Genomic DNA, 72,089 nt, shown 5'->3' with positions numbered 1-72,089 from the left:
TGATCACTCACATTTCCTCAACAGCCTAGAGGCATTGCTCTGCCTTTTGGAAATTATTGTGTAATGTGTGGAACTTGGTGTAAAGGCTCATGGTTTCAGTTCTAGAAGACAGTAATTATTTTTTTTCCCTGGTTCAGAGGGGCTGGAAGAAGATTAAGGACTAATATTAGGGAAAGCGCACATAGCTTTTCAGGCTGTGTGAATGTCTTTTAAACACAGACTCTAGCTTGCTCCTGAACTGCTCCTGAACATTTTTAGGCATTTTGTTGCAAGCAGGAGTATTTACAGGGATGTAGGCATCATGTGAAACTCTAGAGTGGTTCCAAAGTGAGAACTCCTTCCTATGGCCAAGCTGTCCCTGGCGGGCCTGAACAGGGCAGGCAGGGCAGCGTGGGGGTGCGTACCCCCTGTGGTGTATCGCTGCTGGAATTTGGTGCTGGTCAGCGTATGGAGCAGCTGCGCTGGACCAAAGCGATAGCTAGCCATGGGGATGGAATCACATTTGAAAGGAGATGGTGTGTGTAAGCGCATAAGTGGTATGTGGCTTTGGCATGTTTTGTGTTGGCTGAGGCTTCCTAAGCTGCCTTCTTGCTGGTGGCATTTAGGGTTTGTCCAGGGAGATTTGTGTCTTCAGACACTGCACGTTTCTTTTCAGCCTGTGCAAACTTCCCAGAAGATGAGTAAGGCCCCAGTGCCCTCTGCAGCAGGTATGACTACACTTGCTTACGTTTAGCAACTCAGATGATTTACTATCTACCGTTATTCTGGTAAATAAAATGGGGGAAGACCCGTTCTCTGCCTCTGAGCATGAGAGGCAGGAAAAGGCAGCCATGCACTTTTCCTACACAGAGCAAGATGGCCTCTTCCCTGCTGCCCTCTGGAGCTGGTCCTTGACTCATACTATTCCCCAAACCCACTTGAGCCTTGGTTGGGAGACTACTGTTCCTTCTGGCATGAGCCGAAATTGCGTTGATGACTGGACTTAATGGTAACAGCTATGCAGTATGGACAATTGTGTACTTGTGCTCAGGCTTGTGCCCTGTGCCTTACAAGTTTAGGGATACCCATTGGAATTATTGAAGTTATGCTGGAAACAGGATTTTGTATAAGGGTTACATGAAGGAGTTTAAGGTAAAAGAACAGGAAAGAAAACAGATTTCTTTCAGAAAAAGAACTGGAATCAATAGTCGTCTTTCAATAAAAAATAAACAAAGGGCTACAAATTCCACATTAAGTTTAAAATTAGCAAAGCACCTGGAGATCACATTCAAAATCCTGGAAAACCTTCAGCAAAACTTCATTCTGATAATAAACTCCTGGAAATGTGAAATTCTCATAATGGACCACTTTGTGTACATTGTTTATCATAACAGGTATTCTGTCTTCATGTACTGAAGGCACCCTTTTTGTATAGATTTCACGTAAGATTCCTAGTAGTTGAACTTTTAAAATTTTACAGAAAACTGGAAAAATCCCAAAGTTATCTCTGTTTCCAAGGGAAACAGCTTGTGATCACATTCTTTTACAGAGTGTTTTTTGTATGTGTTTGTTGCTGTTGTTGCCTTTCTGGCATACTGGTAGGGACAGAACTGTACTCAATTATGGAAGAGTGAAATCAACATTATGAAATGCAAAGGCACATACCATATGTGTGGTTAAAGAGAAAAATATCTGTGAAAACACCCATTCTTAGAGTTATAGAATTAATTATGCAAAAACCATATGGTGGACTTTAAAAAATAGGACTCCTATTTACTTGCTGGTGTGTTTAACGTTGCTTTTATACCAATGTTTTTGAGCTAAAACTAAGAAGTTGTAGATAGAACTTGTGCATTAGTGCACAGCTAAGAGCCACCAAGAATCCTGATGACATGCCAAGCTTTGTTGCTGATGGTAGCTCTGTGCTGAAGTTTCTGTTGGTAGAAAACAGTTTGCCTGGGAGTTTGTTACAGTCCCTAGCATAAACTACCTAAATTCTGAACTTCCATAAGTAAAGCTTTTGAAAAGTGGATTTGAAATAAGGAAAAACCAAATTAATTCTCCAAATTTAAAAGTGAAGGTTGCATACAGTCTTACTAAAGAAGGTGGTGTTGTTGATACAACCAAATGAGTCTGTATGGAATCTCAAAGTTTACCAGTGATGTGACAGTACTGTTCAAAATTGTAATAATTTTACTTTCTGTGCTTGGATTTTGTGATCCGTGAATGCCAGTAAATTTTCCATCTGTTCGGAAACTATTAACTGCATTTCTCTCTCTTTAGCTAGTAAGACACCACCCTATGATTTATTGTAGACAAAAAGTAGAGGAGTCAGACACTCTATGGATGTAAACCCTCTGGAACAATCTGGTTCAATGCAATTATTATTAGGGTAATTTGGGGTCAGCAGTCTGGCTAGGGAAGAGATGAGTTTCTCTGCCTCACCTCACAACCTCCCTATTCTAGTATTTGCAAACCTTCCTGTTATTAAAGACTGATCATAGCTGTAATTCCAACCAGCGGTTTTCACTAATCATCACTCAGGCACCATAAAAACCAAACCATGCTGTAAACGTTGCTGACATGCAACCAGACTCCAGAACCTTTTCTGTCTCAAAATCCAGAAAGTGAAAATTTGTATATTTGCAGTTTTGCTCTGTTTTCTTCATGGGCTACTGAGGGTGTTTGAAAGGGCATTTGAGTACTAGTTGCAAATGCACCCACAAAACTGGAAGAATCAAAGTGAAATCCATGTGGTATTGTAATTTACTACTGTATATGGCCACAATGGCTCTATGTACTAATGTCTTTTGAAATATCTTTGTCTGACTAGCTTGGGAAACAGCCAAATGAAGTTTTGTCTGATTCCTGAGTCTAGTCAATGTTACGGTCTATATTTATGCCTGTGTTTGGTGAATGCATTGGAAATAATCCTGATAAAAGCCCAGGGTTGAACCAGGGGAGAAGATATGGTGCAAACTTGTAATAAATGATGAATAAAGCACTTGGAAATTCCAAATACTGGTTTTTTCCCTGTTACGCTATATCAGTCCTTGTGTTTTCTTTTTCATATTTACAAAGGAATTTGTTCCTATCTCACTTAAGAAGGAAGGACATAAATGTTTCTATGTATTTTTGCCAATAATGTGTTTGGTAATTAACGGGCCATGTTTTGAAGTGCCAAAAGTCCCATAAAAATTGTAGAATACAGTGAATTATTAATTAAGCCTCATATCTGGTTGACAAGCTGTTACCTCTTCTCTCCTTATAAGTACTAATAATCTAAATACTTCCTAACAAGGGACACAGAATTTTGTTTTCTTAACAGAGGCGATAGCTTGAAAGCCCCCGAGACTGACACTTCAGGAGATGACCTGTCAGCTGAGTGTCTATCTTCCGAAAAAAAACCATGCCGGTCTCCCAGATCAGGGATTTTTAGGGCATCAGCAAGGTTTTGTCTCTGTGAATGGAGGAACTGATGCTTACACACTATGCCTTTGACCTTCAACAGATCTGCTTTCCCTTTTACAAGGCAAAAACTATCCTTTGCTTGCAGCAAATATACTTCTTATTAATGACATCTAGTACACTGTAATCATCGCAGTGGGGATGATTCTTTTTGAATCAGGAGTAAACAGAGACATTTTGATAGCCTCCAAAGTGAGGTTAAATTTTGTGAAAGTAAAAAATAAATTATAAAAGAGACACCAGAGTTGGGCTTTAACTTATTATGACCTCCTAATCACTTATAGTGAAGTCATGGAGTGTAAGTATGCCAGCTACAGTGTAATGCTCACTATTTATAGCCAAGTTGTTAAGCCTAGCTTGACTTAGGTAATAAAGTTCCATTTATCTCATTAAATTAGTTAACAATAGAGATTATTTTCCAATTCATACTGGCAATAAATGCAGCTCAATATTCCTTAGGCAAGCGAAGGTATTCCCTTTTCAAAAATCCTGATGTATTAGGAGAATGAAAGAGAGTATATTGTACTTGAGACTTGCTTGCCATTTTCACAGTTTTTGAAATGCAAGAGCTGGTAGCAGTGTTAAAAATAAAGAAAACAGGTCACAAAAGATGTCCCATTATTAATGGCACAGTACTTTGATTGGCCATGATGCTGTGTTTACTGAGGAATTACAGAGAAGGCAAAGAATCAAACTCAAAGTGCCATTATTTTCTTGGGGGGGGGGGAGGCAGGGGAAGAATTAATGTCAGAATGTATCTATGCTTTATAATTTTGTATTAGGAGTAAGATTTTTGTGCTTCAGTTGTTATTGCTGGGGTGAGATGTCACAGTTGTGGGGGTAACTCAGCATTTGACTTTAGTGAAAATGCAGGCCAAGTACAGAAGGAACTGAGAATAAAAATGAAACGAGACTGTTGGAAGAATGATGAAGGAAAAGTTTAGTGACATCATGGTTTAGAATGTGTAGAAGTATGCTTTAAAATATTTTAATGAATACCTAATACAATTAAAGAGTTTGACTGTGAAGACCTGGGAAGTAATAATAAGACAGTTACAAGGTTATACAGTGATTCTGTTTTGAGAGGAAGAAGTATGTATCTGAAGAGGGCTTTTGAAGACTACTTTTATGGCTAGGAGCAGTAAGCAATTTAGGTGGCAGTCAAAACCTTTGGCTAGAGAATATTGAGCAGCTTTCTTGGGGATAAACCCAAGGAAGGGAATTGGTGGAATGGGAAAATGTCACGAGGCACATTTTCTACATTCCTATAAATAATTTTCTGTATGTGATATTTTTTAAAATCACACGTTTGATGATGTTCAGGCTACCTTTCCCTTCAGCTATACAAGCTCCCAGTATTCCTGGGCAGACTGTCCATCTTGCTTCTAGATGGACAAGGGATGAAGATCCAAGGGCTGGATCTTCATGGGCAAACTCATTTTTTCACTGTGGCATTGGGGCCCTTTGCCAGTGGGTTCTTACCAGGGGCCAAATGCAAATATCTAGCTCTTCCCTGAGACTGTCTCAAATACTAAAGAGTATGGGCAGATCCTCTGCCTACCCTTTTCCAAAGGCCACCCATTGCAGGGCTTTTGGTCTTTATAGTACAGATTCTTCTCATGTCTGTACTGAGGGGATGACTTTGCTATCATTTCCTGAGTTGTACACGGAAGAAAGAGAGATCAATGGTATAGACAGGATGACTTCTGGAATTCTCTGAGATCTATTTTTCTATGATTCCAATGTCACAAAAACATAGGTGGGAAGCACTGAAGGCAGCAGGGATGCAATGAGTTCTGCTCTTCATAGAGAATTTATGTGGGCTTTGAAAAATATTTAGGTACACATTAGTGAAGGCTTTGTGTAAGTAATGTTGTAAGGATACTTTGTTGAAGGAAACTAAGAGCTGCTGGGAGTTCTGGCTGGCAAATCAAATAAACATCACAAATTCAGATTCCACAAAGTGGTACAAATATGCAAGAACATAATTTGATAGTTCAACAGAGCAGAGTCGAAAGTGCTAAACATGTTTGCCTACTACAGATGTGACTCTGTCAGGTGGAGAGTATTTTGAAACCAAGTATTGGACACTGCTAACTCCCAGAGCTAAGCTGACATAACACTTAGCAGGTTCATGCCCTAGAGTAGTGCAGAATAATAAGGAGGAGAATGAAACCACATACAGAAACCTCAAAATGATCTCCAAAAAAGAATTGCCTTTGCTCTGAAACTATATCTTACCCCTGCAGTTTATTCCAACTCTATGTTATTTCGCTCTAGGCTTCTTTACACGGTACATTTACTTGTGGCTATTGTGTGATCACATTCTTTTAGTTTTCTCTACATCTGCATTTATTTCTCACTCTCCCCAGCTGCTATGGCTTTTTAACCCCTTTAGGGAAGACTATATTTGTGGTCAGTAGGCTCTCTTTGTAGGTCTTTACTCTCAGTCCACTTGTGTGCCTCTGCTATTTATGACAAAATCCTAAAACAAATATTTCCTCTGGGAATATGGGAAAAAATGAATATGAGGCCTGTTACTTCATGTGTCAACTGTAAATAGACTACTCTACAAGCCTCCTGGATAGAAGAGCTAAAATTATGTTACAATCAGTGGGCATTTACTTGCTATGCTATTTTTAGGTTCTGGAAATGCTTGATTTTTCTAGAAAAATGAACAAGTTCAAAAACCGTGCTCCAGCACCAAACTTTTTACGGACTACTGACCTACTTTTCTATCTTTAGAAGTAAGCAGAAAAATGGTTATTTAGAGGTGCAGAGTAACAAAGATTTTCAATGAGAGTCAAGTGCCTAAAATACCCATGTAATTTGTTTCTATTGGTAAAGTATATGATTAAAGCAGGGCAGAATATATAAAATTTAAGTATTGGTTTGAGCCAAAGCTTTGGGTTCAAAGAGTTCAAACTGGATTATTCTGAAACTAAAACCAGAGTAAATTTTACAGTTACTTTATTCCATGTCTTCAGAAAGGATGAAACCCAGAAAGTCAACTCTTGCATGCATGAAAGGCCAATAACTGGATTTTACTGTTTGAACTGTCATCCACCGGAGAAAAAATGATGCAAAATGTGTAACTGATGCAATGTGGTTTATGTGTTGCCTAAAATTTGCACATGAGGAGTAGTGGACTTAGTTTAGTCACAGGAGGGTCTGTGTCTCAGAGTAAAGGTCACAGTCCCACACATTCCCTGTGTCTGAGGATGCAGTATTAATGCAATGCTTCCAGATTTTTAGCAGTCTGTGCCATGAACATTTACGCAATGATTAAATTGCAAGTTTTAGCCATTAAAAATAATTATGGCTTATGTTTTTTTTAAAGAGAAAAGTATTGACTGGATGCTGCTAGCTGCTAAAAAAGACTGAGTCATGGAAAATTTGGGCTTTTTGTTTTTACAGAGGTACAATTTTACAAAGGGATATATCCTATTTCCCTCTCTCTGCATCTACCTATGATTAGAAATAATATATCTTTATTAGCTCAGCCTTTATTTGGGCACATTTCAAAATACAGACACTGAGTATTCAGTCATGATTTTTTAGGAACAATTACTCTCACCTGCAAAGGGTGTGTGACATATTTAAACGAGATACATTGGCTCCAATCTTCTACACAATTTTTTTGTGACTTCAGAGGGGCTACCCTAATTTACACTGTCTCCACACCTGCTCATTCACAGCCTGCATGCGTTCTGCATGTTGAACCCAAGTTCATTGAAAGATTTACATATATCCTGGACCGTGAGGATGGACATCTATGTAACTGAACATCCTTTGCAAATACAAACAGAGGATTGACTATCAGTCTGCAAGGGTGTTACACCTATGCACATCTTTTAAAGATCTGGTCCAGTAAGTTTTATGACTTGCTGACTGAATGGATGAAATTACTTTAATAAATTTAAAGATCCTTTTGAAGGTGTGGTTGTCTTTATAATTCATTTTTATTTCCATTGTCTCTGTTGCCGTTGAGCCCTTCTGACAAAATAAGAGGATAAAACAAAACAGCAGTTTAGCACACACTGAAATGGAAAATACGAAAAGGCTTAATAAATACAGTGTCTGTGTAACTGACAACATCTGGGATAGCTTTGTAGCCAAGTGCCTTGAAACCACCTCTTAAATACAGTCCTCAGTAACCAAATCTAAATACAAGCTAATTCAGAAAGCTCTGACATGTTGCATTGAAAACATCTTTTGAAAGAAGTTCCTTTCCTTCACCAACTGAAGATATTCTTCCCATTTACTTTTGCTACATATTTAAGACTACTAATTTATGTCAGTCTGCTGGATAACTTATTGATGTTAACAGTATAAAATAATGGTAGGTAACTAGTTAAATTGATGCACTGTATTTCTGGAAGTCAGTCAATCGTTCCTTAAAATATACATATCATTATGAAAATATTTAAAGGTTTAGTAAGAACACTTTAAATTCTTCAAAATTAAAGAATGAGATTTTTACTTTTAAAAGAAAAAAAAATAATCACAGAAACAAAATCTGTCTTCTGAACAAGAAGTTTTTCTATTGGTGCTAAGCAAGAAATTTGAGTTGTTGGCTTGTTCCAGAGCATTATGAATTGCAGAAAGGACCGATAACCAGGACAACAGAGGTCTGGCTGGCCTTGGGTCAGTATCTGTAAGCTGTCCCCAGTGTACCCAATATGACCCATACTTTAGCCTGCCCTTGAGCCACATTCCACCAGACGGAGTGGGCACAGCCTTTGGGGTCATGTCTGCATGCACTGCACTCTGTGAGGAAGCATTGGCATGTAACCCTCCTGCAGGCCTCCACCGCCTAGTTCTACATTTCAGTTGTACCTGAAGAGACCACATGCCGATTGCATGATTTGGGTCAGCAGTTAATTTCAACTGGTAGCCAGATTCTGGAAGAGAGGACCTAGAGATAAGGAATAAGCCATTTGAAGAAAAGACGGGAGTAATGGAAGAGTGGAGTACGAGAGTAAGGCCAAAATGAAGAAAGTAGCTGAAAAACAAAAAGAATCTCATTAATAGCAAACATTTCAATGTTTGTGTTTTTAAGAGTCAGTTAAGGATTGATTCAGTTACCCATGTAACATTTGAGATTCCCTGTGACATCCAGACGGTACTGGCTGGTGGGACACATGGGAAAGACATACCCCTTTCCAGCCAGAGCTGGAGGCCAGGTGGGATAGTGTGGGCAACTCAGATGACTGCAGGTACTTGAGAGTGAGCCATATAACTAATATTTAAGCCTGCAATGGCTGCAGGAAAATAAGAGCATCTGTGTCTGAGATAGTTTACACACTAAAGGCTATAAGAGGTCCACATGCAATACCATACTCATTTCCTAGGCTCTGTTGTCAAAGTAGTTTTAAGATAAAGAGTTGTGCTGCTGCAACTATGGAATAACAAAAAGCACTCAGTATAGCAAGAGTTACAGGCATGGTGGAATTTAGATTTCCTACGCACATATACTGTGAAATAATATGTTGTATTAATTATAGCAGTAACATGACTTCTATGAACGGCTGGCAGTACAGTATTCCTAGCTGTTTAGCAAAGATCCTAATGGTCTGAAAACCAAGGTGCTTTGGGAGAAGGCTGAAGCTTACAATATTTCTACTTTAGCAACAAACTGTATCAGTTCAGGTAGCTTTTGTGGAAAGAGGTGGTGTAATTGTGAGGCCTCGTGGTCTTTAAGAAGGTAAGAAAACAACAAGTACTTACTTCCTTCTCTCAGTAGCACTCTGGACTATGACCACTGCAAACCACAGAAGCTTTACTTCTTTCTGGTTTTCCTTTTACTCATTTCACAGTTTCTTATGTTACTGGCAGCTGCTTATTGCATTTGGATCACTGGTCTTTCATCACCCTATGTTCATTTGTCCATTACTACTTTAACTCAGAGTTTTCATGGGAAGTTTGGAGAAGGTCCTGAACTCAGCCCTCTTGAGAGCCTTCTGCTGTTTCTTCTTGGTTTGTGAGGTAAAGCCATCCATGTGCCCTGTTTGGTGGACCCATTTCTTTGATGGCTGGCAAGGGTGCATTTCTCCAATTTCTTCAACCTTAGCTGAGAGAAGAGAAAAAAGCAGCAAAAAGAGTAATAAATACTTACATAGTCAAAACAAATAAGGACCGTATTTGTTATTTTTTATTTTGTATTTGTTATTTGTTGTTATTTGTTATTTGTTATTATTACCATGCTGTAACATGCCTGGTTCTTCAGGCTCTTGTTCACCTCACCCAGGCACATCTCAAGGAACACTTGCAGCTGCTGCTGCTGGCTCAACAGGACAGGAGCTTCTGCATTCTGACAATAAACACACACAGAGAGTTAAGGAACAGGGAAAAAAAATCAGACCTTCTTCATAATTTCTTTCCTGACAGACAGAAACTTAGCATAGCTACATGGGGCCTGCATTTTTGCAAATATTATTTATTTCAGATGCCTAGTCCAAGGTGTATATGCTGAAATAAATTCGTCGTTCTTCAGCCTGCTCAAAATCTTTGGTACAGTAAGAATCAACCAGTCCAAGTAGTCAGGTATTTATTTATCAGTGGTGGACTTGGACTTGCTGATTTTAATTCTTTTCTTTGCCAGAAAACCTAATAGCTAAGCTATCCTGCTACTGGACAGTTATTTAATAATGCACTCCTATGGGTGAGAGTATTCAGTATAGCCTCTCAGTGAAAATGAGATTTAAAAAAGGTCTCAGAGCTGTGAAAATTATTGCTGATAGAAGTTAGTGCATCTGACATGTGGTTGAATGAAAAATGCATTCGCATTATTCCTGTCATAAAATACTGCCCGAGATTTTTCCCTCTGCCTTACATTGACAATTTACATTTTGAATCCCATTTCCTTAGAGATTTGATTTTCTTTATTAAAGAATAGCCACACCTCTCTATCTGTAGTAGCAAAGCGTATTGATACAGAAAGAAATGAAATGCTGTTCACAGTGAAAATTACCCATTTAGGAGAATGGAGATAAAGACGATGCATTCAATTTTTTCCTTAAGATTCCATGACCTTCTTATGCTTGATTCTTTTGAAGTGCTAAGCCCCCCACTATGACTGGGAATTGAAGAAGCTCAAAGTCTTATGGGGATGGGGTTCTCATTTGGTTTTAGACAAAAATATTGTGCCCTTTTTGTTCTTGATAGTATAGTAGATTATGAAACAAATGAGAGGGGCAACACTCTGGAAAAATAAATACTCTTTTTATTTCACCATGTAATTACAAAAACAGGGGAAGATTTTCAAGATCCTATTTTATAAACAAAAGACATGCCAAATTGCCTAGATCTGACAAAAGTTTACCTAAGTAAGGATATTGTTTACAAATAATTTTCACAAGATATTTGCTAGATATACAAAAATTAAAGCTTTGTCTTCCTTTTTCATTTAAAGATGTATCTAAGAGTGTTCCACATTCTGTAATGAGCAGATCAGAAATACTGACTTGCTGTGGTTGCTTGCCAGTGCCACTACGCTCCTCAGTAACTTGTTAACCAGGTATGCATTCTCAATACAGTGAACCAGAATGAGGTCATGGCATTTTCAGAAAAAAAAAATTCACTTTACATAAAGATTCCCAACCTCCTAAATGCCTCATTCTCACATTGAAGAGAAGTGTTTTATTTCTTTCTGTAATGACATCTTAGAAAATAATATATACCAAAACACCACATTAAAATAACAATATTAACATTGCAAGTCAAGCATTTATAAATTATGAAGTCCGAGAATTACAAGTTCCCTGTGCTACCTTAATTCAGTCTCCTTATGAGTGTGCATTATGATAAATAATGTAGTTGCTTAGTTTTATTTGCACAGGATCTGTGCCCCATGGGCTCTTGCCCAGTCACTCTCAGTATCACATCTTGCCTCACTCCTCATCTCAGTGCTTTTTCATCAAAATTCTTGGAAATCTCTTTCTTAGAAGCGACTGAAGTGCCTTAGCTGACACTTTCCCCAGCACAAGTCTCTGAGGTATACACAGCAGGGAATGCTGTAAATGTGCAAATGGTTAAAACTTAGCAAAGCTATAAGCAGTTGGGACTGTGTTCTTATATGGTGATATTAAACTACAGAAAGCACAAAGTAGTTCTACTTTCACTTAGCAATACGAGGTGCTGTGTTGAAGGTAGGTTGTCTGGGGCCCAACAAAAGATAAGATGTTAATATAACCCATGTTCATAGTTACAACATAAACAGTGAAGCATGGTCTAGGGTTTCATTTCAAGTTATTGCTGGCAAACTCCCATTGTAATAACCAGCATTCCAACTCCATCCTTCGATTACAGACTCAGAAAAAAGGGAAAATGGTTAAATTGCTTGAAATATTGAGTAAAACTTCCAGTTAAACATTATCCCTCTCCCTTTTAGCTGCAGGGATTTTTTATAGGGAAATTCCCTTCTTTGGCTGTCTTTTAGATTATATTAAAAACAGTAATAGTTCTTCTGGGATAAATAGGGAGGATAGTTGAGCTGCTTTGGACCTCCTAGATTTTCTGTTGCTACTGATTCTTACCCTGTTTCCTGGAGGACAAAAGACGACAAATGTTCAAAGATGTGGTCAGGAAAGAGAAACAAGCCAGAAAATGCAACTTCTGCCTGAAATACTGACTCAGACATTCACAAGTAGAGGACCTCAAGCGCAGCCTGTGTTCTGATCAGCCAGCTAGAGATGTGGAAGGGTTATGCCAGCATTGACTGGGCTACTTGCTTTCAGCTGCCTTTTTTCAGTTTTACAAAAGTTGCAATGAGTATGAGAAAAAGAAAGGGGAAAAGAGAAGAAAAGGAAGAATTGAATAGCAAAGCCCCCTTCCCCCATCCTTATTTTCCTCTCCAAATCCCAGATGGTTGAGAGCAGGGCCATCAGCTTTCTGATGGAGGTGGCGTTCATATGATCAGATTGACTCCTTCCGCCTAGCCTGAGCTGCAGGTTTCAAAGTGAGGACCTTCATCCCACATGATACAGGAGAGCACACTTCATTGATTTCAGATTTTGGCTGTAAACATTTCCTCTGTGTCTCAAGTCTTTCAGCCTGTGGTAACTTGTGGCTTCACTGCAAGCCGTGAAATTTTGTTACTGGAACTAAGCATGAACTCAGCTCTGCTTTTTGTTGTTTTTCAATAACCTTTATGGAATTTATTGTTTTGTAGTACAAAGTATACAGGCACCATAGAGGGCCAACACTCAAAAGTTAATAGAGGAATAGGACAAATTGAATAGTTTGTTGTTTATCTTAGTCTTACACAACAGTCAAGAGATCAAATAAAACCATTCTTTACTCAAGTCTCAGGCTTGTTCATGAAATTCTTAGTAAGATTAGGGAACAAAGTATAAACTTGACATTATAAAAGGATGGCAAATGTTAATGGCAATTCCATTCCCAGTACTTGAGAATATATTGGGTTTTTTCTCACTGTTTTTCTAGCAGTTATCTTACAAGTCTTATTCCTCAGGGAGTTGTGCTTAAAAGATTTGCAGCTCTGAGAAAACTCTGGATGGGAACATATTCAGACTTTCTGGCATTAATCAGAGAACACTGCAGATCCATGGCAGCACTTAAAGCTTTGTCACTGTAATTTTTCACCTTTTCTTTCTTTTCCTGCCTTTGCAACTGCCTTTCCTTGATTTGGTTATTTGGTGCAGTCAGGGGTTGTTCAGAAAGCTTTTATTCCATAGGCTCATGTGATTACATATTATTCTGACATACTGTCAGATTGATGTAGTATGTGCTCCTTTACTCTTGGCATAGACCTCACATGACAGACAGACAAAGCTGAGCTGCCATATTGGGACTGCTGTGTACAGCATCCCAGGCTTCTCTTGTCTTGAATAGTTTTACTAGATCTAGTCTGAATAAATAAGGTCGAGGCTTTACTGTGTCAAACATGGTGTTGCAGCTGACTGTGAGACAGTCCTTGCTAGGTCTAGCTTCCAGCCCAAGTTGGTAAGACAGGAGAAAAGGATATGTAATACAGTCACAGTGTAGAACCAAGGGTATTCAATTATTATATGTGTTCCCATGTGTGCATTTTTTCCCCCCTTTTATTTTGGGCAGGAAAGTGCTGATGTAATCTGTTTACATAGTAGCGCTGCTTCTGCAACATACAGAGATTTTTGTCTTGATTTCTGCAGTAAGTCCAGCAGTTGTTACTAAAATGTAAGGAACTGTGGTAGAAAATCATGTGTTCCATTAAAATACTATTTGATACCTTTGATAACTAACATTGGCATGTATTTTAATAATTGCTTTTTATGACATACTGTTCAGCTTCTATCTTTTAGTCAGAGTCTAGAATTAATCAGTTCATATGAGGGATTACTCATTCCTTTAACAGCCAATTTTACTTTATATAATTTTCCTCTTCTTTGCCTGGGAAAGGTATGAATTCATTCCTCTATTATTTTTTTTAACAGCATAGTCAGAAAAAGAAAAGGTAGAGGGAGAGGGAAGCGAAGAGGTAGAGGCGGGAAGGAGAGAGGAGGAAAGAGAACATCTGGTGATACTTGTTCTTTTAATACTTACATGATTTGTTTGGAAAAAAGCCAACAACTAAACTTACATTCTTGAGTCTGAACATTTGATATGGTGGCTTTAAAAATGTGGAAGCACACTTTCAATAATTCTTATGTATAAAGAAGCTTTGGAAGGTCAGCCCAATGAGCCTGGCAGATGCTGCTTACGGTTTCAAATAATTCATTGTTGTCCCAAGAAAACATGTTTGAGTACAGTGTCCTTTATGAATACAGTGTCCAGGACTGGCCAAACTACTTGTGGAGTGGGTACAGTTGGAGTCGATATGATTAGGAATATGTTCTTATTCAGTCATGTGTTTCTACTTTTTTTAAAAAATAAAAGCTTCTGCCAAACAGAGGGAAAAAACTCTACTCCATTGTCTTAGCTTTTTTCCAAAGATGTAAAGTGCAAAATAATATTAAAAATAAAATGCTGTGTAGAAATACTTTACAAATATCAGAAACCTGTTGTTATTATAGCATCTACATTGGTTGTAATTGATCATACCTCATGCATTGCTGGTGTTTAAGGAATGATGCAGTGTGAAAAAGGCATGGAGGAGCAGAAAATACCAAATCATGCTGATGGACCAGGTGGCGCTTATATGGATGGGATGAGCAGCTTAAAGGTGGGGATAGATATAGAGGGTGGGAAAACTCTATTACTGGAAGACTGAAGAGATCAGTGAAAGTGGTTTGGCTCATGTTAATGATTTTTTTCTGTGGTTTTTTTTTTTCTCCGTATAGTGTTCTTGAGATGGTTGTGATTTTTATGCTATTTTAAAAATTATATGGATTTGTTTCTTAAAGAGTAAGTGCATGAAAGGTTTGCATTGTGTTTGAGGGGGCAAATTTAGCTTTTTGTGGCCTTCAAGATATGCTTTAAAATAAGCTGATGCTGCAGTGTAAAAATGTTGGGGGTTTGTTGATATTTGCTTTTGCTTAAAAAAAATAATACTTTTGCTAGTGAAGGCTCATTAACTAGAAGATTCGCACTGTAAAGATTGCAGTGGAAGAGAGGGCTTTAAAGTTAGAAGCCAAAACTTATTAACTTTCATTAAATTTTTATTACTTCATTCTGCTAACTCTCTCCACCCCCACACCCCCGCCCCCTTTTATGTGTGTATTTTACTAAACTGTTTAATACTGACTGTAAGTCCTGTTGGGAAGATAATAATACTACCTTTACTTATTGGTTCAATGCCTAACATGATGGAATCTTGATCCTGGACTTGATTTTATGAGGTTTATCATAAAGCAGATGTTTGTTTAGTGTTGAGCTGACTGAATATGTCGTATCACTCCAAAAACTTAATAATGAAAATGTTAGATCCCTCAAATGGCAAGAAAATAATAAGAAATTTCTAAATCAAAATTTTTGAAAATATTTGCTTGCTAGAAATTTTGTATTTCAACTTTCATCCTGGTCTGAGATGAAAATATTTAAGTTCTGATTTTTGAATGGTTGGAGCTCAGTAGACTGACAGGTAATTGAGGAAAAACATTAAAGTTTTGCAGGACCTCTGAGGCATTGTTTAAACCAGTTAACATCTTGGATAAATCCTTCAGAGCAAGTGATTTTTCATTACTGCTTTCTTTTTCCTAGAGCTGAAACAAGATACTTGAATATTGTGAATATTATCAACTATTGTAAGGCAAACAAGGAATTTCCTCACAAACAGCTAAACCAAGACACTGTGAATTTCTTTTTTTGGCTGCTGTGTCTTCAGCTGGGGAAACAGAACCCTTAACTTGGGAAAGACAGATTGAAAGCTTTTTCCTTCATTTGTCTTCTGAGGCCATCTTTTGTGCAGTTTGGGTGGGTGGTCTCTGCACAGAGTTTTGTTCATTTACACATACTGTTTACTATTTTTTTCACCTTGAAACTAGGGATTAATGTGTGTAGATAGGTAGTTAGGTTGCCACATTGTTCACATGTATCAAAATTTAGCTGTTTAATACAATTATACCTTCTTATATTTCTTTAGGGATAAACTTTAATTATAAGTTACTTTGAATATCAGTGTTAGAAAAGCCTGAGCAGCCCAAATGCAGCAGCAGGGACCAAGTTTCCAGTTGCAGAAAATATCAAACTGTGACAAAATAAAACCCAAATGTTCTTCTATCCAGCTGTTTCATGGGACCTCAGAACATTACCTTTCCTTCAGGCCCCATGTTAAATGTGATTACAAATAGAATTTGGCCCTTCAGGACTCACATTTCTCTAACAAACACTGAGTGCAATACTGGTGTTGTAATGTCACTGTTTGATGACAGAAGCAATTCTCAGAAAGTGCCTTTACATGGCACTGCCATATTTTAATTTGATTAAAAGAAGTCTGCATGTTTTTGAAGTATTTAAAAAAAAAAGAGACAAAAGAATGATGCCTTTGAACTAGAAGCTAGGAACTAAACTAAGTTAGATTTTTCTATGCCAGCTTTGAATCTAATACCAAGACACATCAGAGCCCCAGTTCAACAGGGCTCTGGAAGCTTCAACAAGAATCTGCCTCCTCTTATTAGCTCAGTGTAACTTCAATCACTTAAGAGGAATTAGCTTTAATTTAGGGTCTCAGCCAAAACAGAATTTAAATATATCTTTCATTTTAAACCCATGAGTAGTGGGACTACTGATATACCTCAAAGTAAGTACATGCTTATGGAGTTTGCTGAATTAGAGGCTTATGATGTCTGAAATAAGAAAAGAACCAAATTGCTATTCAAGTCATATTTTAACCATACCAGTTTAAAATCAGAAAATCCAAAATAATTGTCCCTTTCTCACTCTTCAGATATGGCCTAGTTGTAATTGTAATGAAAACAATCTCAAGATAGGTTGGAAATCTGAAATGGTCTTAAAAAAGTATTATACATGGATATATTTAACATAATTGATTATATCAACTGCATTATCGTTAACAGAATTATAATTAATTGTAATGTGGAATTATATCTGAGAAAATCTATTCCTAGTCAGCTGTTTGCTTACAGCCCTCTATTCTACTTGCAGGCTTCTCATCAGTGGATAAATACTAGAATCTCCCAGTATTTGTTATTTAAAAATTCTTAGAATTCATTTATTAAATTAATGGAGATGCGGATTAATTTTTTTTTACTATAATCAGAAGAGAAGATCTGAACAAGTATGGCAATTTTAGGTGGTTGGCAGGCTAACCATGTCTCTCTTTTGAATACAGATGCTTTTCAAATCCCAGTAGGTGTCAGAGATACTACTTCTTTTCACTGCAAAGGGTAACAGAACTCAGTAAAATTTATCAAAGAAGTTCCTTAAAGTTCCCTTTTGGATAAATAACACAAATATTAGATACTCAACTAAAAATGTATTTGACATAATTTATTTGAATCTTTGCATGTAACTGAGCACAGGAAAAAAAATAATCCCAATTTCAACTGGGAAAACACAAAAATCACGGTATAGCTCAAAGCATATAAGTGTGATCGTATTTAGTTCTCATTTTTTGCATAAATCCCTTTAAAAAACAGAAACAGATTATACATGGTATTTCAAATTAGAAATTCCCAATCACTATCTTTCAATAGTCACACAAGTCATGTGTAATTGTACTACTACTCCTTGACTAGCTGGTCCTTGAAACTTACTTACAAATTAAGTTTTCCAGTTAAAAATAGGAGATAATTTTCAGTTTTGGTAAACATACGTAAAGTGTTAATTTTTAAGTGAGGTAAATGCGTTAGTATAATTGCAGTATGAATTACAGACAATTTGACTTATTACTGGACTGACTTATCTTTCTTATTAGAACCTATCCTAAGGCTTTCTAAACTTTTGTGATGGTTGATATAAAGAACAATTGTGAATTCTCTTTTTTTGTAGCTATATGCTTCTTCTAGTTGTATGCTTGTTTTAGCATTAGAGAGTTTTGCCACATTTGAAAGGTAAACGTACTAAAGCAAATCAAGTACAGTGTTCTTAAACAACTCTCCACAATCTTCTTGGCAAGGAACAACAGTCAAATATTCAGAGTCTGAAAAGCATTAGGCCAATTTCAACAAAGCAATATTTTGGCAGATTTTCTAACTGGTATTTTGCCAGGTCTCTCTTCCATGCAAAGGCTTTTGGTGTCATTTTCTACCTATAATGTGCAATATATGCACAAAACCAAGAGGATTTTTAGTACTTACAATGTTTGCTGGTCACAACACTTCAGGTGTCTTGCTTGGATATGGATGCACTTTCCATTGTAATGAGTCAGGTAGTTAAACTAATTTTCAGTATATGGCTAGACCTGAAAAGAATGCTGTTTGTAACTATTATTTTTTTATGTGTTGAATAATTAGCAATTGTTAGCAATGCTGCCATTTACATGGGCTCAATTATAACAGCAGAATCATTCATAGCTATAGTTAGTATAGGGGTAACAAGATGAGCTGGGAAGAGATGGGGAGATATCTTTGAATGACCTACACATGAGGAAAGTGTGAACTGGAGTTGGAACTTTATCAGACGGCAGACAAACCCACTTGTTAGCCAAAATTGCTTTGTACTAGACAACCTCGTTATAGTTCAGTAAAGCATTCAGCCAGCCACAAGACACAAAGCCACTGGAAACCAAACATTAGTTCTGATGGCCATGGAACAGCTTTAATTTTGTGTAATTAACATCAAATGGGAAACTTGTGCACTTTCCTTCTGTAAGCTTTTGCAGAATGATGGGTGGTTTAAGGGAGAATAGCTTTGCAAGAGGTAGGTAGTGCTGGCAGTGCTAAATTGCTTCCTAAGGCCTGCTTAATTTTTTGGTCTCTTGGTTATTTAGAAAATGTTTTTAAAGGTGCTAATGACCATAAGTAAAGTCACCTGAAGAGACCTTCTAAATAATCACGTTCTTGGCATAGGTTCCTCCTAATTGCTCCCTCTGTGAACCTGCTTTTGCCATATCTCTGCTGTTTGTCTTGCTGTTTGTTTGGGTGTAGCTACAAAACCAGTATTTTTGTAAGCATAAGTATAAGCATTTTGTAAGTATAAGCTCCTTCCTTCCACCTCTTCAAGAGCAGTACAGGTTTTCTGTTTGAGGCACAGTGATGGCGTACTGCACAGCTGCTTTCCTGCCCTTGTTTTCCTTTGAATTTGCTCCCTCTGTGGCTGTCATTCCTCATGCCTAGGAGTTTGTGGGCCCTACCTTTATATTACCTGAAAAATTATTTTTAAATACCAATATTTGACAGTGGTACAGTGATCTTAGATAAGTGGTATACAGATGAAGAAGATACACTGTTGTTTCAATCATGTATGACTACAGTGGCAGTCCCTGCTGTCAGTTACATGGTATGACTTGGCAAGGCTCTGCTTGGGGCACAGTTTGAGTCTTTTGTTTTGCAAATCTTCTTTTTGTATGTGACCCAAAAGAGTGATTTCGACCAGGTGCCAAGGCTTTCTGCTATACAGCTTGTTCCTAGGATTTTCCTTTTACTTATTTATCCCTTTCATTTGCAAAGAACATTTTACCAAATGACATGTCAATGTACACTGTTGCTGGTTCCCTGAGAGCTCTAGCTGTTGTCTTAAATACAGTTACCTGAGTTTTAAATGCTTCAGAAGTTTGGTTTATAAACTAGAGTAGGAAAAACTTATCAGTCATTCAAAAGAAGGACATGTCCCCTTTGAGATGTAAGAAATTTTTTGTATTTCATATTAAACTGTGAGTTAAAGTGAAAATGAAGTTTGGGACAGAGGAAATTGGGAAAGAGCATAAGATACTTCAGCTAAGTACTTGATCAACAAGTTTTGCATATTGCAATTCCAGATTTTAAACTACATTTACCTAGTTTTTATTTGATTTTTTTTCTGAGATGCAATGCTTATCAGAATGACCTACTGAAACAAATCAAAGCTCTGCCTAGCCCCGTTTCTCACCTCTGACTGTTGCTGATGGAAGGCCAGAAGACCAACTTATAAAAACATACTTGGTATAACCTCCCATCTTTCAAAAATCTTGGTCATAGGGACTGGTTGAGATAGATATGGTGTCACTGTTTTAAACACTTTTGTGGGTATTTTCTTCATAATTTAGTATATTCACTTTTTGGACCCTAGAAAACATTCACCATCCACAAAGGCTGTGGCAAACCAAAAGTCTGTTTTTTACCAAAAATTTGTTGGGACAACTGCTCCTTCCCCACTAAATACAACACTTGGACAAAACCAGAGCAGAAACTGTTTGCAGATACAACACAGCCCTTCTGAAAAGGATAAAAATAGTTTGATAAACTTATTTTGAAGCTAGTACTAAAATTATTTTTATGTAACAATGTCAGCAAAATACCTTTTCATAAATTATAGTAGGTATGGTGGCAATTATTGCTGCAGTTTTCTATTTAATACAAAATCATGTTATACAGTATGCAAGAAATTGGGAATTTTGTTTCCCATCTTTTTTGAGTGTTTGCCTCTTGGCAGGAGTCTTGTATGACAGGTACATTCCACTTTAGAGCATGTATTTTTGGATGGGAATATCCAGTACCATTATTGAGACAGCAATAACATCTTTCCAGTTGCTATAGAGGTATAAAGTCAAGGCTGCTGCACTAAAGACATCAAAATGGACATAAATCATTTTGGGGGCTCTGTAGTTTGTAAAACTTTGTAGCTTGGTGAGTGTTCTGAGGACTTGCCACCCCCTGTGAGAAGAACTGCATGGATGGCATTGGTCCAGCACCTGAGCTTGTTTAAGGTTCTTATTTAGGGGAGAAAGTACTTTAAAGAAGAACTGCTTTTAAAATAATTTAAATAAAAACAGAAGCCACAGAATAAGCAAATGAATAGAAATAATTTAATACAGATACTGTGTGAAAGAAGTGAATAACTGGTAAAGATTTAACTTGTAAAGAATTTTCCAAAATAAAAGGCTACAGTAAACCTTTTAGCATTACCTCATCCCCTCTAGCTTTCTCTGTATATGTTTGCTACCTGCTCTTTTGGAGCAGTCTTTTTCCTCTCTGTTGGCACAGTATATAGAGTTTGGGTGATGTAGGAACTTGAGTATTCCTAAATGTGTGTAACAGGAGTTATTAACAGGACATCTGTGCAGAGGTAGAATAGGGTCTTGAGAGGAAATAGATAATTCCTTCCACTAAAAGAAAATTTAGGACTCTGTCTAAAAACTAAAGGGCTGTCTTACATAACAAGTGGTAAAGCTGTGAGATAAACAAAAAATGACTAAAGAAGAGACTCAGGGCCAGTGCCTGTTTTGCTTTTTCTGTGGCATTCACACTGAAGACAGCAGGATTTCCCTAGTCTAATTGTGAGCAGAATTTGGCCCTCAAGTGAAAAAAACATCTGGAACAATAATAAGTTTATTTACATAGCCACTAACTTCCAACCCCTCCAAGGTGCTCAAGGCAATGCTCAAGAAAGCAAATCATAATAATAAATAAAACAGATAAAAAATAAAGCATCGTAGGACACAGAAAATATCTTGGAAGGAATTTTTTTTTTCCAAGAACAACTTCAATTAAGTTGAACTAGACAATGATGACCAGATTTTTTAGTATACAGCTGTGTTTAAAAGCCTGCAATGGGTGTGTAGAGAAAAAATACAAAAGCAAAGCAGGACATTGGAGTGTAAATTACCTTGGAGATTAGAATATGAAAAGAGGGAAGAAGGAAGGTAATTTCAGAGTCATGGACAAGACATTCTGATTATCTCAATGTTTCTACTCTAATTAAGATATGTAGATAAACATTTCGCAGACTAATTGCATTTGAAATCAAAATACAGTACCTAAAATGGAAAAATCTCATTGTAGCTAGCTGACAGCATTGGAAAAATAATCTGCTTCTCTTCAGTTTTTAAAAACTCTTGTTAATTAATGGAGATACATCAAAACCAAAAAGATCTCTGCTTCTGGGTGTATCCATTAATCTGCCAGCGCGAGACCAGTATGCCTGTGTCATAACCTATGGCCGGTTCCAGGGGATTTCACCAGTATTGCTTAATCAGTTTATTGCTGTGTCCTGCACAGCTTCCTCACCAACACATTCATAAGAATATCCAACGATATTTTGCCCTTATGATCACATAATACATAGCTACAGAATTTTCTTGTTTCCTTGCTTCAGACCTCTAACCTTTCATTTTAATTTTGCCCCAGTGCTTCAGACAGAAGTGAGTCTTTATTACAGATAGGAGGCTGAAGGATCTCCATAGCTACAGACTTGAGCATCCCACCAGGAATTCACACACAGTGTTTACTCTGGGCTCTAGTAAGTCACAAAAGTCAGATCTTAAAATTAACATACTTTGATTCAAATAAAAATATACATTTGGTTAGATATTCATGTGTCTAAGGATCAAAGTTACCTTTACTTCATTTTAAAAAGTTATGAAAAGACACAAAATAGAGTATCTATAAAAACCAAAATAAATTAAACTGTCTAAACCATTTCTAAAGTATGTGATAGAGACAAAACACACAGTGGTATTTTCTGGCTTAGAGTCTGTCTTGGCATGATGTTTTTAAATCATTTGTGGCTTTGCCACATATAGGTAATGCAGTCATATCATATACTTGCCAATAAAAACTTTCCTAGCCCTATAGACCATCATGCATTCACTTAAGATCTATGTGGGAAGGGTAAATCCTTTTAACATCAGAAATGTCTCCCAGTTAGCTATAGCAGCATATGTGTGCACAGCTATGTATATTACAGCTCAGCTGATAACAGTGGCTATTATTAAGGTTGTCTGACACTTTCTCAGAAATAGCTGGAGGCTGTTTCAAAACAACTTTGCCAAAGTTTGACCATTTGGGCTGAAATTTTCCATGCTGGGTTTCTGCTTCAGCTGGAATATTTTTGGGAAAAATTCTGCCAAAAATGGCCAGCAATTTCCAAGAATTATGTTAAGAAAAAATGTTTTCAGCTTTTAAAATTATTTTGATAATCTTCTCTTAGAAAAGTTCTAGCATGGTTTGCTCTGGAGGAGTGATTGGAGATTTGGAAGAATGAAGGCCTTTGTATCAAGAATGTGTTTTTAAATTTATGTATGAAAATCCACCCATCATTTGATCTATTTACAAGCCTGTGCAGAGGCACAGTTTACACTATCTCAGCAGGTAGCTGTTAGAGTTCAGAAGCTAAAGTTTCCCAGACATTTTTTCCTCAGAGGGCAGGTCTGTTCCCTTCACATCTGCTGACTGGCCTGTGAGTAATCGGTTCTCGCAGGGAGGCACTGGGCTGTACACATATTTGACAAGAGAAAGAATGACACACTAGGATTTTGGGGTCTGTCTCTGTTTCAATTGCAGAAGAGTCTGAAATTGTCCCAGTATTTTCCACAGTTTAACCCTACTGCACCGTCCATAAGCAATCCAAGTCACTCATACACTTTTGCCTTGCTGCAGTCTGTTTGGTTCTACTCCTCATCTGGGTCACCTGCTGCCTCAGTTAGCAAAGCCTGTTTCTCCTGCATAGGCTCCTCTTTCATTCTCTTCATAGTTATGCCTTGGCTTCCGTCTCACTGTAGCTCAACCTCTGCAAATGCTCCCTCGAGCAGTACTCTCATTTACCATTGAACGGATTCAGCCCAGAACAGGTACATGCTGAGCCATGATTTTCTTCCTTTTCCCTTTCTTCCTTTTCCCTTTCCTCCTTTCCTGCTCTCCCCACCCTGCCCCCTAAGAGAGTTTGCAAGTTTGTAACAGGAGGAGTCTCTTTTATAACATATTTCATGTATGGGATGCTAGGACCACATGGGACACCAAAATGGGTGACTTAAGATACTGTGTAGTATATTTACTTCTGTATTCAAGGTAGTAACTATAGATATTTTTTTTTTAAATACTTTGTGTTTCATATCATGAAGAAAGAGTTAACTAAGATGTCAGATGGCCACAGAGAGCAAATGTTACAGTGTCCCTGGATCTGTAAACCTGAAAGTTAAATAGAACATCAACATTATTCTTATATAAAATGAGAAATATGTGGTACAGAACATACTGTTAAATGGAAGACAGAAATATTCAAAAGACTGAGCTGAACCAACTGCCTGAAGAAAATTTATACTCCATTAGGGGTAACATTTAGGAGGTCTGTGGCCTTCTACTACAGTGACTTAAATGTCTGATAAAGTTGACTCTGCCCACTAGCACTTGTATCTTTTATTGTAAGCTTGTATTTTCCAATAATGCATGTGGAAGCTGACTCAGTGGCACAGGCACCTGTAATCTTGGCCTGCTGCATTTCTGGGAACTCAAAACTTTGTCTGAAATGTGAACACCAGAGAGTAAGTGAGCAAGAGAAGTAGGAGGCAAGATTGTCAGGACCGTGATCAAGGAAAGAGATGAAAGAGAGAAACAGCAGCTTCCCTGGCACAGAGGAAAACCTCATCTGACAAATCAGTGGGAAAATCTTCCTACCCTTCCTCTTACATGTATTTTTTTCCCCACTTTTCTGAAGTAGTGGCAAGAAATTCAAGGTCAGCTGTTCTCTAAGGGCTGGCATCAAGAAGAGAGCAAGAGTATGATTTAGTATATAGACTCTCATGAACTTTAAAACATTCATCTTGTGAAGGGGACAGAGTTCATGTTTTTTCAGTGGGTATGAGGCAGCACTGTTTTTTGTTTTCTCCTTTCTTACTGACCACAGTCCCCACTTCTATGTCTTTCAGAGCTGTGTGGGAAAAAGAAAAGTGATTTCACTGCCAGGCAGAGCTCATAAATCTGTTCCTGATCCTTCCACTCGCTGAGCTATTTCCTATAGCTTCCACAGGAGGAAGCTCTCTTTTGATAAACTTTAAGCAACATAGTGGTTCAGGAATACCACCAGCCACCAGTTCCCAGGGTTAACAGAGGTGTTTCTTAATTTACATGTGGGAGTAAGAGTCAGTGCTTGAACACTACAAAATGAAAACTAATAAGCTAAAACTTTGTTATAAAATAGCTACAGTTTCAATATAAGATATAAGATCTATCATGCATGTATCAAGGGGGTGAGACCATGAGCCACAAAACAGGATATACCTTCTACTTTTCTGCCTGGCATTACTTCTACATAACACAAACCAGAGAAGATAAAGCACAGCCCACCAGGGTGCAAAAATTCAAACAATCCAATGTCCCTGGTGAGAGATCAAGGGTGTCAGACATACCAAGTGCTGCTTGGAAGGGAAAAAATATTGAAGTTTTGTTACATTTACAACTTTTTAACAGTTTTTAGTCTTAAATTGGGGACCGGATGCCTTTTGAAAGTCTATATTAGAGTTCAATCAGAAATGAGTTTTATGCTTACACTGTTGGCTGAATTTCTTCCTCCTTGTACTTGTCTCAGATGAATAGAGGATGAGACAAATTTGTAGTTACCTCATGTTTGGAAATACAGTGACAAGAGATGTAGGCCTGTGTTTCAGATTAGGATGCATAATGCTAGATGCTTTCATGATTTTGCTTTGCACCTTTTAAGATGAAATTTTGTTCCATCAAAACTTAACATTGGGGTGAGAGGAAGCGTTACATTACCCAGGGAAACGGAATATTGCCCTTAGCATTCTCCGTGTTTAAAATCAACACATTTTGCTCTTATGATGTTCTTAGTGGTACCTGGGAAGATTATTTTCTGCAGCAGTTGTGTGTAATGGGCACCAGACATGAACCTATCACAACTAAACAAACTCTGAGGGATCTCATCAGCACCTTGTAACAATAAAGAAATGTCATTTTCTTTTTGGGAATTATTTCAGAAGATGCATTCAGTAAGAGATAATGTATTTAAAGCAGAATATTCAGAAGGGATCACCTTGCACTCAGTGGTCAAGAGGGAGTAGTAAAACATTTATGAGCTCAAAATTATTGCAATTGAAAACTTAGCAGATGAAAGCTTAAGTCTAGGAGTTAAAATACCTTTGAATAAGGTCTGTAAAGTATTGAAGACAAGAAAACATTTCCACAGAAGCAGTCTTAACAATTATTTTATTTTTGGCCATGTCTCCAGAAAAATATCCTGGAAAAAGTAATACAATTTTTTTGTGAGATTTTCAATGAAGGCAAATTGGTATTGGTTGAGGCAAGTGCAGTTTGGGAGAAAATAGATTTCTCTATTGTTATAGAAAGAGACCCCCAGCTTGAAGGGTGAAGCATCCCATGCACTCAGCAGTACTTTCCATGAACATATATACAAGACCAGGTCTTAAATCTGGTGCAGCGATATCAATCAGCCCAGGCTGTGGTACAGGTACATTGCAATGAGAACACCACAATGTTTAACATAGTTTGCAAACCAAATTTCTTCCTCTGAGGTGAAGTTTGTAATGCAATAGCAAATACTTTTTAATGAGCAAAAATGGAGCCCACACTGACAGTAAAACCCACATCTCTGTACCTTGAATTCACTCTGTAAGGGGGATATTGGTAATTATTTATAAATTATATATATATAAATATATATAGTTATAAACACATAATGCTTGTCCAGATAATACCTCTGAAATGACAAAATACTGCGTGAGTCAAGGTGATAGGCAGAACTAGTGTGATCAAAGCACTCTGGCTTCTCCTGCCAAGGGCAGACAAGTGAGTGACATGGGCAACATTCACACTTGACCACTCTTGATGCACCAGCCTGAATGATTACTTAACCATCATAGCTCATGAATCTAGAGCCAGAGTCAGAAGCTTTATTGCTTTATTTTCTCACGCCCTTGAAATATCTGTAAGCAGTCCATTATATAGTTTGCGTCAGGCAACCTTGAAGTTACTTTGGTCAGACATTATGTTTTAGTGTTACAAAAATTTCTGGGCATATTGCTGGTACTATGGCACAAAAAAATAGAAATTGTTTTCCTATTGCTGAACATTGGTTTTTTTCTCCTGACAGTTTCAGTCAAAAAAAGAGGAACCTGAAATGTCATCGTCTACCACTTGTACAAAACTAGAAATCTAATGTCTATACTAGTGGCTCTATTGCTGACATTTGGAACATTTTCTTCATTTCTTTTGGCTCATTATACCTCACACATAGCTTAACCTACAGGCTCCACCTATGTCTAATGGAAATGACTTGCAGCAGGTACTTGTTGAAATACCAGGGATGGGGGACAGTTAAGGGCAGCAGAAATGCCTAACAGCAGCTTACCATGAGACATTTTGATAAGCATGGAAAAAGTTAGCATACAGATCATCAGAGCAAAGATCTAGAGCACACGTGTGCATGCATTTCTCCTGATGGAGGAAAAATCAGGGAATTGATGTGCAGTAGACAGAGGCACAGCTAGATTGGTTAAGCTGCTGGGTGACAGCCAGAAAAGGACTTGTGGTGGTTGACCCTGGCTGGATGCCAGGTGCCCCCAAAGCCACTCTGTCATTCCCCTCCTCAGCTGGACAGGGGACAGAAAATACAACAAAAGGCTCCTGGGTCGAGATAAGGACAGGGAGATCCCTCAGCTATTACCATCATGGGCAAAACAGACTGAACTTGGGGAAATAAGAATATTTTTTTACCAGTCAAATCAGAGTCCAATATTGAAAAATAAAACCAAATCTTAAAAACATCTTCCCCCCACCCCTCCCTTTGTCTTGCGCACAACTTCCCTCCCGATTTCTCCCCCTCCTCCCCACCAGCAGCACAGGGGGACGGGGAATGGGGGTTACGGTCAGTCCCTCACACGCTGTCTCTGCTGCTCCTCCCTCCTCAGGGGGAGGCTCCTCACACTCCCCCCTGCTCCAGTGTGGGGTCCCTCCCATGGGAGACAGTCCTCCACCAACTTCTCCAATGTGAGTCCTTCCTATGGGCTGCAGTTCTTCATGAACTGCTCCAGCGTGGGTCCCCCCTCCCATAGGGCGCAGTCCTTCAGGAACAGACTGCTCCAGCATGGGTCTCGCATGGGATCACAAGTCCTGCCAGCAACCTCCTCTGGTATGGGGTACTCCACAGGCTGCGGCTGGATATCTGCTCCACCATGGACCTTAATGGGCTGCAGAGGAACAGCCTGCCTTGCCATAGTCTTCACCCCAGGCTGCAGGGGAACCTCTGCTCTGGCCCTGGAGCCCCTCCTGCCTCCTTCTGCACTGACCTGGGTGTCTGCAGAGTCGCTTCTCTCACATGTTCTCACTCCTCTCTCCAGCTGAATTTGCTTTTGTGTAGCAACTTTTCCCATTCTTAAACATGTTATCCCAGAGTCACTACCACCACTGCTGATGGGCTCAGCCTTGGCCAGTGGTGGGTCCATCTTGGAGCCAGCTGGCTTGGGCTCCATTGGGCACAGGGGAAACTTCTAGCAGCTTTTCCCAGAAGCCACTCCTGTAGCCCCTCACCACCAAAATCTTTCCTTACAAACCCAATACAGGACTAGAGAACCATAATGTTTTAAAGCTATTTTTGGCCATTTTCATTTGAGAAACTTTTATTCTAGCTGAAATAGTATGGAATAGTTTGTCCTTTCTGGGGACCTGGAGATGCTGTTATTTCTTAAGGCATGAATGGAAAACGCCTTGAGAAGCTCACTGGGGAGGGTGACATATCTGGAAAGCAAATTCAGGGTTTGTTTCTAATTGCTGTCCTGTATCTACCTTTAGGGCTGACTTCCACATTTTAGGGGAAAGGCCTTCGGGATCAGGCACTGAACTAGTCCCATGTACTGAGGTGAGTATTGCACAATGACTCTTTCTTAACTGCTGTTTCTTTTGAAGGATTGTCACTGATTAGGATAAAAGCAAAGATGACAACTTTTCAGCCAGCTCTGTCCTGGACAAACTACTTCTGACATAAGAGTCATCTGGAAAACTGTGTTCCCAGACTGCACACTAAAATACATTATTCTGGACCCAGGAGCAATGAAGGGGTAGAGAAGGGAGGGAGAGAAGGAGGAATTTAAAATAAAATACCTCTGCTGACATAGGGTTGTAGAGTGGAAACTGGATGTCCTTTCAGTTTGTTTCTGTCAGTCTTTTATGCAGTAAGAAGTTGTACAGAGGGATACTGAATAAAACACTGGGGTAGGCAGCAGGATCAAAGCAAACTCAACAAAATCAAGGAAATCAATGAAAAGGAAATGAGAATGTAGAGGGAAAGACAAGACATGAGAAAGGCATAGTGTCATCAGGAAATTCAGTGTACTTATTAACCAAGAATTTGGAGTGAATTACAAGCGTTCTGTGAATTAATTCCAGCAGCAGTTACAAATTTTTCCAATATATTCTGTAGCAAAAAGTATTTCAAAATATTTTATAACTACTGATTTTACCAAAAATTAAGAAAAAAAATAAAAGAGAAATAAAGAAAAAAATCTAGTAACTCCTATCTTATATAAACTAGCCTGATTCTACAAACATCCACAGCATTCTCCTGGGGCTATACTGCTTCAGAATTTGGCTATTAGCAGAACCTGTTTGGATATTTTCAAATTATTATATGAAATTCCCATTTATTACAGACATCCAAAGAAAAGGCCTTTGATCACAACACAGTCTAGTAATTGCATACATGGAAATATACATATCTACACATGAAAGGAAAACCAGTTCTCTATGAAGTTAATTGTTGAAAGGAACAAAGACTGCAGTTTAGGGATAGTGCCAAGATATTTCCTTTCAAGGCTGTAACTTACTGTAAATATGGAAAAAAAACCCACTTTTTTTCTGATGCTCTGAGGACGTAACAGTGTATTTACCAAATTAAGGTAGATATATTCAACGCATTGTTGGTTTATTGACTCAGTTCCTGTCAAGACATCAAATGAATACACCAATAATCAAAAGATTATCAGTTTATTCATTCTTAAAAATATTAAGTTTGAGGCATCATGACACTGTTTACAAGATCTTGCTCAATGAAAAGAATAAAACTGGTCAAATGTTTTAGAAGAAACTTAATTTCCTTTGGAACAATATTTATGTACTGTTGTAGCTACATATTACTTATTGTTGTAGGTTATACAGAAACCCTTAAATGCTGGCTCCTTAATTACAGCCTTTTTAAAATCACTAAACTGCTCTCATTTCCCTTACAGGATAGAGTGTTTATCCAAAAATAAACATGACAGTTGCACAATTCATATATGCTTTAATGTTCATCTACCTAAAGCAGTATCATTCATTCATCCTTTCATTCAAGGTCACATACAGTCATAATCTCACCTGAATAGTGTTAAAAGAAAGGAGGATGGAACAGAAGGCGGCAAGTAATTTCACTGAATAAAACAAAAAAAAGAAAATGAAATAAAAGGTGGGGTTTAAATAGCAACTGTTCAGCTTAAAAGGCCTCTCTAGCCCTGTAGTGTCAAACCCCACATTGCCAATCAGTGGCCATGTATCAACTTAATATCTTGATGGTGAAGGCTGGCCCTCCAAATATTTGACCGGTCAGACTAGTAGTAGCTGTTTAGCCAAGGAAAATGCCTCTTTTGCAATTAAATAAATCAATCCACTTATTTCACCTCATCATGCTTCCTAGAAATCCACACAGTAAAGAGTAAATCCTAGACTTCAGCAACATGTTCCAATCTTTGTCAAAATAAGAAAAGATTGACAGTTAGTCAAGCCTGAAAAACCCTTCTCAAACTGAAGATTCTTACACAACATTAATTATACAATTAAAAAATAAGATGACTACCAGAAAATCACAAAAACGTTGAAAATCCAGTATGGAAACATACAGATGTTTGACACATATTTCATTATCAGCTGTCAGCATTTGCTGGTCAGGCAGAGAAGTGTTATCATTGGTACAAGACTCATAAACTAGATTTTTTGCCTCAGTAAAGTGCCAAACTACTTACTATCAGGTCAACTCAGGAGAAGGAAAATGATGTGCTTGGAAGCTGCACTTTTGAATCCAAAGGGGGAGGGGGCGGGGGGGAAAGACAGAAAGAAAAAAAAAAGATTTTATAGTCAAACCATAAATTTCTGTGTAGCTGTTGTAATCTTATTACAGTGACTATGATGATTTGTTGAAACATAAGTGTCAGCTGTAATATTTAAGGCACTGTCCAGTAGCATATTGGACTCAAACAGCAGATTGGCCTGTTAGAAAATAACCATCGCTCTAGGCAATCACAGGCAGTTAATCTAAAAGCCAAACATATTTGAAATATAATAACACAGCCACCAAACCCACGATGTACATATCTGGCCATAGATAATATATTTCTTTTAATCTATTGGTTTGTTACTGTGGAAAAAATAGAAATAGTTAATTTTATTTGATCAATTGATTTTCAGATCAGGATGGTTATGATGTCTGACAATTTGATGTTGACCTGGTGAAATCAGTAACTGCAACTCTCCAGCCAAAGTGTAATTACAAACTAGCTGTTCAGTGGCCAAGCTGAATGACTTGGTCAGGTTTGTTCCTACAGTGAGTATACACATTGTCGAACTGGAAAACACATCATGCTTGCAAATATTCTTACAATAAGGTACAAACAAAATGGGAATCTGAACCATGCCCTTACTTGCAGTTAAGGGTTGAGACATACAGAAAAAGCTGAAGTATGGGGAAGCCTAACAGCTGTGTCTTTTCACTGGTGGAGGAATTTGTGTACATTAAGTAACTGACATTCAGAGTGAGCAGTAAGTTTTCTCATGGAAGAAATAAGAGAGAAAAAAACAGAAGAGTACAATGATCGTTATGTTGTGCCAGACACCTATAAATCCAACACTGTGATAGTATGCTATATGAAGTATTTACCTCACTTAAAATCTGTAAATTCAGAGGTCATCACTTGCAGTCCCAGCACAGTAACTAACATTGACATAACCTGACATTATGCTTACAGTAAATTAGCAAAAAAATCACTGTAGGCACAGGCATAGGAACTAGGGAGAAGATTTCAAATGGAACCATGTGGCAATGTTTCTAGGTTTTACTAAAGCAGGAACCAGTTATTTTAATCTGTAAATCTCCATCACAAGATTAAGTGAAAAAAAATATACATTCCATAGAATACCAAGTGCAGTAGATCAGTGGAAAATAACTCAGAACTGTGTTCAGTCTTCAAACAGCACTCCAAAGGAGCCTTTGGTGGCCAGCCAAAGGATCTAGTTTTCAGTTTGTCATACTTCCCACTGATTTTCAGCCAGTCTTCCACAGTTTTTCCCCCTGGCCCAGCACGTTTCTTTTACTTTTGTCTAATGTTTGTTGCACTTTCCAGAAATAGATGTAGACCAGTCAGAGCATCAATCCACTTAATGAAAAGAGGTGAGGTCAGGCTGTGCTTTATAGAATACCCATTTATGGATTAACAAGAAACAGGGCATCTTTTTTTTTTTTTTTCTTTTTTTTTGATAGCGTTCTTCCATTTTTCAAGTGTCTGCACTTCTTTCTGACATGCAAAGTCAATAAATTTTCAGAACTAACCTGTTTGGATGGACTAGATTCTAAACAACACTGGTTTAAAGCAACTAATGAACACACACTTTCTTCAGAGGCCTCCTGTCTTCTCATAATCAAGAGCAGCCTTAGCAATACTCCTGTAGTCCGCTATTTTTTTTCTGTTTTTTCTGTAACTGTGACACAGTATCTGTGGCTGATACAGCATAGCTGTGTTCAGTTCAGTGCCACAGTCTCTCAAAAAGAGATTCCTAACCTCTCTTTAAGTCTCTGATAGTTTTATAACCACATTTAATAGCTCTATTAAGCAACATTATGAAACAACTTAAAGCATCAAATGTAGAGCTTCCTACCAGAAAATCATCCACCCTTATTATTTCAAGCAGCACCCTTTCCACATTACACTCAGTTTTCATACTAGAGGTCAGTGCCAGGAAAAGAGTAAGTGTTGCCTCTTTGCTCTAAGACATATTTTGCTTTTCTAATTTTGAAGCAAAATCAGGTGACCTGAATTACTAAAAAACCCTAAATTCTGCAGAAGACTGAGATGCACTGTTTCCCTTTCCCCCTGCAAACCTCTGACTGCTAAGAACTTCTGGTGCTGTCTGAGACAAAGCTAACTTGTCCCTCTGGAAGCAGCACTTACAGTGATCCTTCAGTGTTCAGAGGGCCCTTGTAACCCTGCATGCTTTTGTCTCCACCACAGCTGACACCTGTGCTTCATAGCAGACCTAACAAGCAGCATTACTGACTCCAGATCTTTTGAATTCATCTTGTACCAAAAAGTTTGTGGCAGCACTGCTTTCTATGGAGTTCCTGTCAAGACGTTTGTCGTCTCTATTTTTTCCTGTATGTTTGTCTAGGATGTGAAACAGTAGTCAAAATAACTCCCCAAAACTTTTAAGACAATAACAATATTTCATTTTACACAATCACAGCAAAGCAAAGGAATCAGCCACAGGCTTAGAGGTGACAGATCCCGTCTTCTGTGTAACACAAAATTTACAATTTATTGTGAGGGAGTTAGGCTTTCAGATTTTCTATGTATGTTCAGGGCACTATTATTACCAATAAACTCCATGTTCTGTGATCATCATCTTTTAAAGAACACTCAGAAGAATGTGCACTCCAAAACACGCATTAAACGAGGAGCAAGGAACGTGTTCCTGGTAGTTTCCAACTGAAGAAAAATATCCATTAGCCTGTTTGTGAGGAATAATCTACCTAACAATTTGGTGACCTAAGGAAAGCAACAATTACAGCATTCTCTCATTGTTCATAAGCTTCTGTTTGCATGTTCCTAGAAAAAGAAAATACAAAAACCTTTCAGAGATTTCATCACCAACACTTCATTATTATGAAATTTGATAACACTCTGAAGGTGTTATCAAAGTCTTACAATCTTGGGTGACATATTGGAGCCTCTGTTCTAAAATATGTATTTCCCAGGTGTACCTTCTTGCAGTGACAGAGGTCAGATGCTTAGTTTAGGAAAAAAAGCCAAAACCCCCACCAACCTCAAAACCCCAAATCCCAAAGCTTTACTTGGATAGTAACATCATTCCTGTATATCCTTCTTTTCTGGTCCATGACATCAAAATTACTGTCCTGAAACCTCTACCAATTTTCAGGAATACCAAATTTTGCAATCTAAAGCACTAAATTGTTTGACAGTAACCAAATCAAACCTCTATTAATCTTTTAGCTAGCTAAACCTGATGGATGAGCATACATATATGCCTACTCAGCTTCATCCAGTGCCGTTTTCAGAAGCAGAAATAAGCACATGCCATTGCCTTGTTCTTAAGTGCCTGAGGAACACATGAGAATCAAGTCTTCAAACACTGGACATTGTCTAGAGAATACAGTTGGATGAAATGATGCAATGAGCCGGGAACAACATTTTTCCACTGAATTACTGCTTGAAACCACATTGATGGGTTTCTTACAGAAATCTTTGGAAAGCATGGGTGAAAAGCAGTCATAAGCTACTGTGCTCATACTAATCACTGTGTCTTCTCAAGCGAAAACAAAGGTGAAAGATAAAACTGTGTGCTTTGTCGCCTTAGTAAGTACAAGGACTATGTGCTCACATATGGTAATAGTGCTTCAATAGAAGCCTTTTGTAGTCAGTAAATAAAATGGAATACAAGTTCTATCCATAAAATTGGCTGGATACCCAAACTGAACTCATTCTGTCTTCTCTAGAACATCATGTTTAAAATAGTACATGCAAAAAAGGACTCACTTATTTCTTCTCATGGATCTGTTTTCCTTTTTATATGGTCTACTGCTGAATGGCTTTTGTGTCCTACCAGTGAAAAGATAGTCCAGGCTCAATAAACAGCTAATGCAAGTTACCAAGATCTTAGAAGGTCTAAAGTACTTTGCAGAGTTTCTCTAACGGGTCTCCAAAATATATGGTGTGGTTAAGAGAAGCAAAGCCTCTTGGAGGGGCATTTTTATGGTCCTCTGGACAGCAGCTTCTAAGAAAAGTAGTTGGGAATAATAGGAAGCCTCCAGCCAGTCTTCCAGCAAGAATTCTGGGTTTGTTCCTGCTCTCTTCATGGCACTCGGAAGGTTTACAAGATGCATCTGGAAAGGAATTGCTGACCTTTGGCTCACCTGCCAGCTGTATGTCCTTCTGCTCTATTTTGTAGTTCCAGTAAGGATAACAGTATCTGAATAGTTGGTTTTACCCATTTACAAAATGCCAGGAAATACTAGGGAGTTGTAAGGATGAATAAAGTTTGCTTCCTACAAATGCTTTTTTTTTTTTAATAGTACTATAGTAAATGGTATTATTCCACAATAAAAGGTTTCACTCTCTAAAGGAATACAGCATGTTTCTGAAATTGGAACTACTCTTTAAAAAAGACAAAGTTCATGATAACTGGAACAGCACCCCATGAGTCTAGGTTTTTGCCTCTAACAATGTGCAAGATTCAGTGACTTGCAGGAAGATAAGCAACCACCAGAAGGAACAGCTCAATAATAACATGCCAATGGCAGAAGTTTCTTCATGACATGAGACATATAGTGAATAACCTCATGAAAATGCTTGTATTGTAATTGTATTTGAGTCTTCTGTAAAACAGTATCTTAACATAAAACTGAAAGATCTCACCAGAATTTAAGAAACATCTTATTTTCAAGGCTTCCACCACTGGATGGAAAAGTATTAAGAGAACCATTTTTTTTTTTTTTTTCACCACATACCATCTGTTATTTGTGATCGCAGAGAAGATAGTGAATCCCAGAGATGAATGCCTTCCTGCAGGGGTTCACATAAAGGAGCTGTTGATCAGAGTACAGTGTTGTCCTACTGCCTGTAGAGTAATGGAGAATCACTCTCCTAAAAATGTTCTAACCATACAGGGAATGATGAGCTGCCACAGCACTCTCCAAACTATCAAGCTGCAACAAGGTCTTTTACCATCTCATACCAGCATACTCTTCATGCCAGTCCCTCTGCTGCCTTCTCAAAATCTTCTCATCCCAGATATGCATTTTCTCTCCACTTCTTCCCCCTCTCTCTCTTCCTCGGCTGCTCCCTCTTCATTGGCTCTCAACCACTTAACAGAACCAGCCACACCTGCCCCTTATCTACATCAACCAACCCGCAGCCCCTGAAGCCAGCCCACAGCTGCATATTATCAATGCTAATTAGCCCAGCTTCACTCCTCTATATGATCTGCAAATGAAGAGCTTCTACAGCCAGGCCTTAACCTAGATTGTGAATCACTCTCAAAGTAATTATTAAGAAGTACCCCGCATCATATGTATTTCTGGAAACAAAGATAAAAAGACAAAAAAAAAAAAAAAAAAAAAAAAAAGGATGTCAAGAAACTTGGTTAGACAGCAGGTAAAAAAATCTACTCATAAGTCCAAAACCTTTTCTCTCCATAATTGGGCTGATTGGGCACCACTTTCTCTCACTGCTTTCCTAGAGGTATCAACCTTAATTCTGAATTCAGTTTCATCTGAAATTATTTCATCCCGGGTTTTATTGCCCTTTTTAATGGAATATTGGAAAATGATGGAAAGGTAAGATCAGTCAGATAAACATGTTTGTCTGTGGAGAACTGTCATAGTAATGACCCAGAAACTGTCCTATTTGTGGAGTTATTTAAAAAGATAAAGATGTGATTTAGGGAACTGTGAAAGACCTGGAAATCAAGGCAGAGTTTAACCAAGACTGAACCATACACAAAGGTTTTTTTAATCCTTTATTGGTTTTATTAATCCTCATAATTAAAAAAGAAGGATTTTCAGGGTTCTTGAATATTTTGTTCAATATCATAGTCAAAGTCATGGATATTTAGTACTGTTTCTGCAGAAAGAGCAGAGCTGGAACAGGTGCAAAGAAGGGCAACAAGAATTATAAGAGCTAAGGCAAAATACATTAGGGTTTCTTCAACTTGAAGAAAGGAAAGCTGAGAGGAGTATAAAATCTCAATGTCTAAGTCTTGAATGACAAGAAGAAAGTAAATTCATTACCTTTTATAATTTAAGACCTAAGAATATCCAATAAAATTGCCATTTAAATTGCTTCATACAAATTGAGTTACATGTTTACATGAATTATAAATTGTGGAGGAGATTGTTATGGGGCTCAAGTATCCCTTCTAGAAGGGATTAGGGAAATTGCTGAGTTTTGGGTCTGGCAGAGGCTGATAAACCTTTAGTAAACACACAACATCTGTCTTCAGACACATAAGTTTTCATTCCACTGATTTTTGAAAACTACCTGTTTATGAGGAGAGTGGTCATACTGTTCAGTCTGTTCTTATTCTCTTTCCTGGGTGTTGATGGAAATAACAGAGAAGATGAACTGGTGGTGTGACCAAATATGGATGTTTCTGAGTCCCTGTGTTTTTAATGCCTCATGGAACAGACAGAATAATGAAGTCAGTGGTTGCATAAAACGCTTGTGCATGGATAATTGCTATAGCAGTTTTCATCATAGCTTCTTTCTTCATGGTGGCATAATTTTCACAACCCTGTTGAACTTGCCAAAGGATGTGTGTAAGGAAACAGGGAGGGAAGAGGAAATGCTATCCAAAGCAGACTTCCAAGGTGCTCTGAATTGTCCCCGTCCCTTTCTGTTGATCATATAGGGACCCAAATCCTGATTCTGTGAATCAGGCTGAACGGAGATGCTTAAAGTCACTGAATATAACTGGTGTAAAAATTCCCACAACAGGCTATATTTGGGTTCCAAGTACTGCTAGCTAGGGCCATCATTTCCTACGTTTTCTAGGCAAGTTACCTCCTCTGTCAATGTGGCTTCCGAGAAATAAGATCACAGTAGGTTTTCCCTTCATATCAAGGATACAAATCTCTTCTTTTAATCCTTTTCTCAACATTTCTACATAACAACGTGAAAGCACAGTCCTGTGACTTCTGATGCTAGACTAACATATGCAGAGTGCTGATGTTAAAATAATAATAATAATTCCTTTAATATGAAAATTAGGTGCCTTCCCATAGCCAAATAGATTAAGTAGGCTTCAACATTACTTTTCTTGTAGAGTCAGTGTCTGAAGTCACAAATAGGCAAGTGGGAGTCTAGTTTGAGTTGTCATAAGCAAATACCTCCTACTGTCAATCCTGAGACAAATAATGCATACTGCTAAGAGCTTCTAACTATGGACTATGATGCCAGAGAAATACAAATTTACCAAAATATCATCTCCCATTCAAAGAAAAGCAGTTTGAATGCTGTAGATGAGCCTTTGATTGAAAGTTGTGGGCAATAAAAAACACTTCAGAAACCACGGTCTTCTATGCCCTGCCCCTCTCCCCTGAAGGAGATGTTTCTATTGATTGCAAAAGCTTGGTGTCAATATATGAAAAATAGGTTGAACAGGGAAAGAATGTATTTTCAGTAAGAATGAAACCCATGTTCCACAGGTAGAACTGAATATCAAACTACAATAATCCAACGCATAACAAAGAAACATGAGACACTTTATCAAATTATTTCACCTGACAACCTCACTGAAACTAAAATTATTTTAAGTGTTGGGAAAAAAAATGTAGTGTGAAATTAGTGAAGAAATCTAACATTTATACACAGGACAACCACCAAAGTCAAGATACATAGATAGAGCCATAAAAATGGTGATTCTCCAAAGCCAAGTTGCTGTTTATCATGTTAATAATCTCACAATCTGCTGCATATGTGCAAGTTCTGCTTTGGAGTTGGGTGTGTTAGCAGAGAGATTGCTGGCTTCAAATCAGTTTTCATGTGATTTTTCCAGGAAAAAGAAACAACGCTGTTGAGCCACAGCAGTCTGCAGATCTAGGTCCAGCTCCTCATGTGCAACAGACCAATGCCAGGTACATCAAAGATGAAGAATGTCATAGTTAGTTGTCTGCCATTTTGCACCTTCTAGCTCTAGAGGCTTCCAGCTTCTTAAAGTAGAATATCTTAGCCTTAGTACTTGAGAAAACTGGCTCTTTAGGGAACTGTTTGGTTGATGAAGGTCACTAGAGCTCAACACCTCTTTCCTTGCTTTTTTACTCTTCCCTCCTGCCCAGCTCACTCTCTTCATTACGCTTACTGCAATGCAAAATTATTTAATTTACCTTTACGTGATGCAATATTAGTTGCTTTTAGGAGTAAGACAACTGTTATATCTGCTTCAGTTTGCCTAAAAGTATAAAATATTTACCTTATTAAGATGTCCTTGCAGAAACAGAAGTGTAAGTGCTTTCTGCTCCTCACCAGAGCTCACTAAATTTGTCTGGAAGATTTTATGCTGTATTTCAGAGAGGAAGACTGGATGAAAATATAAGGAACCTACTCCCATGGTGCTAAATACTACTGAAAACTTTTGTTTGTAAAATATGTGTTTAGCTATGCCTAATGAGCATGGGATATATAGTTTTAATATAACTGTGGTACTGAGCGGCCAAAAAACCAAATGGGCTGCAGGAAAGTACTGGGAATAAGAGTGTGCCAAAAACTTTCCATCCCCTTTGTGCCACTGCCAACACACAGACTGTGCAGCACTGGTTCCGAGGCAGCAGCACTATTCTTCTCAAAGCCTGCAAGAAAAAAGATTACTAGTGTGATCCCAGCTGGATGAGCCAACCTGCCTAGCAAGGGTAAAGTGAGAAACTCATGTCTCATTTGTGGCAAGAATACTGAAGCAACTGATGCAGCCTTCAAACCTTTACTCTAGTGGAAATGTGAAGGTATTAATAAATGGGAGTTAGAAAGACAGAATCTGGTCCCAAGTAAATATTATTGCCTCACCTATTTGTTTTCCAACCCAAAGAAACAGATTTTGAAGCTGTTTAATTATGATGTATTCTGTAAATCAGATCGTCTGAGGCACTTTCTGTACCAGCTGCTATCCTCTCTGTTCCAAACAACAGATATTACAAATAAAAAAATATTTATTTTGTTTGGGGCTTTCCCACAGACTATTTTTAAATAATAACTTTTGAAGAACTGTGCTGGCTGCGTTTCAACTGCTCACAAGTTAGAGCCATGAGGATACTTGGTTTAAGCTTTTTACTTCTCAGCGAGGAAGAAAATGCCTGGGCAAGTTTTGTACTTAGCTGCCCAAGAGAAGAAGAGAATGTGGATCCCTCTGCCACCCCCTTATAGCATCTAACAGCGCACGGGTCGTGCGAGCACAGTCATTACAATATTATACTCTCAGTTTATGTCTAGTTACAGGGAAAAATGGAGACTATCTGCATGTTTGATTATAGCTCCTGAAGACAAGCAGAAGGCAAGTAGATTATTTTCGCTAGTTTTACAGGGAGTGGAGACCATCGCTTATCACACAAGAAGCAAGTGGCAGGCATGATGATAAAGCATTCGGTATTGGGGTGATTCATGTTTTTCCACTCCTCCTTCCCTCCATGATGGGAGGCAGAAGCTACAGCTCTGGTGTGTGTTGCAGACTCACTGTCCTTTCCCAGCTCATTTTGGGAAGCTGTAGCTAGCACAGACTGGACAATGATCCTCCGGTAAGGCAATGTGCCACATATGATATCTAACACATAACAGATTGTAGGCTTATTTCTGAGCTGAAACCTAGAAATGATGAGAAGTGACCCTACATCTACAGCAGTGTGAGGACGTGAGGTTTGCAGTAAGCCTGGACTTTGGGAAAGCATAAAAAATGTTTTGTCACAAAAAGAGATACCCTTGCCTAAAAGGTATTCCCAGAGCTTATCTCACATTGTTGGAGGGAACAATTCATAACTGATTTTCCCATGAGTCAGTTCTGCAGAGCATTTGCACACGTGCTTATGAGACCTAGTATTTAAGAGGCTTCTGACTCCAGACTCTGTAGAATTTGAAAACTGGAACAAGGATTCTTTTGTCTAAAATTTTAATGAAGTCTTGGCTGCTGCTGGTATATTTTTGATAACAACAGATTTGAACATGAATTTGGAAGAAGATAGAGATAATAGGAACAGAATCAGTGACTGATGGCATGCGATGTAAGACCATGTAATAGAAAACATCTTAAAGGTCCCACAGGATAGTAAATACAATGATAAGAATAGTAATCCAAAATGTTAAGTTTGGGGGTTTTATTAAACTTATGGAGTAGGAGATGGAAACACTGTCACATTCTGCACAACTCTAAGAACTTTGGAGAAAAGTAATTGCTAGGTTTAATTTAATATTGAAGCTGGCCTTTCCAATGGACTCCACAACTTCTACACAGGAGATAATACAAGTCTGTCAAGAGCTACAGGGCACAAGAAAATATTTTGTTAAGAACAATTTAGTGTCTACAAGATTAATACTTCAGAAATAAAAACATCTGTATCTCTGAGTATTGTTGAGTTGTAAATTGATTTGACAGACCTGGCTAATCTGCTTGTGATGTATCTTTATTCAACTTTTAGATCTGGAAGTGACATCTGTATTTTCAGAGTTGTGATTTCATCCTGGTGATTTATATCTATTATTTTAAATTTACTTATGGCTCAATGTACATTCATTTTCAACAAAAAAATATCCCTAAACAGCACGGTATCATGTAATCTTTGGTAAGTAAGGAATATACTGTTGGAACATGACCTACATGAATGGTTTGGATTTCTTTCTGTAACTCCAGTAACTGTTTTATTGTTGGTTAACATTATGGATGATATCCCATGTCATCACATTCAATAGCAATGCTCTCACTGTCTTAAAAGGATCTTAGGTTTCAGTCCACCTCTTTAATGGGTCACTCATTCCAGGTATCATTTACCCATGTGGTATAGTTATTTTTTTCAATTCTTGTTAACTATATTAGTTCCTGGTAGCACAGATTGAAACTCATTTTATTAGAAGTTGTGCAAATCAAGAACAAAACCCTGACATCTACTCAAAACATCTTAAATAACTTAAGATAAAAATCTAAGAACTTAGTGTCCATTTGGAAATTATGGAATATCCCACCATGCTTCAGATGAAGACAGAAAAGGGGAAAATCCCATATAGGTCAAAATTCATGCTTTTGGCCAAGAACTTTCCTGATAGTTTTTCCTGTTGGACTAGAAAAATAATTTGTTGGACATGGGTATTGTCTGGGTTCTGTCATTGCCATCTTTTTTGCTGCTTGAAATTTTTCTGGTCTGGAACCCAGTTTCTGTTGTCTTGTACAGTGGAAAAAGGGAGGAAAAGGGCCTCAGACTCTGGATTTCAAACAAACTGCACTGGAGAAGCTTGTTTTGGAAAGGTGAAAATATGCTGATGCACACCGTTTCTTAGGCCTATTCACATACCATGTACACAGGAGAAGGTAAACTTGAGTAACATGTAAATTAACATATTGCCTTGGTATTTGCAAGCCATTAACCAACACAGTGATCTGGCTGTCCAGCATATTTTTGGGTGTTTGACTTATCTCATGTTTTTATTAGTTTCTTTACTTTTGGAAGAAACTGGTTTTGGTTTGCTTAAAAGCCAAGGTTTAACTGAGCATTACATCAGATGGTTTCCAAACCCCTGGGAAATGGCCAATGCATATGGACATATTAAACAGAACAGCCAAAGGATGAGAGATATAATGTCTACTGAGAAAGTCAGTTCAAGTGTTAGTAATTTCATCCCACATTTTATTTTTCTCATTAAACAAAACTCTTATACATGCCGCATGCCTGAAGAGTAGGGATTTGAGGTAGAGCTGTCTGGATCTGAGACTTCCTTCTGATACATGTGGTTGGTTTGCAATATTCTCTGTTGTCTTTACATCTGCCACTGAAAGTTGATGCATGCCATAACCAGTCATCTTAATATCTGCTGTGTGATTCAGAGAGATGGTAGTATCTCCATTTTACAGCTGCGGCATTAAGGCACAGAACTGAGTTGATCAATGATAATTATTTAATCCATAAAGTCAAAGAAATGCATAGAAAAAGGATTTCTGTATACAAATTCTGGAGGTCTGCCTGATGGAAAAGATGGGTTTAATTTTGAAGTGGGAGGAAAGGGAACAAATTAACTAAAGGTCTTCTGGGGCATGTTTGTGGTGGTGTTGTCTTGACTTTAGGGTGTGGTACAATACTTCTGGCTCAGTCTCTGATTTTTAACAAGCTGGCTGACTGCCCATAGCATACGGTGTTATCAAAATGTGCATCATACTTTAAGGATGTGCATCACAATAGTACCTTGGCAGGCCTACTTCTATATTGTGAAGACAATGTGAGCGTTATTTATTTTCACAACAGAATTCAGAAGCTCCAATGATACCCAGCTGTGGTATATCCTTTCCCGATGCTGACATCTGTAATATACTAGAACCGTGATATTGCCTTTAGTTCAGAAAATAGGTGGGGTAACTTTTTCTAGCAGTTATTCACTGTAGATTAGAATGAGGACTGATCCATAGCATGATGTAGTTTAGCCAGAGGCCATAGTAAACTATAAACAGTTGAACAAACCATGTCATTCCAATGCATCACATACTTGTTTGCATTGTAAATTACAATCTTATCTTTCCAGCCACTCTCAGAGTGAATGAAAAAAATAAAAAAAGCAGAGCCACAACCTGCCTTAAGCAACTGCTTTTCAGGCAGCTAATCTAAGAGTTGAATTATAATACAGGACTTATTTTAATGTCCTTTCCTCTACCCTGTCCTACCATTTGATATGCATTTGTGGGGGCCACGTTGTTGTTGTGACGAAAACAGGTGATGTAGGTAACCCTTGAACAATGTCAGAGAAAGCTGAGCGATGTTAATTTTATGAAGAGGGAGAACAAAACTAAGACATTTTGGGAGGCATTGTCCTATTTAATCACTAAAAATATCAACTGCAGCTAAGGGACAGCTTGTTTAGTTTTAAAGAGGAATAGGTTTCTGTAGAAACTTCTCTAACTGTCATATGTTCCTGTTCATTCTGAATTTGGTTGTCAGGAACCAGTCAAAGATTTAAGTGATAACTGTAATCAAAAACACACTGTTGATACTTTGGTTGTTTTATTTATTAATACTTCAGTACCTCTTAGAGGTTTCAATAAGAGCTAACACAGGGGAAAAGACATTTGGCCAGAGACTCTACCCAAGAATATAGACAGACCCTGCTTAAATGCTTATAAGGATACTCAGAGAATTAACAGAAATTACCACAAAAAATTACCACAAATGGATTTCAGTGTTATACAGAAGTATAGGCACAGCATAAGGGGTGACAGTAAAGATAGGTTTGTTCATGTAAGGTAGTATAGTCTTGGAGGGTATTCACAAGATTTACTTTTGTCAAGTGAGACTTTTTACCCTTTCTCTATAGTCAGTGACAAGAAAGGAGCTATGCTAGTCTCACTCTAAGTCACCCTTTACAGGAATGTTCTTTTCTTTATTAGCCACAGAGGGAGCCTACTTGGACTTGGATCTCTCCAATACTGAACATCGCTCTGCTACAGCATGCTATGCATCCTTTTTAAGTATGTTGAATTCTAGCTCATTCCACCCCCCCAATTTCAAAATGCCACATGACCTTACAGAGGTGAAAAGCCAGCTTTTGGTCCCTGACGCACATGAGTATTTCATTCAGAATTGGTTGTCATTGCTGATTTCCCATTGCAGTCTGTTACTAAGCTTCACTCTCAGCCTAAGGAATTTTTGACTCCCTTTTTCTTTTCAGTAAATGAATTATATTTGGCCGTAGATACCTCTGAAGTTTCAACTGTCTACAGTACTGCCTGAAACAGTAATAATATGAACTCCATATACTCTGAATAGCTCAACTGTTTGGACTAAGATTTTTGTAGAGGAACTGATATGCATGATTATATTACCATTTTTGTGGTTTACAGAAATCTTTTATACTTTAACATTCATAACTGTTACTGATCTGTTGTATAAATATGTTTCTTATTAGCTGCTCTTAAAATATTTTGTTGAATCAATGCAAAGGAAAATGATGTTCCTCAGCAGAGGGAAAGAATAGCATGATTCAGGGATAAACAACTTAGCCCTTTCAAATTCCTTTTCATTACTGCACAGAGGATTGCATTACAGAACTCATCAGGATACATGAAGTCACCTTCAGTAGAGGTCATGAAAAGCGCTCACTTGGTTGCTACTGTCTCTTCAACCTTGCAGATATGAAGAACCATATGTATCAATACGGATCTCAAATGTGTCTCTTCCATAAAGGATGGAGTGTATGCACATGTAATACTTTCCAGTAAACATTTTACTACACTGAAACTAACAGTGCTGAAATATATTAACAATATCTAATCTGTCAAAAATCAGAAAACCATGAACTTATATGAAAATATAACCATGCTTTATCTCTGTGGAAGACTACTGCTTGTTCAGGTTGTTTTTATTTTAAGTAACTATGTTTTTTGTAAAGATGCATCTCAGTTTATTTTTACCAAGAAAAGTATGAATGCTACATATTGGCTGATCCTTGACATGTGAACTCATATTCTGCGTTTTCACAGAATCCCTAAGAGCTGTTAAAGCATGAGTCTTCTATGATCAACAGTAGGTAGATGGAATGAAGGAAGTCTGTTTGAAAATAAGAAAATTCAGATACATAGATTAATTAGGTTGCACAGGAAGCATGTGACACATGATGTTAGCAGTATGTGCTTTTAGTTCATTATTGGACAACCCTATATGAGTGAGTCAGGTGAATGAAAGAAATTTGTATTTGGGAAGCTGCAGCTGCAATGTGATGGTAGGAACCATGCAGCAATGAGCCTGGTACCCTATTTTGTGAGCAGGGGTCTTCATGCACCACTTAGTTCTACAAAGAGGGGAGAGATGGCTACAGCTCTGGTTAGGGTAAAGACTGTAACCTAAGTGCTAGCATGTACATTTCTTTGAATGAATATAAAATAACTATAAAACTCATGGAGACAGTGTTTGAAACTAGTAGAGGGAGAACTTCACAGAACTTTTCACATACCAGAGTCAAAGAACGACTAACAGTGACCACTGTGTCATGATGTCACTGTGACTTACTACATATTTTGGGAGCAGAACTGAAACCCTACCAAATCCAAGACACATCAGACAATGTTGGGAGTGTGGATCTGAAATATTACAGTGTAAACTGTCAAATTCAAAACCTGTTAATTTCATGTTTTTGTTTCACCTCGTTTATTACTGTCCTCTGTTGACACCATCTCTAATACATTTGATGTAACAGTATACACTTCTGGAACATCTCCAGTTGCCAGAGAGATGCAGGAAACACTCATAGCTGCAGTAATGGCAACAACTATAGTAGCAGCATTTGTGCCAGGAACAGCCAGCCCAGCAGACACATGCCAGATATACACAGCTGCAGATGAGCCACTGCTGATCCGTGCAGTATGCTGGTTCATTTACTATGTGTTGGGAAGTAGTTCAACAGATGCAAAAAAATCACAGCTTAGTTAAATGTTTTCCCCTTCTCATTTTCAGCCTTTTCCTGTCGCATGCAGTATATGTTTTCATTAGCCTATGTCCATGTGTAAATACTATGCCACTGAGCTTCCGCAAAATCACAGTCCACTCATGCTCAGCCAATTTTAAAAAGATGCAAAGAAAAGATGCTAAAAGCCAGGAAGGGACCCTCCCCCCCCCCCAAAAAAAAAAAAAAACCCAAAACCAAAAAAACAACAAAAAAAACCAAGCTAGGAAATATAAGAAATAAGGCTCTGCCTATGTGACTACAATCTACTTATATAAAAAGGGGCTGAATCATTACTTTACATGTTCATTTTTCTCTGATTCCTGCACTTTTTCTACACCTGTTGGCAACCAGCTTTTCACAGCCCCAGCATGATGGTCAGCCTGATTCCTTCTCTTATGTTAACTACCTGGCCGTACTAAGAACATTTCAAATCATTAGTAAATTGCAGTATTTTCAGTTCCTCTACCCATCACCAGAGGGTCTCCCTTTCCAAGAAAAGGAAAGATCAGGAAAGCCCTGAGGTTTGGAGTATGCAGAGTACACTAAGATCTTTAGAGAGTTTAGCTGCCAAACTGTAACAGAAGGTGGCGAACTGAAGAAGGGCTAACTGCTATGGTTGAAGGATCATAACACTGAAACTTCACGTAAGACTTCAGCAATAAAGTGAAAAATTACATTGGTCTGAAATTCTCATGAACCTGAAAGTATAACTTTCAGATGGGTCAACCTTTGCTGCTAGAAAATTTTTTAAGCATGATGATGAGTGCTGACTAAAATGATGAATCAAAATTATAAACCTTTTAGAATTACATCATGTTTCTTATTTTTAAATGGATTTGAATGGAGGTGAAGATCTAAGCATTTGTTGTCACTTACTCTCGAGAATGGGTTCCCTTAAGATTATCAGTGTGAGGACTGATGTGTCTCATCCAATCAAGCATGCATCCCCATGTTCACAATGTATGCTACTGTATTCGGTTTCTTACATGAAGCTCAAACTGGAATGAATGCTATAAGCCCACCAAGGCACCTGGTTCTCAAAATACTAGATTTATGAAATTTTACTGCTATAGGTTTAGGAGGCTGTAATGCATAGACAAGAAGGTATGTTATTAAAAACAAAAAAAATTATGCTAATCAATAAACCTTGAGAAGAAAAAGGGAAGATTTATTGTCCATGCTACTGTGAGATGTCCTACCAACCACTAATCGGTCATTGGGAGTGATTCTGCAGGAGACAGTTAGATGCAAACGTGGATACTCTGACTTCAGTAGGTGCACATACAGAAGTACAAAGCCTTTTATTCTCCTGGAATGAGGAGGGAAAGAAAAGGGAAGAGTTATAAAAGTAGCAGAAAAATATTTCAAAGAAGTTTCCAGGGCATGCCAGCCATGATGGAGGGTGAAGCACAGTGTACCAGCTGGGAAAGGTCTTAGATATTTGTGATGCAGCTAAGGAAGATCTTGGTTACCAAGTATAGTCTTGATTTTCACTCCTACATTTTTGTTATTTCTTCAGTATCTCTTGTCATTTACAAATACTTTACATTTTACTTACAAAAAGATACAATTTTTCTTTTTTCATTTTCTCATGGCTAAGCTGGCTTTCAGCAACTTGAGTATCACTCCACTCTTTATGAAATTCTAGACATGGTCACCCCTCTTGTTCCAAGTGCTTCTGCTGATGCCCCACAAGTTAGGGGTCTTCAGGAGTCTGAAGACCATGCTTCTGTTAAACTTTGAGAGTCCAGCATGAAGTAATACCATATATTTGTGAAGAAAGTATGTGGCAGCAAGTACTGGCCCACATCTCTTTAGGAAAGCATCAGGAATGAAGAAGAAAATCTTGAGATGCAGTAGTCACATAAAATCTAGAGGTTTTGCCAGTACAAGGGATTTTCAAGTGGTTTTATTTTTTGTCAAGTTTTGGCATTTTTTTTCTATGAAAAGAGTTTTTTAGTTATTATTGCTTTGATTTTGAAATCATGTGGAAGCAAGATCTTTGAAGTGTGATATAAATAAAAAGGTGTTTATTTGAGTGTTTTAAGAAATTGCATTTCTACTCTATAACTTTCTGTTTTCCTTTTTCCACATAATTTAGAAAAAAACATACTTTGATCCCTCAGACATTCTCCCAGAACAAAATTCTAAAGCATGTACTTCATAGTTTTTGCTTCCACTGATTCAGATATATCAAATATTTCTGCACACATTTTAGCACACTTTTTGTTTTTCCTTTTAGTGGCAATTACATTAATGCTGGTAATGTTTTAATTGCAGAAAATTTGGTTAAAACACTTCTCAGACACATGAAAAAAGCGTGTCATTGAATTCTGAGGGGCATCCAGGCTGGATGAAATTTTAACTGAATTTGAATATTAGGTTAGAAGAGCTTAGGTAGAATGACATCTTTAAATAGTGCCCCGTTTCTGCCTGATAAATCAAATAATCAAATTCACATTTTGTCTGATATTCAGGTCACTGTGTTACCACATCTTTGTGTAAGTTCTGTCTTTTTCAGGAATTGTCTACTTCTAGAGAAGTCTGGCTTCTGATTAAAAAAAAATATAATTATATGGGTTTAAAATTTTAGTAGCACTAGTGATACTTTCTTTGACTTATATGATACAGATTCATAGCTGTCTCAGGACATCCTTTTTAGTTGTTTAGTTGCTTTTCCTGACAAAGTAACATCTCTTTTTTGCTCTTACTTCTGTTCAGTTCATCTTTTCACAGTGCCTCCATCCAAGCTATGAAATCAGTTACAAACTGCCTTTTTCTAAGGTTTTTGTGTGCATGCCTCTTAAACTCTGGATGCACTCAGTTCACTACTTCCGAACTATGATAACTGCTCTACCTTGTACTTGTACTTTGGAACCCATATTAGGTTATAACATTACATTTTCTTTGGAGCTAATGTGGCTGGAGTGCTTTTGGGCAGATTAAAGATTTATGAATTCCCCATACAAACTTTCATAGGGAATCAGAATTTTAGGGGTCACATAAATGTGGTCAAGTGTTGTCTACATGTACTGGAAAATATTGATGTTGAATACATTTTTTTAATAAATATTTTTGGAAACAATAAGAAGCATAAAGGCAAGAAATAAAGAGTAATCCTTGGAGATATTTGATTAAGCTCTAATGAAAACAGGCTTGAAATGGATATTCCTCTGGAAAGCTTTGCTCAATATGCTTTCTGCTTAGGTAATGAGTTTACCTATATTGGTGCTGTCAGGAAAAGGGATGAAACAAAACTATGGCCTTTGACTAGAAAGAACCTTAACTCTGCTAAGCCTTGGCAGTTTGTTTAAATCAGTATCAGAATCATGCTCATAACTAGTTTTAATTTAGATTTTACAAATTGAAACCCTTTCCTAAAAAATCCCTTGAGATTTAAAGAAGGAATGTCTGTCAGAGCTTAGTTTGAATAACTGATGTTATCACCTCAGACTTCAGTAGGTAGTGATGAATCTGGGTATATATCTTCTTAATATTTAACTGCATATGAAATACATGTACTATGGTACATGGGCTGAGATCCACACCGTCAGCTGATATGATTAAGTGCCCTGTGTTTGTATTTCAAAAATGCTGAAAAGTACTGTGTGAAGTGTGTATGTTCACTTTTAAGTGAGTAACAAAGTGGCACAGGATCAGTAATTACTATAAGGAAGTGAGAAGGGCAGGGCAGTTAAAATTAATCTACTCTCCTTACTCAGGAACCTCAGTCTTTAAAGGAAATTGCTTCTAGTTATTTCTTATACCCTTCCTCAAATGACCTTATTGACCTATGGAGTCAGCATGATCAGAGCATCAGAATTGGGCAGGCACTTCCGTTGCACTGAAACTTTCCTTGTCTTTTCACCTGGCCCAGTGTGTTCCAGCCTTACTCCCTTTTTTGACTATCTGCATGATCTTTCACTGAGGAGGTGGCTGTTTATGAAAATTATTTTTCATAACATTCTAGAAAATACAAGGATAGTTTATTATTTACCATGATAGATTTATTTTGTATGACATTTCAAATGACTGTTAATTAAATTAAAATTCTTCTTGAAGGTTGTAAGGACATTAAGAATAAAAGGCACATTATGTGACTCTCAGATGTGCTGATTACACCTCAGGTTGGCAATGGTTCTATGGATTTCCCCAGGGCTTCTGGAACTCCAGATACAAAGGGATGTTTGTGAACACTTTTGGCTGGCTGTTCTCTTCCATATGCAAACCTGTCTTTTGAGCTTTATACCTGCTTCACTTACAGACTGGATGTTGCAATGCACGTGGTGATGCATATACTTTATACTATCTGAAAACAAGTAAATTATGCAGAATGATCAGTTTAGGAAGGAGATCCACTTTTCACCTCTGTTCTCGACTCTAGCTTTTATCAGGATGAAACCGATATATTGATTTTGACACAGAAACTGTTTCAATACTAAACTGCCTGAATCACAAACATACAGATGATGTGAAACATAACAAAAAAGTATATAGGAAGTGGAGAACAAACGAAATTATGAAGGAAGACAATACCAACACAGTACTGGGCCAAAGAAACAAAGTACTATATGCCAAGAGACATTCAGAGGAACAAGAAATCGAGAGACATTCAGTGAAAGACATTCAAACACATCCAGAGACATTTAGAGAACAAGAAAAATGCTTGAGCATATCCTACCTAGTATTCTTTGTATCCTGTCTTGAACACAGAACATGTAAGTCAGCATATCCTGCTTATTATCATCCTGTGGTTCTGAAAGAACTCTCGGAAAGAAAGTGATCTACACTTACTCAGGAATAATAAGGAAATTACATGCTTCATGGAGAACCTGGCAGGACAATAGGCCTTTGGGAAGCAGTATGAGGGAGAGTGTGGATCACATGCTAATCAAATGTCTATGACGACATGCAGATGCAAAAACGTACTGAGACAGCAAAAAAGATGAGAACCTGAAAGCTACCTGAAGTGACCCCTAAGATCTACTTTGCACTGGAAAGTCTTAGCTGGGATCGTGTATCAAGTTTGGGGTACTGAAACCTAGCAAAGACTCAGTTCAGTTGAAGGCAGTCTGACAGAGCATAAAAGCCAAGACAGGGCTCAAAAGGGTATGACATGAGGCAGAAATTAAAAAGCAAGGCTTGTCTACCTAGGGAAGAAAAAGCCTTTTGCAAAGAAGGGAAAACACTGTGCTTAAGAGTTACAGTGGATAGGTCATAAGTTAACTTGCAGAAAAACTGACTAGACGGTAGAAAACACTTCCTAACACCAAGGTTAGGCAAGCCCTGGAACAGATTCTCCTGGGGGTTTGTGAAATATACAGTTGGAGGCTTTCAAAAGAACAAAAACCTACCACTGACAGGCAGAAGCAGCCAAAGTCTTCTCCAGCTTTCATGTTTCTGTGATACTACTGTTTACAACCTTTCTATCTCAAGATCCTGTGAAAATGTGTAGCCTATGAAAAATTCTACCATGGAAGATGAAAGGAGCAGACATTTAGTTGCATGTAGAATATTTAAATAGGAGATGCAAAGATACTTCAATTTTAAAACTGCTTCCATTTTGAACATAAAATATCTTAAGTATAATAACCACGAGTCCTTTCTACAAATGCCTTGCCTTCTCCCTGATGTTTTTGCAATTAAGCTGACTGTAATTTGTTCTTGGCTCATATTGTCAGTTCAGGTGATTTGCAATATAGTTATAACCCATTGTGTGTGTGTCTAGAGCTCTGTTTGAACTTGTATAAATAAATCCAAATAACTACAAGTAGTAAATCCAAAATGTTCTATTCAGTTGCATTCTAGATCCATCATTAGTGGAAAAATAGTGAAATTCTGAATTTTTAAAATTTTGCATTTCTTACTATTTCTGAATTTCTACAGATATCACTAATTGTGTGCCATGCAAAGATGCAATATAGTATTTGAAATATACTTTTGGCAAATCCTTTATGTGCAGACTAAAAAGATTCAAGGACAAGCAATTCAAATAAGCCGGAGCAATTCCAAAACTATCACTATACAAAATTAAAAGCAAGGTATAAATAGTTGAGGGTTTTTTGGTTCAAACAGTCAAATCTATTTTCAATCCACTCTCACCATAATATACTTCACTTATTTTGGCTCTATGTCATAAGAAACAATAAAAGTGGTGAAGTGTTGAAGCAGAAACTATAAGGTGAGAAACTAAAATCTGTTTTCTAAATTCATGTGGCCTTTTCAGCTTGGATTTATGTTATAATTGGTTATCCAAATACTATAATCAAAACCTTATTTCTGATTTCAAAGAAAGCCAATAGGTTGGGTTGGAAGTAATGAAAGTACAGTCCAAGAAGTTGTATGAGATCAAATGTTAAATGAGAAGTTTAACTGTGAGTAAGTTTTTGCAATTTTCATATAGAAATATGAGAAAATGTTAAAGACATAAACATTTTTAATCCAAATTAAAAATCTTTTATACCAAAGAGCCCCTTTCAAAAAAAAGAATGTCAAAACAGTTGAAAATGGTGTGTTATTACTTCAAACAATTCACACTAGTGGAAGGATTAGATGAAAAATGGAGAACAGGTTTAGCCATTGTCATTGGTTTCATAGACCTCTCCCTTTGAAAGGTCTGATTCTCGTCAAGAACATCTGCTACTATTTTAATTGTATTTGAAAACTCATTACATGATGATAACTTCAGTGACATCAAACATCTGAAATCCAGGTATTGAAGACACGTGTACCCCGGTGTAACAAACGTCTGCTGTCTTTGCAGGATGACTCAATTTGCTTTTAGCACAGAAAGCAATTCTCTGATGGTAGTGTACATCAGCTAGAAGAGAACGTTATGACAGCTCCAGCCCCAAAATTAAAACCATCTCTGTGGCAGGGGAAAACTTACACTATGGCACACCTTCCCATTTTTATACAGCATAACTCCTTGTATTCTGAGATTTCTCAGAAACAACCTTTAATTTGCCATTTACAGCTTCCCTCTATGTTAAAACCTCCTCACTTGTACAGACTTAAAAACAGTTACCTAAATACCTCAGAGTACAAAGGAAGGTTCAGCATTTTTTATGTATGTACATACATACATAATACTTACAAAATATATGTATGTACACATGTGCATAAAACATAGATCTGCTTCAATTTATGTAAGCATACCATCACCCCTGTATAAAACGTTTAAGCAGAGGATTTATGTTTTCTTCTATGCCTCTTTTATTCATGACCTGTAAAAATTATTTCCTGGCCAAGCATACACAAAGACCAGCTCTAAAGAAAGAGGCTGTCACAAAACAACACTACCCTCTTCCAGATTCCCTATTTATGCCTTCTTACTGCACCCACCTCCATTGCCAGTATGGATCAGACAAGACAGCATTGAAAAGGAAGACAGTCTTATCTGATCAGCAGCAAATGTCACTGCTGCCCCAAAGGTAAAGAAAATAGAAGAGTTACAAGCTGAAGTTTATGTTGAAAAGGAGCAACTGACGGAAAGTTAAATGGCAAAATCCAGCCAGTTTCATTCTTTTACAAGTGCTTAGTTTTTGATTACATTGGGGATTTCTTAAGATCCAGGGAAAGACATCAGTGTTGGATTTTCTAAACATGTAATAGTTTGTGCACAACATGCCTACTTGTAAAGCACAAGTGAATATATGGCATGGTGTGGCCTGGTTCCAGTGTCTCATTCTTAATGGTGGAGAGCACACCTTAGATCTTGAATCACTCACTAGCAGTTGCTTCTCTTTGCATCTTCTCTTTCTTCTTGCCTGAAGCCCTGCAGGATTTACTGCTGTAGCTGGTTTCAAATAAGAACTGAGATTTTCTTAAAAGACACACTGGACTACAAGCCAGCTATAGCTTTTGACCTTGTTTTCTTCAAAAAGGCAGATATTGTATATATGACTTTGAAGTAACTGGAGTACTTTCATACTGGTCCGTGTTACAAAGCTTAGTAACTTCAATTCCATTTGACTTTACCCAATCTGTACATCAATAACCATTCCTATAGTTTTTGATCATAAATAAGGTTCTGTTAAATCATCTACACCTGTAGAAAGGTATAAATCACTGTGATTTGACAGCATTTTCTACTCACTTTGCCTCAGCATAAAATATGTAAACAGTCTGAAGCAACAGAGAGCTTTAACACTGCTGTGGGTAGCAAGGCTTACATCAATAATCTCATTGTTCAGAGACTTGGCATCACTAAATGAAAAGGTAGTGTCAGCATAAGGCTAATAAAAAAAAAAAAAAAAAAAAAAAGAAAAGCAAACAAAACCCTCAAAAACCTGTAACTTTTCTGAACAGAGTTTCCATGAAGGGCATATTTGGGGAGAACAAGAATTTTTTATTACAGAACCATTCCTAAGGAACTGGAAGATTTTTCTGTCAAATTTCCATAAAACCCAAAACTGATCAAAGGAAACACTGCAAAACAATCACTCTTCAACCTTAGCATGCCACTAATGTAGTCAGCTATTCCTCCAAAGACTTGCTCACTACAATAGCTTTCTGGACCTTTTTAGCACTCTTTGCAAAAGAGGTTTTTTTTAAAAGTGACTTCTCCAGGCTTTCAAATACTTTTTACTGAACAACCAACACAAAATGAACATTACATGGTGGTAATGCAACTATTTTTTATTATTGTAGTGGTTGAATTTTCAGTAAGAAGTTCAAAGCATAAATATTATTTGGAGACAACTTATCTCATGCCTCCATGCACATAGGATTTTCAGTGAATAGAAAATCTGAGACTGATTTAAAGAATAGGTATCTTATCCCAGTGCTCTCTGTTCTAAAATGTTCTGCAGCACCACCAACACTCAAGCCAATTCTACACCATATAGAAGGTGTATGGGGGTTTCTCAAGAGGCAGTAAGCTGGTTGACTCCCAGAAAATCCCCTTGCCAAGCTTAGTAATGCAGCACTATTTTAGCCTTGCTCCAGAGGTAAAATTAAGTTAAGTAATTTTTGCTGGCTTAGTTGCAATATGTGTGTAAATGAAGTGGCTTCAGGAATCTTCTGCTTCTGGGCCAATGGTCCATGAAATATTCTGGTAAGGTAAAAGGGAAAAGGAAGTTTACTACTATTTTCAGAACTTTGGGAAATCAGGTTAACGTTGGTGGAGCTGCAGCAGCCAAATTATGGTAATTGCAAATTAAAATCCATACTAGAAATTAGAGAGATTCTTATTTAGGAAAAAAAATATAACAACCTCAGTTAAATGCCCACTGCTTACTAAGAAGTGACATCTGCCAGCCTTTTCAGCAGTCACATATGTTTAAATATAAAATTTGAAATGCTGTCTTTGTCTTTGTCCAGTCTCTCTATAAAAGCTGAAAGCAGCTTGAAAATTGCTTGAAACCAATGACAACATTGCTCACATCAGACTGTTACCATTTCCCTAAAAAAGCAGTATACACAAATGCTAGCTTGTCCCCTGTATGAAACATGAGAGTCCATATTTTTAGTAGAGTTCTGGCAGAAGCCAATATTATGTAAGTTTTAAACCAAAGATTGCTTGTCTTACAGAACTGTAGTTCACAAATTTAATTGTTCAAATTTTAGCTGAGAAGCAGATGTCTTGAAATAGAGGACTCATACAGTATAATATATTTTTTAGGATTTGAGGTTTCATTTGACATGTACCATATTTTTTGTGTTTCTAAGCCATGAGATATGATGAAGACTTTCCAAAACACACAATACCCATTAGCACAACCTAAATTTGTGCTTTGCTCCTGTGTAACTACTGGCTGAAAATAGAGAGGTAATCTATCTTCCTGTTTAGTGTAAATTCCCTTGTCATCTGCTGATTGACTGGCATAAACCATTATTAACTTTTGGAGCTTATAATATTCTACTTATATGGAGTCAAGAGGCTTGTAATTTTTTTGTGTGTTTTAACTTACAATATATTGTGTCAAGCTAATGTCTACTGTAGTTTCCATATTATACAACTGCTTAATCAAGAAACAATTCATTATTCATTCAGTAAATCTCCAAGTAGAAAACATATGGCAAATGTGGCCAGAATTCTTTCAGAGCTTTCTTACTTACTTACTTACCTTTCCTTCTTTCTCCTTTTCCTCGTTCTACTTCTCCTTCTCCTCCCTCCCTCCCTCCCTCCCTCCCTCCCTCCCTTTTTTTCTCCTCCTTAACATCATCCTTCCCTCCTTCCCCTTTTTGCCTCTTTCCTCCCCTTCCCCTCTTCTTTCCTCCCTTCTTTCCTCCATCCCTCCTTCCTTTTCTTTCTTTGAAAGAAGCTATCATTAGAATAAAACACATATCCTTTAAAACATTAACAATCTTCAAGTTATTTAGAGAACCATTAATGAGTTCCCCCACTGAGAAAAACAAACAAGCACTTTTTGTCCTCATATTAACTTTTACAACACTTCTGTGGTCCCTGATCTGGAGAGGTAGAGCAGTCTATGGTCGCACAGGCTACACTAAGAATTACAGAGTCCTGCTTGTGGTGGGCTGTGTTCCTGACTGACCAAGGTCTTGCTGGGACATGTAATGCTGGCTTGCTGTTCTACCCTCAACTGTTAAATTTCCCAAAAACACAGCTGTAGTATATGCTGTATTTCTGTCATACTCTCTTACAGACTTAATCAAAAAGAAGTAAGATCACAAAGAGTGGAAAGAAGGGTTAATGTTAAGAAATACTAAGTGATGAAAAGGACAGGAAATAATACAGGGATGTCAAAATACACTGTATTGAGGAAATACACTCTGGCCATTATAACTGTGGCTTTTAGGATTGCCATTTATGACACAGGGGTTACTAGCTGCTGCAGTTTGTAGACATGATTCAAAAACTGGAGTTTATACTTTCTACTCTTGAGTCTAAACACAGACCACATGATATTCTGAATTTCAGTAAGAGCTTAAAGACAAAAATCTACAGATAGACTGTTTGCTATTTGAAGAAAGTAAAAAAAAAAAAAAAAGACAAAAAACAAAAAAAACCCCAAACAAACACAAAAAAACCCCTCAGAACTAAATCATTCCTGCCAAACATTCGCCTGGTCCACGGTCTTTACAAAACAATGCCAAAGACCTGTATGTCTTTCATCAGACATGTCCTCATATAATTTAATATGCCATTAAAATCCCAATTTATTCCTACCAAAACAGCATATTCCTGATTCATTGCAAAACAGATCCCACTGTAAAATGCTCAGTCCTTTGTTCTTATTTTAAAAGATAGAGCTGTGCTGTCAGAAATCACGTATCTTTTCTTTACAGTTGTGTGGACCTATGGTAAAAGTCCCATGGAATTCTCTTTTGGTTTTGGTTTTTTTTTTTTTGGGGGGGGGGGCGGGGCACTTCGGAAAAAATGCTTTTCTGTTGAGGCACTGCTGCACTTGCACTGCTTCTTGTAAGGCTTGTCCACCATTGGTTCAAGTGTTTCCTGCTATAGTAATCCCTGTAACATGCAACTCAAATCATGGGTTATAACAATTTAAAGGTATACCCATTCCAGTCTCCAGCCCTGGTCCCTTTGGACCAGGCACATGGTTTAACATTGCAATGAACTCCTCCCCTTGCCCCTGCACTGGCTTAGACATAACCACAGACTGCAGTCCCTTAGAGGTGTACCTGCTCCAAGTGGAGCCTCATCTATGAGCTAGTCTCTCCAGGGGTATACCTGCTGTAGCATATACTTATTCACAGCCACAGTTCCTTTGAGGTGCACCTGTTTCCGTGTGGCCTTAGGCATGGGCCACAATGCCTTCAGAGAGTTATCTGCTCCAGTGTGGCCTTACCCACACAGCCCCTTCAGAAGTAAACCTGCTCCAACTTGGCTTTACCCATGGCTGCAGTCCCTCCAGGGGTGTATCTGCTCTGGGCTTATCCATGGCCACATACTCTGAGGTGCTCCAGCATGACTTCATGCACAGCCACAGATGTTTCGAGTGTACCTCCTCCAGTGCAGACTTATCCTTGGGCCACAATTGACTCAGAGGCATACCTCAAGGCAGCACAGACATAACCATGGCCACAGATGTTTTGAGATATACCTGCTTTTGTGTGGACTTATTCATGGCCACAGATGCTTTGGGGTGTCCTGTTCCACATGGACACATTCACAGGACACTGTCCCTTCGACTTGAGTTCACACTGGAGTTCCAACCTGTCCAGTACAGCAGCACAGAAACATCAGCGATGCCCTCGCCATCTGTCAGCCCAGGTGCATCGTCACTGATGTTATCAGAATGTTCCCAGGCACAGCAGGGTAAGGTGATAAGCAGTACAGCACTACAGCAAGCAGTGAAATAAAAAAACCAGCTACTAATGAGCACTAGATTCTAATACACAGTAAGGCAAGCAAGCCCCATGGCAAGCATAGAAGCCTGTGCGTTAATAGTAAACAGCAATAGCAGCTATAAATTCACTCTGCACATTCCAATCAAATCTGTTGTTATTTGAACCCTTTGGGTCCCACATTTGGCTCCTCATTGTTTTTCTCTCTACACCACTTAGCAGGTAAAAAAATTCAAATACTCAAAGCTCCATTGAGTCACTGTAGTTACAAGCTCCTGATCTGTGCAGAATGGGCTGACGTGCCCTGCTCTGGGCTTTAAGAATACAACTATGCAACAAAATCCTTGTTTCTCCCAACACCTGGTTGCGCTCAACATTTTGTTATTTATTGCTTTGTACCTGGTATAGTCATGTGGAACCATGCTGGTTATTTTCATGGAAGACTGATATGAAGAACAATATTCTAGGGGCCAGGGGAATAGTTTTGAGAATTTCTTCCCCTACACAGATAGCCTGCAGACATTCAGGCAAGAACAGGGGCAGCTCCATCATCAATTACAGCATGTGCTTGGCAGGGCTGTCAGGAGAAGGAAAGTAGTGAGACAAAAGTACATTAACTGTGTCAGCTCTTACTGTATACTTGGTTGCTGTAAGATGCCTGCTGCGAGGAGTAGAAGACTGCCTCCCAGAGTGCCTCCTCCAGCAACACAGGCACACCTTCACTCAGTCTGGTTCTGTTTAGAGATACTCTTTATGTCTTTACAGTCATGACATTCTTCCCTCAAAGATGTTTTCTATCATTAATCTTTAACGCTATCTGTGTTAAAAAAAAAGTAATCCTGGAATACTCTGTAAATCTTCATTTTACTTCAACAGGAATTGGCATTTCCCCAGCATACAAGGTCAGGGCTAATTTCAAACTTTTCTGAAACTTAGCCTCAGGAATTCTTGCAAGACTGGATTAATGAGAGATTTAAATGGATTCAGGATAAATTAAAGGAGGTGGCATGGTGCTACTGTGGCTGGACACACAATGTAGTAGTGGTTATACAGTTCCTCTGGACCATGTAGCTGTAACAGTCTTAATTTTTATGTCTTTCCCATCTACGCTTGAGAAAATTTGCACAACAATTTTTTTTAGAAACAGCTTGCAGTGAAAATTAAGTCCTAAACAAAAGTGAGGATTGTGATGCAGGTAAGTTATTTTCTGCTTTAGGAGCTGGTAAATATTAGATCATCCAAACAGACAAGTCTCTGTCTGAGCAGACACACAGTCCATGAAACACAATAGTAAATATTAGTTACTCGAAACAACAGTCACAGTGAGCAGAGTTTGAGTGATCTGTAGGATGCAATATCTTCTCACAAAATAGGTCTTGGACAAATTCCAAGAGTGGTCAAATTTGTCAAGGTTACAAATGAGTGAAATTTGCCCAGCAAATGGTCCCCCTGAGCTTGCTCATTAACTAGAGGAATTTCTTGCTTTTCTTACTTGTTCATGGAGCAGGCAAACATGCCACTTGTCTGAGTTCTCTGAGATTTTTGTGGATTCTTTCCAGTTCCAGGGGTTTTACTGTGGTAGGGGAAGATTTGGCCCAACATATATGTGATTTTTTGTGTTACATAAAATTGTAGGAAAATAGCTCTGCCAAAGGGCACCAGTCATTTTTTTGGGTCCTAACAGCCCAGAGTTTTGTTGATCGTTTTTCCCAAACAGGATGTCTGTGCAGAGGGGAAACATTATTTTATTTAGTTTATTTCTGCTGTGATTTCTTGAAATTTCATCAGATTTCTTTTTTTTTTGGTACCATATTTTAAGCATAAAAATATTCACTGAATCCATACATTATAATATTGTTATGAAATAGTATACCAAATAATTTGGTTGCCAGTTCATAGTGTAAAGCAGATTAATCTTATCTGAATGAGATATTATGTCAGAACACAAAAGGTTTGATCATTAGCTCTCAGGGGTCAAAAACTTTATCCCTCGGGAGCAGCAACACTTTTCCCTCAATGAGCAGTCTAGCAGAGTTCTAGTCCATGTAATAGTCTTGTTACCATAACATGAATATTTATTGCTTCTGAAAGGAATGCTGCCTTAGCAAGAATGAAGGCTTTGGAGTCTTCTTGAATTGCTAAAAGCCAAAATTTAATAGCAGATATAAATACTACATGACACTTCTTTTGAGGAGACTTTCCTGGTCAAACCACAAAAAAACCCACCCCTAGACAATCACAAACTCCTTTCCTTAAATTATTCCAGAAAATGTTGTTCTGTTTTATAGACTAGCCATTACATCTCAGGATGAATGCATATGTTCAAAAGGAGAAAGGACTCATGGTCACCCATCTGGCCTTGTGCATTACAGACATCACAGATCTTTGCTCAGCAGTTCACATATTTATGACTTCTGGAAGAGGCAGCCTGTATAGTTTAGAGAGATATCCATTCTTGTTTAAACTTTCTTTGATCATACCTACCACATCTTAAAGATCTTTACAGTGCAGTTACCCTTTGGCTCAAATTACAGTCTCAAACACACTTTCTGTTCATGTATTGATGATCAGTGTCAATGGTCATTTACACTGGCGGTCTGTTAGGTCATCTTCAGCCACATTTTGTCTGCAGTCTTCTGAAACTACACCAGCACTCTCAGATGTTTAAAACATCTGCATTCACAGATTCTAAAAGAAAAAATAACATAACGTTTGTAGAATAGGCTCACTTATTGCTGTTGTACAACTGCTTGCAACTTTTTAATTTACACATCTAGGCTTCACTTATTTGTATTTCATAATCATTCATATAGATGTATTATCAAACATTCAATTTCAGATTTCATATAGATTGAAAATTCACAAGTGTTACAATATCAGTTCTAAAAAAAGGCTTCTGTAGTTGGTGGGTTTTTTTCTCTAAACTAAGGTAAACTTCTTTCATGAATGGCAAACTGCAGTTTTTCACAATAATTTAATTTGCCTCCAAATGTTGTGATTTAAAACTAACCTCTAAACAATTTTTTGGTTTTAGAACTGTCCTTTATAAAGCACCCTCTCTGTGTGCATGTGTATATATTTGTGTGCTAAAGGAAACACGTGAAGGTAAAAAGGTAGAAAAGCCTGCTTACACAGAACACATTTTACTAGTTCATATTCATTGCTTCTAGGCAATTCTAAACACTGAGTTCAAGAATCCATTTGGTTGGGTTTTTTAATCCTTGGCTTTTTGGTGTTTCATGTTGCATTCCTAATGTTTCTCATGTGTTGCTTTGGTTTTTTCCCTCCTTATTTTTCTTTATTATATATAATGAATATTGCAGATTAAACAGTGGATACTCACCTTGACTTTAGCAAGGCTTTCAGCATGGACTCCTACAGGAACCCTATAGCAAACTGGAGAGATATGAACCAGAAAGGTTGATTACAAGGTCCTGGTCTGTTGAGCTCAAAGTGTTTTGATGATAGGTGGTATGTGAAGTCCAGCTGGCAATTCATTACTAGTGGCATTCCTTAGGTGTCAATGCTGGGGCTCATGCCTTTTAACAGCTTTATTAATGACCTGGACAGCACAAAAACTTCAGCAATTTCATGGATGACACGAGGTTGGGAGGTTGGGCAGCATGCTGGAGTGTACAGCTGCCATTCAGAGGGGACCTCAACTAACTGGAGAAAGGAGCTGGCAGAAATCTCATGAAGTTCAACAAAGGCATATGCAGTGTCCTGCACCCGAGATATGATATGATATGATATGACATGACATGACACGACATGATAACCTCATGCGGTCGCATAGACAGGGCACCGACTGGTAGAGAGTAGATCTACAGGAAAGGATCTGAGAGTTCTGGTGGACAACAAGTTGAATATGATGCATCAGCGTGCCCTTATGCTGGCTTTCTGGGCTCTGTTAGCCAGGAGTATGTACAGCAGGCTTATTGTGTTTAGCCAGTTGATTATTCTGGTTTTTGCAAGGCTGTATCTGGAATAATGTGTTCAGGTTTTGTTCCTAATAAAAAAAAAGACATTTCCAAGCTGTTAGGGGGTGTAAGCAGGAGGAAGAGACTGCCTTTTCAGACACTGCTTGAAAAGATATAGGTAATGTCAGCAAAGGCCAAAGTCCTCAGCTCCACATAACTGGTGCCTCCAAGAGTTTTTGATCCAAAAGAGTTGCTGATATACCTGCACTTACAGCTGGTATATTACGCTAGCACCAGAATGGAACTAGGACTCAGAAGATGCTTGGCCTTTCAGGAACATGGTTGCAAGTTACTGTCACGGATAACCTTTTACACTGGGACAGTGGCATGGCAAGACTGGATGAATAATGACTAGCTGAGACTGAATAATGAGGACAGTGCAGGTGATCTTTAGTGTCATAAAATAAAAGGGTATAGCAGATAATAAAAAGCAAGATATCTCAATGATTATTCTATGTAGTGTTTACTTACTTCTCACACAATGCTAGCAGGTGAGATGGACCAGTTTTACTTTATGCTGCATCAGGTAGAAATGAATTGTAGGGAATGTCTCCAGGTCTAATTTCATAATAACCTCAAATAGGACATTAGGAACAAGCACAGACTCTACCAAAATGGGCAAAAATAAGACTGGTCAGCCAAGAAACTTTGTCTTAAAGGTCAGGAAGGACAAAGTAAGATTGCCAGAAGTCAAGCTGTGTTAACACTTGCAGGAGAGATTCACACAAGCAGAAAAGGCTTTTTCCAGTGCAGAAATAAAGAAGGAAATTGATGCTTGTGCACTGTGCTAAGAGCTGAGATTGGAAGTAAATTAAGTACGTTCCAAGAAACTAAGTTAATTATTTGCTTCAGCTGAGATACAAAGAAAATGAAATGCTTAAAATAATAAAATTTCAAGGCCTGGAGAATATCAGTTTCCAGAATTCTTAAACCAGGCATATGAAACCATAGATCGAATAACTAAAATGGCTAATAAATACATCAACAAGGGATTAGAACGGTGTATCTAGAAAATAGCAAAGAAGGTTCCTAAATTATAAAGAAAGAAAATTATCTGGTAAATCCATTTCTATTTATATGCCTTCAGTAGCATTCAGTGCTATGAGAAGAGATTTTAGAAGGAGTAATTATGATGATGCAAGTAAAAAGGGATTGGGGTAATATACAACACAGTTACCCCATCTAGATTATGACAGACTAAAGAAACCGGTAAGAGAACAGAAATTCTAGACAAAGGCAAGGATGTAGAGGTAGCCTACCTGGATTTCAGGGAAAGAAATGAATATAGTATTACAGAGGAATTTATTGTCAAAGCTAGAGAAATTGAAGATTAGAAGAGAAGCCATCAATGTGTAATGAAAAGAGATGTAATAAGATGTGGTGAAACAAAGAATGTCTTGCTGTAAGAAGTTTTCAATAGTTTCTAAACAATTGGACTCTTACGGGTTCTTTAAAAACTTTCTCTGTGTTATTTTCATTAATGTCCTTGGCACAAATGGTGTGTACTGAAGAAATGGCTAATCAGGCATAGCTAGGAAGCACTGCCTCTGTGAGCAAACTCGAGTTTGAGAGAGCTGGATGCTCTTGAAGACTTAAGCAATGGAAGTGATATACAGTATACAATGCAGTATACAATACATGATTCTATGCCTAGGAATTACCGAGGAACTCATGCTTTAAATTCTGCAGCAAGAAACAAATCTGAAAACAAAGGTGGAACTAGTCATCCCTGGACAACTAAAAGCTAGATATATGATGCAAGTTGTGAAAAAAAGCAAAAGTGATTTGAGAATTTGCTAACTGAGGCATTTTAAATGATGTTTGGAAAATGTTTCAGTTGTGTTGCTGTTACTCTAATAAATGTCATTTGGAATTTAAACCGCAATATAAATAAAGAACAACTATTTGTATGATCAAGGAAATAGATAGCTTGTCATATGAACAGGCAAAGTTTCATGTGCATCAAGGCAAACATAAAATTGCTATCACAGTAAAGGAGTAACATTGTGGTGTCCTTTATGCTTAATCATGCTTTTCTGCCTTTTCTCCTAACTGCAATGAAAGTTCAAAAACTTATTGAAGAGGCTATGCAACATGGTTCCTGACCATGTCACTAACCTGTAGTCATTGAACTAGCCAGCTGCAATTTTCTAGGTGCTATTTACCAAATTCATTCATGCAATTTCACATGACTTCCCTTATCTTATATAATTTACAGTGCATTCTTCCTTTCTTTCTCTATCCCCTTTTCTTCAAATAATTTCCTTACCATTTCTTATGTTTATAATTATTTTTCTTTTACTATCTGTGCATTACACATGTTTTTCTACTATTCCTTTTGAGACATTCCAATTACTTGCCCACATACATAGATTATATGCATAAGACAGTTCTTGGTGTACTGAATAACACTTATACATAAGTTTCCTAACAAGTAATATTTATAAACTCATGACTTATGAAGAGCTATTATTCACATGTGGTTTTTCCATCTCCTACTAATGCTTATTAAATACTTATACATCATATGCTGCACATTTTTTTGCTACAGGCATATGTGCTTTTATAACTTTCATTTTTTGATGTACATACAAGCTATGGAGGCTAAAATCATGTGGTTTCAATCGACGGCATCAAACAAAACAGATCTTTTCAATCTGGTGATTTAATATCAGAGAGCTTGGCTTAATGAAACACCTAGACTCTCAGATCTCCCAAACCATACCTCATCACCTGGAGGTAAAGTCTTTGGTTAGCTGCTGTAGAACAGTATATCGTTACTGAGTTCAATAGAATTACATGAGATTATGCTGGTTAAGGGTCTAGTCAGCAAAATTTAGCACTCTGAGGTGCTTTGGTCTGTACATCCATAAGCAGTGTCCTGCCTGTTCTGCATAAGGTTCAAAGCAGCTTTCAAAGAAATACTGGCCTGCCTTTTTGCCCCTGTCCAGGTATGCCCTCTGCACCTCAGTTTGCCTGTCCACTGGTGGTTAACTGCCGTGTTTCCCAAGTTTTTTTGTAGAGATGTATCCAACAGAAGCTGGCAAACAGACTGCAGAAACTCAGTTTGTGTGCCTCTATCATGAACGATTTGCTTGTTCCTGCCTCGATCTTATTCCCTGCCATTCTCAAATGGCCAAATTTTAAACTTTTTCCATTTTATTCTGGTACTTAAGCCCAAAGGCAATTGGAGGGGTAAGGAAAGTTTGTGAAATAGTTATTCTGTAGTCAAATGTAAAATATTTCATTGTCCACTTTCTATACACCCTTATTCTTTAAGCTTAAACATTTTTTGTGCAACATCACACCCAAATGTATTACACAAACTTACTTATTACTGAATCATTTTTAGCTTGATTTTTAAAAGGAAGAGCCTTTTTCTGTGATTATGTCTGTCTAGCTCTCCTTCTCAGTAACATCTGAACCCACTGGCTAATTTCAACCAACTTAGACACAGCAAAAGAATTATTAAATTCCCATGAAGTCTTTTTCCCTTTTAAAATAGGTATTAGATAAATAAGATACACCATTAATGATTACAACAAGGAAATGGTAAAAGTCTTCCTTTTTTGGACTTTGGAGGAATCCACAAGGACGTTTGTTACAGCTCAGGAAACCAGTTATTTATACTTCATATTTAAACAGAATGGGCTTATGGAAGGGGAAAAAAGAAAAAGCCTTTGGAGGCGGTGGTTGTATCCTGTTATTCTTGTCTGGAATTAAAGGCTGAAAATCCTAAACATAATTAACGTAAAGTGAAAATGACCAACATCTCTTTCTTGCCCTCTGTACCTTGCAAAATTAGATGTTCCTTCCTTAAGTTCATAGTCCTGAAGTGTCTAACTGAAAAGCCAATATGCTCTGACATTTTGTTGAGCACAGGTGTCGTCCAAAGAATTATGAGACAGAGATTGTAACATTCTGTGGTTGTGGAACAGAATGACATGTTCCTGAAGATAAACTGGGCATTTATCCAAGCAAAATTCACAGAACTTTTATCTTACAGTATGAGCTTCCAGTGTGAGAAAACTGCTGTGCAGACATTCCTGTTGTAGCATATAACACTGCCTTTACACAGTGACCGTGACCAGATTAAGATAAAAAACCACAAGCCAATAGAAATCATAGGTACTTAATAATGTGAATCTTCATTTGCTAGAAATGACCGTGTTCTGTAACAATTTGACATTTGCATAAAGCAGAACAGTAAGAACAATAGTATCTTACTTGTGCTTCAAGTTAAAATTGAGATCTGGCCTTGCTGTGCTAGTTACCAAAGAGAAGCCTGTCTTCCATAACCTGACTGCAATAGGAAGGATGGATGAAATAAGGCATTAGCTGTCTTTTGCAGATGAAGACCTTCAACATTTAAATATCAAGACTCTCGTAAAAGGTCAATAGAAATTTGAAATATTACGAAGCATTTCATCCCTGGCTGTTGGAATCCCAGGCCAACATCTTAATCATATTAATAGTCCTCATTTTTATATCTTTTCTAGATTATCTTTGAAATTAAATTTATGACACCTCAGTTTGTGCAGATCTCAGGAACCTGTTAGACCAAGTGAATTCAATCTTAACATTTTCCTTAGGAAAAAGGCAGTTCTCTCTCTCAAAAAAAATACCTTTAGCTTAAGAAAAATACACGGTCGCTGTCCTGAAGTGCATGAAAAGGTGCAGGAATAAGACAGTTAGTCTTCTGCCAAGTAGTTTCTGAGATGAGAAGTGTGTGCTTTACATTGATCAGAAAGTTAGTACAGAAAACCAGCACTTCTCTATTAATTAAAACATTCCTTGGGGTTTTTTTTACTGAAACCTGAATAACAGTTTAACAGTATTATATATAAATTAGTCATATTTTAGATGAAGTTGTATTATTGTAGATCTTTATAGGAGTACATACAACAATGAGCAGCTCTGATCAAAAGATCAAAAAGAAAACAACTAATTTTGAAAGAATAAAAAAAATATGGCAAATTGTATTTGATAGGTAGCAAGCTGAAAATGAAGGTGGCTTGACAGAAGCTAATCACTGAGCACCCTAGAATCAGAAAGCAGAAAAAGGATGAGAAAGAAAACCCAAGAGACAAAAAAATAAACCCCCCACTATTAAGGAACATTATAGGGCATAGATTGTAAATAATAATAAAAAAGTGTTTCTATAAAAATTTAAATAACTGCAAATGTAAAAGCGCTAAAAGATATACAGGCAATAAACTTTAGCATATGAAACAACGGAGGATGCCTGGGCAGTAGGCAAACCCCAGCACTTTGAGATGGCAGGCCTGAAGAGGCCTAGCTAAAAAGCCTCATTATTGGCCTCAGATGCTATGAAAAAATGAAACCCCACCTCTTTCCTCAGTCCATCAAAAGAATTGTTTAGCGTTAAAGCCAAGCAAAAGGAGGGTCAGTTCAAGACTATACTCTGTGTCTTGTACTGTCATCAGAACTATTAACAAATGAGCCTGTATTACTGTTGAAAGGCAGAAACACCACAGAAGATTTTCAGGTACAAGATTAGGATGATTTTCCTGGAAATAATACAGAATCATCTGCTTCTAAATCTTGAAAATTTGATCTGGAGTCCCATGAGAGAAAATAATCGTGTGTTTCAATCTTTTTATGCAGTAGATTTTAGGTTTGTAAGATTAAATGGAGTATGAAATCTGTTGGATGGACCCTCTGGCTGCTCAGGAGAGTGTTCTCTTCCACCCCAGGCAGGCTGCCAGCCTTGCAGCCAAAATTCCTGTCAGGGAATTTCAGGTGCCTCTGGGAGGACATGTTCAGGAGCAGAGGTAGATATTGTTTCTCTGTGTATGAGGCCATCTTCCTGATGGACAGCACAAAGGTTATGAATCCATAGGCTGTAATAAAACTGAAAGTAGGTTGTCTGACTGTCCAATTTCTACAGTACTGCTTGTGAGCCACAGGTATAGCTGATTTGGTTTGAAGAACCTAAAGAATATCTGTTATCAGTGGTGGTGAATAAGAAGTCATCGTCACCTCATGTCATTAAATTAGAGGCCAATCACTGTGAGAAAACGTGTTTATTGCTGTGACACTTGGCAAACTGATACACATCGGCTGCTGTCCTTTTCTGGGTAAAACAAGTCTAAACAAATTAGAATTCAATGAGGAAGCTAGCAGAGAAAACCTTTCAGGAACTAGTCTAGTAGAATGATTGCCTTTACAATGATGTTTTTTGTACATTTTTTGTGATTTTATTAAGAAAGAGAGAGAAGAAAAAAAAAAAGGTAGACCCCTTCAAAGATGAAGGTAACTGCAGCTACAGAGATTCAGCTGAATTTATCACTGATCTTTGCAGCGGTTACTATTAACATTAGCTTTGGAAAAGTAAAAATAACTTTTTCCTAACTAGACTGAGAGGCAATGGGGGTTCCTTATATTATTAATAAGAAAAACTTTTCCAAAGGCTTTGACCTAGTGTGTTCTATGCATTATTATTGCACAAGCCTGTGAATTACTGTCAGTCTCCATTTTCTCTTGAGTCACAATCTCTTTCCTAACTTCTTAGGAAGGACTTCTATTTTAAATGTATGTGCAGAAACTGGCAGCATATAACTTTTTTTCAGAAGATCCCAGGTTTCTTCTGAAGGAAAACAATGACAAAATGTTGTGATTCCCATGAGAGGGGAGACTTTGGCAGGGCTTTCTGGGTCTCTGTGGGAAGGGAAGGGTTCCAATGTTTTCTTCAAGGAAGAGGAAGATTTTAAATTTCTGTCTGAGAGATATAATTTAAATTATAAATTACATTTCTACTGCACAGAGGTTCATTTGAATAATTAAATGTTTTACAGTGTTGTGGAAGAAATATTTTTTCATGCACGGTTGATATAAGGACTTCTGCTTAATGCCAAGGGTGGTGGGGTTTTGTCATCCATCATTTACAGGCAAACACAGACAGTGTGATTATACTGTGTTCATTAACCAAGGAGCAAAATTATATATGTAATCAAGAACGTTTCCAACAGAATCTGAAGGAAACCCAAGGATTTTACACACTGGTAGTTGGTACTTTTTATAAGCTGATATTGCATGAATCAACATCTGGAATCACTAACCCATCTGTAAATTAGGGTAATGAATTTTCTTGAAGATTTAAAGCACCTCTTATGATGCTCTTAATTTGCCCAGAAGGGGAGGTTTTTTTCATCTATTATTGCTGGATGAGATTCTCTGAGGAGCCCATTCCCAGTGTGTGTTAAGGAGAGCATATGGAGCCTGGACTAATTAGAAACCTAGGAACTATTCTATGCCACAATGATTGTGACAACTGTGTATTCTTTATACTCTACCTTCCTAGCATTTCTCATTCCTTTCCTTCTGTCTCTACAGTACCCGGCATTCCCCTGTGTTATGGGTAAATCTTGTTTTCTTTCTCAGGACTGAGCATTTGGATTCAAAAAAACATAAGTGCTATAAGATGTTTTCAAATATTTTCTTCTACTGTTGACTGGGAAAGTGGTAACCTATTGGTAATGTCAGCTCATGATGTCACTTGTGGCACTAGATAAATACATGAGTAAGCACTCTTTGATAATAAATTAATGGGGTCAGTTGTTTCTTTGACTTTTGCTGCTCTGCTCTTCCCTTTTGGGTACAATCCCTGCTTTGCTATTCCATGTTTCCTGACATCTCTTTTGAAGCAGTTCTTTGAACTGCTGCTTACTTATTGGTATACAGAGTTGTACTGTTCTGCTTCTTAAATCTGTAGATCCAGTTAATACTTCTACTCTATGTCGAGTAGAAGCTGCTGGGCATGTTGTTGATTTGCATTGTTCCACAGTCCTTACTTTTTTGGGGAAAGATAAAAGTATAACTCTGAAGTAGTTGAGCTAGATCCATCTTTACTAAAGCTTTTTTTTGCCCTCTTCTTGGTAATAATTTTAAAGTAATGTTCCAATATAAAACATTTCTTGTATGTCAATGCTTCTTATATTTTGTCTTCCACCTAGTCAGCATTTTTGTTAGTCTTGTAAACTGAAGTCCCAAACATTAATGCAGCTTAATTTTCCTATAAACCATACAAATGCTTTCAGCGGGTTTACAGATTATCCCTTCTGCTGCTTTACAGCATGATAGTTTTTTTAAATGGATGTATAAAACTCCCCCCCACGCCCTTTTTTTTTTTTTTTTTTTGGAAAGAACCTCTGGGCCGTTGTACAAATTTTAAGAGCAAAGTTAAACAAAAACTGGGCCCAATGCCCAGAGAAACCAACTCAAATAAAACTTGGGCAAAATAAACTATCCCAAATAGGAAGAGCTAGATAGAAGAAAAATGATGTATGTAGATCTGCCCAAAGATACAGAAAGTAGAGTAGAACAATTTTGCACTGCACAGAGTTGGTGTACAGCAGACAACTTCAGCAAGAGGATGAAAAAGATGCCTGTAGGAAGGGATGCTAGTGGATTGGGTCCCAATACTTTAAGGCCTGCCTTGAATCAGATTCAACTGCAGCAAAGAGCTTTCTCATAGAAACAAATGATGTTTCTACCATAGACCCTGAAAGCATCTTGTTTCAATCCCCAAAGCTCTGGGCACTCTTTCAGTTTGCCAGCAAGAGCAGCTTAGGTGAAGCATAGGCTCTTTCACTTAGGTGAAAGCTGTAGGATTAGATCTGCTGTCTTGTTTTTCCCAACTGAGCAACTGGAAATTGCTTACACAAGGAACTGACACATCAGACATGACAGCTTTAACCTTTGGAATATACTATGCTCCAGATATGAGACTGATTTTAAAGAATGAGATTATAATAACAATATTTTTTAGTTCCTTTCCCGAGCAATCTGAACATTTAAGCTTTCATAGCCTGTTTTATAACATGTCCTATATCCTTGAGATGGATAAACCACATTTAAAAGAAACTGAAACTCAAAATTCTCATGGACTAATATGTATGCAACTGCAGAGTTTTGCAGAAAAAAAAAAAAAGTAGCAAATGCTGGAATGTGCCTTGCTTAAGACTTAAACTGCATGAATATTGTCCATTTTCTGATTACTAGATGACTTGTGGCTTAATCTACATGGAAGCACGTTATATATTAAATTGGTGGGGGTTTTGTAGAAGTCATGATCTGTTGTCTGAACCTTTAGAATTATTGGGTCTTTGTTGTTGGGTTAAAGCAAAACATTGTAAGCAGCTGCCAGTTTATCATCTTGGTGATCTTAGCAGATTTCGTAGGACTGTGCATGAACTTAATAGCAACTAAAAGCAGAAGAAGCCTCCCCAGCCTCCCTAAGACAAGAATTGGTTGGGCCTTTATTGTAGGTTTTGACAGAATATTTTTGTTTCAAGATGACCTGTTTAGTGGATGAGGGAAAAGCTGTGGATGTTTTCTAAACATCCTTTGGCACCATCTCCACAATATTCTGGAGAAACTGGCTGCTCATGGCTTGGATGGGTGTACGCTATGCTAGGTAAAAAGCTGGCTGGATGGCCAAGCCCAGAGAGTGGTGGTGACTGGAGTCACATCCAGCTGGTGACCAGTCACAAGTGGTGTTCCCCAGGGCTCAGTGTGGGGGCCCGTTCTGTTTAATATCGATGGTCTGGACAAGAGGCTTGAGTGCACTCTCAGCAAGTTTGCAGACAACACCGAGTTGCGGGGTGGGGGCGGGGGAAGTGTTGATCTGCTTGAGGGCAGGAGGC

Source organism: Falco cherrug, chromosome 3, assembly GCF_023634085.1.
Source record: "Falco cherrug isolate bFalChe1 chromosome 3, bFalChe1.pri, whole genome shotgun sequence".
NCBI lineage: Eukaryota > Metazoa > Chordata > Aves > Falconiformes > Falconidae > Falco > Falco cherrug.
This window is presented reverse-complemented; position numbering follows the sequence as displayed.